We start from the raw sequence: 72,089 nt of genomic DNA, 5'->3' as shown, positions 1-72,089 counted from the left end.
CTTTAAAGAAAATATACAGGTGGTAAATAAGCATATGAAGTGATATTCCACATCCATGTCATCACGGAAATGCAAATTAAAATAAGACTGGGACATCTCTGTAGATTTAGTAGAATGGCTACAATCCAAACATGGACAACATCAAACACTGTTTAGGATGTGGACCAACAGGAATCTTTATCCATTACTAAGGGAATTCATTTTCATTCACTGCAACCTGGTAGAGTCAGTTTGGAAGGCAGTTTAATAGTTTCTTAAAATACTAAACATACTCTTACTATACGAACTACCAATCACCCTCCTTGGTTTTCATTCATTCAAAGGAGGTGAAAATATGTCTGCACAAACCCTAGAAACAAATGTTTATAGCAACATTATTCACAATTAATAATATCATATATGAAACGAGTCGCCAGTCCAGGTTCGATGCACAATACTGGATGCTTGGGGCTGGTGCACTGGGACAACCCAGAGGGATGGTACGGGGAGGGAGGAGGAAGGAGCGTTCAGGATGGGGAACACGTGTTTACCTGTGGCAGATTCATTTTGATGTATGGCAAAACCAATACAATATTGTAAAGTTAAAAAAAAAAAAAAACTTGGGAGTAACAATGATGTCCTTCAACAGGTGAATGGATAAACAAACTGTACACCAATACAATAATATTTTATCAGTCGTATTATTCAGTGATAAAAAGAAATGGCCTATTAAGTCCCCAAAATATGGAGAAACCTTAAATGAATATTGCTGTGTAAAAGAAGTCAAATTGAAAATGCTATATACATTGGATGATTTCAACTATATGACATTCCGGAAAAGGTAAAACTATGGAGATATGGCTAATAGATGGGGAAACAATGGAAACTGTGAGAGACTTTATTTTTTGGGTTCAAAATTTATGTTTGGGCTCAAAATATGTTTCAATATTTATATTGATAGCTGTTCAAGTTTGAACATTTTAAAGGTTCTACATACTTACTCCCTTTCCCACAAGTTTTGCCTTTTGGTATCATATTTTACATGTTTTTTTCACATCCCTTAATTGATTATTTTAATTATAGTTGACTTTATTTTTTTTTATTTTTTAACTTCAAAATACTGTATTGGTTTTGCCATATATCAACATGAGTCTGCCACAGGTATACACGTGTTCCCCATCCTGAACCCTCCTCCCTCCCTGTACCATCCCTCTGGGTCGTCCCAGTGCACCAGCCCCAAGCATCCAGTATCATGCATTGAACCTGGACTGGCGACTCGTTTCATATATGATATTATACATGTTTCAATGCCATTCTCCCAAATCATCCCACCCTCTCCCTCTCCCACAGAGTCCAAAAGACTGTTCTATACATCAGTGTCTCTTTTGTTGTCTCGCATAAAGGGTTATTGTTAGCATCTTTCTAAATTCCATATATATGCGTTAGTGTACTGTATTGGTGTTTTTCTTTCTGGCTTACTTCACTCTGTATAATCGGCTCCAGTTTCATCCACCTCATTAGAACTGATTCAAATGTATTCTTCTTAATGGCTGAGTAATACTCCATTGTGTATATGTACAGCTGATTTTATAGCTTTTGTCTCTCGAGTTTTACACTACCTTGTTTGAGTGGTTGATACACTGTCTTTACTGTGTATTTACCTCTATCGGGGAGATTTTTCATACATTTATTTTCTTATTTCTTGTTATGGTCTTTAGTTTTCACTTGAGGGCCATTGAACATTTCTCATAAGGTTGGTTCCGTCGTAATGAACTCAGTTTTTGTTTGCCTCAGTTCAGTTCAGTTCAGTTCAGTTCAGTCGCTCAGTCGTGTCCAACTCTTTGCGACCCCATGAATCACGGCAGGCCAGGCCTCCCTGTCTACCACCAATTCGCGGAGTTCACTCAGACTCATGTCCATCGAGTTGGTGGTGCAATCCAGCCATTTCATCCTCTGTTGTCCCCTTCTCCTCCTGCCCCCAATCCTACAAACTCTTTTCTTCAAATCAATGGTAACCTTGCTGGGTAGAGGATCCTTGGTCATAGAGGTTTTTATTCAGCACGTTATATAATGCCACTCCCTTCTGGCCTGCAAATTTTCTGCTGAAAAATCAACTGATAGCCTTATGGAGTTTCCTTTATATGTGACTCTTTGTTTTCTCTTGTTGCCTTTGAGATTCTTTATCTTTAAATTTTGCTATTTTAATATTGATATGTCTTGGTGTGTCTTGCTCTGTGTTACCTGGACCTGTATATCTAGTTTCTTTAGGATAGGGAATGTTTCAGCCATTATTTCATCAAGTACATTTTCTACCCCTTTCTCTCTTCACCTTCTGAGACTCCTATAATGCAAATGTTAGTATAGATACTGTTGTTTCACAGGTCCCTTAAACTATCCTGATTTAATTATCTTTGTTTTTGTTCTGGTTGAGTGATTTCTCAATCAACCTTGCAGATCACTTATGCATCTATATTACCTAATCTATTTACTAATGTGCTGTTGATTCCTCCTAGTGTATTTTTGATTTCAGGCATTGTGTTCTTCAGCTCTGATTTGTATTTCTTATATTCTTCTTCTTTTTTTTTTTTTTGTAAGTTCTCACAGTGTTCCTCTATTCTATTCCTGAGCTCAATGACCATTTTTATAGCCAGTGTTTGAATTCTTTTTTGGGGTAAGTATTTATCTCCATGTCTTTAACATTTCCTTTGGTTTTTCATCTTGTTCTCTCATTTGGAACATATTTCTTTGTCTTCTCATTTTGTTTGACTTTGTCTTTCAAATTAGGCAGAATCATTTCCTATCTCAGTCTTAAAGGCCTGTCTTGTGTGGGAGACTCCTTATGTAGTCTACATGTGCCCAGTGCCTTTGGGCAAGATCTGGAAGTGATGCAAGTCTGGGCTGAGGCTTTTTTCAGGGTCTGCTGGGGCCTCCACTTGTAGGGGTCAGAACTGGAGACAGGGCTGGGTGGGGCTAGAGCTAGAGGCTGACGTAGGACTGGGAGCCCCTGCTTCAGTGAGGGGTGAGCTGCTAGGGGGACTAGACTTAGGATTCGTCGTGGGCTGAGGCTTTTCCTGGGTCACAGTGAAATAACCATTTTGGTGGCTGTAGAGCTGGAGCCAGAGAGATTGGAGCCTTTATCTGATGAGAGCCACCAGTGTGTGCTCATCGCCACTACCTTGACTGGGAGTGTGACCAAAGATGGAGTGGCTGGGGCTGGAGCCTGAGGAGAGCTGCTGCTTCTCCTGGGGGCAGAGGTGTTGGTGGCCACTGCCTTAGTGAGATATATGGCCAGAGCCAGAGGGGCTAGAGCTACAGTCCATGTGGGCTGGGGGGTGGGGCCCACCGGGGTGGTCTTGGCCAGCTGGCCATAGCAGCAGGCACTTTTCATCTTGCTGTTTCTGCACAGGACCTGGGAGGAAGCAAGTCCATGTGTACACCCTTTAACAGAGAAATTTAGATTTCCAACAGCCCTTGGGCTCTCTCAGTTATAAGCTTCACTGGTTTCAAAACCAGCAAAAGCATTTTGTCTTGCTAGTGCTGGGCCCCAGGGCTTGGGTACCCAACATGGTGCTTGAACTCCTTGGTCCTTGGGGAGGATGCCCGTCTTGGGATAACCTCCTCCCCTTCCAGGATGCTCAATGGGTGTGTGGGTCCCAACCAGACTGCTTCTCTTCCTCTCCTACACGTTTGGTGTGGAATTATTTTTTCTTTTGTATTCATGGTTGTACAAAAGTTGTTGTTCTACTTTAGTTCTCAAAGAAAGCTCTTTTATATGTAGTTTTAGCTTTAATATATTCATGGGAGATATACTCAGGGTCTTACCACTCTTCTGTCTTGAACTTGTCTTCTAAAATTTTTAAATGTACACTTCAGTGACATTGTCAATAACACTGTGTGGACCCATCATCAATATTCATCTCCAGAACTTTCCCACCTCAAACTGAGACTTTGTACCAATTAAATAACTTCTCATTCTTGTCTCCTAGTCACTTGTAACCACTATTCTGCTTCATGTCTCTAGGTATCTGAATATCCTACATATATCTCTTTTTCTTTCAGTTTAGATAAGGGTTTGCCAATATTTTGAATTTCTCAGGATACCATTTCTTAGTTTCATTGACTTCTTTTTCTGCCAGTTGGCTGTTTTCTATTCTCTACTTTGCTTATATACATTCCAGTGTTTATTACTTTCTTATTTATGCCATATTGGGGTTGATTTTTCTTCTGTTTGTAGTTCAGATGTAAAGTGAGGGTGTTGATTTTCCATCTTTTCTCTTTTTAAAGGCATGAGGATATGTTACTGAAAATGAAGTCCTTAGTACTGCTTTTGCAGCCACACATTGTTGGCATGTTGTGTCTTATTTTCGTCAGTCTCCAACCAGTTCTTAATTTCTCACTTGAAGCCCTTTAATTAATTTTCCAACCCAGTCCCAGAATTTATGTTTTGTTCTTCTTACAGTTTTTAATCTCTCTGATATTTTCATTTCATTCATGTATCATTTTCTTCATTAGGTTGTCTATATGTTTTATAGATTATTCAATATTGTTAAGATGATGATTCTGGATTTTCGCTAGGTGACTCATATCTACATTTCGTTAGATATGGTTTCTTGAGATTTAGTTTGCTCCTTTAATTGGTCCATGTTTTCCCTGTTTCACTGTATATCTTGTGAACTTTAGCTGAGATGTGGGCATTTGGAAAAACAGCTACTTCTCCCAGTCTATTGACTGACTTTGAGAAGGGGAAGGTTTTCAGCAATAAGCTCTCCTAGAGATTCTGGGGACCTCCTCGCCTTGTCTGTGGATGCAGTTTCTCTGAATTGGTTTATGTATTTTCTCAGTTAAAGAGGTTTGCCCATTTTTTTTCCCCTGAAGCCTGTACAGACTTGCTGTACCTGGTATTTGTCTGACATGCTACAATCTCTATACAGCTATAAAAAGTTGGAATGCTTGCGATGTTTCTCAGTGGCCCCTACAAGGAATCCAAATTGCCATTCCCATCAGTGCTCTGAAACAAGTGAGACAACTAACTTCAGGCCTCTCTCCGAAAAACTACAAAGTAGTCTCCATTGTCCGTTTTTCTTTTTCCCTCTTGAGGAAGAGATGAGAGTTGGGAATTTTCTCTTGATCCAGACACATGGTGGTAGAAAGAGGAGGTAGCTATGGGAGGTAAAGTGTCATCAATTTGCGTAAACACTTCACTTACTGTATCTCTTCTTGGCATTGTGCTTGTCTGGAGTGCTGACACCTATTATCTGACTTCTGTTATTTTCAGAAAGGAAATTTGGCCTATATATTCCCATCTCCATGGAGGAACAATGGCTTAGGGATTCGTATTTTGACATCATATCAATGTTCCTCTTGAGTAATTGTCATCATGAAATCATGCATCTTCTTGGGAAATTTTCTTGAGTTTTTTATACCAGCAATCACATCTCCCTGGGGGAAAAATGCACTGAACCAAAACTATACTCTCCCTCACACTGTCCTCTTCTGCAATACTCTGTGGAAGGCAGCCTTCACTTGAGCATTCCTTACACTGTAGACAAGAGGGTTCAGCAATGGGTTGAATAGAGTGTAAAACAGGAAAAGGATTTTCTTCTGTTCCTCTCGGTGGTTACTGTCAGGGGCCAAGTACACCATCATGGCTATGCCAAAGTAGAACCCAACCACACAGAGGTGGGAGGAGCAGGTGGAGAAGGCTTTCTTGCGGCCCTCCTTTGACTGGATCTTTAGGATTGCCCAGAGGATGTGCACATAGGAGACCAGCATCAGGGAAAGGGGCCCAACTAAAATAAACACACCTTCAGCAAAGAGGAACATTTCATTGATCCAGATGTCACCACAGGTCACTTTGAGAACAGATTGAATCTCACAGAAGAAGTGGTTCACCTTCTGGGGCCCACAGAAGGGCAGCCTTAGAAACAGACTTACTTGTACTATGGCCAGGGAAAATCCACACACCCAGCAAGCGATGGCCAGAAACGTGCAGACTCTCCAGTTCATGATGACCGTGTACTGCAGGGGATGGCAGATTGCCACAAACCTATCATAGGACATCACCACCAAAATCAAACACTCTATTGAAGCAAAAGTCAAATTAAAAATCATCTGCAACGTACATAAGACAAAGGAGATGTTTTTTGTGTGTTTCACTAGATTTGCCAGCAGATTGGGCAAATTGCTAGAAGCATAGGATATGTCAGTGATGGCCAGATGAGACAGGAAGTAGTACATGGGGGTGTGCAGTCTAGGGTCGAGGCAGATGAGACCCAAGATCATGCCATTTGCCAGCAGGTTGAAGGTATATAACAGGGAGAAGACACCAAACAGGACCAATTCCATGTCTTCACTGAGCTGGAATCCTACCAGGATGAATTCTGCGATCCATGATTGATTGCCCTCCATTCCTAAAGACAGTCTGTCAAGGAGTGAAGTGTGATGGGAAGGTCACAGCTGGATAACAATGAAAATAGGAGTTATTTATCTGAAAGGAATGAAGAGGAAGCTGGTATGCTTATCCCTGCATTACTGACATTTTTTCTAAGTTTCTTCACCTTTTTTTTTTTAATGTGAAGTAATCCAAAATTTCAGATAAGTATCAGGGACTATAAACTATACTACTGTATAGATTATACCAAATTGTTTTTTCAATTTTGCCTTATCATTTATTTTCTCTGTGTGCACATAGTATTAATTTTCTGGAGACCACATAAGACTAATGGGAAACCTTATTCACCTATTGGCAATTTACATCTAAACCCTTTGGAATATTTTCTCTATAACATGTATACTTGCTAATGTATTCTCAGCATAATTACCAAAAACAGGAGATGTAACATTAACATGATTCACTACTCTAAGTACAGCATTTCCTGCCCTTGTAGTCTAAGGTTCAAATTCAACATCACATATACTAATCATTTCCTCTAATTTTACATTCTTTGCATTTCTTGTCTTGATGGTGATATTTTTGAAGAGTATGAGTTCTTGTTTTGTAAAGTGTTTCTCAATGCATTTTTCCATTTATTATCCATGTTGTAATTCAGATTAAACATTTTTTTAGCAGAAAAAAAGTGTCCTTCTTAATGCCCTCCATTAATACACATATAATGACAATTTGTCCCAGTAATGTTGATGTTGTTGTGGATCATTGGCTAAGGTGGTGCCTCCATGTTATTTCCATTATAAAGTTTTTAATCCATAAAGTTTTAAGTACTTTCTTTCTTCTGGCTTAACAAACTATCCTATACTCATTTTGTACACTTCCCACTTCAGCTTGGAAGCAATTATTTCACTTAAAATATGTCTTCTTGTATTGAAGAATCATTAAAAATATCTGCTTATATTGGGTGTTTAATAATAATTTTTTATCATCACTTTTGCCACATTTCTGATATCCCCATGCAATAGGGATAAATATAATTTGGGACAGTATATAGATTGCTAAATGGATAATGGATTCTTACCTTGACTTGTTTAATCTTAACACATTTACTGACTTATTTTGGAGAACAAAATCTATTTAGTAAATGAACATTACATCATAAAGAATGATCTCAATCTTATACAGTAGTTTTTTTGACAATGTAGATTTAGTATCCTCAAATCATAGTAATTATCTTGCTAACCATTTTTGATTTTCTTGGTTTTCAGGTAATTATAGTCTTTTGGAAATTTTAGACTTGTAAATTAATGTTTCAATCATCTGGTTTACACAATGGGTAAAGAGGCATCTACATCATATGAGATTCTAGCATCAAGTTTTCTAAGTATCTTAGAGAAACATAAAAATTCATAAAACATTGATGAGAAAATACATATGTGAAATATATATCCAAAGCTGATGATTGTTAATAATTTCTATAAACAATTTTCCATTTTCACTGTACCTATATTTTCACATATATATTTAAAATTATATGAACAATACTGTGTATCTCAGTTCAGTTCAGTTCAGTCCAGTCGCTCAGTCATGTCCGACTCTTTGCGACTCCATGAATCACAGCACGCCAGGCCTCCCTGTCCATCACCAACTCCTGGAGTTCACCCAAACTCATGTCCATCAAGTCAGTAATGCCATCCAGCCATCTTATCCTCTGTCTTCTTTAATTTAGAATAACATCAGGTACATTTTTCATATCAATTATTTTTTTGCAATATACTTTGAACATCTGTAACTATTTTGTTGCATATGAACATTTTATTTAGTATATCACCTTCTAACTAGGTTGTTTGGATTATAATGTTACAGTGACTAAATTTTATATATATATATATTTTTTATGTATATTTTCTTTTCTTATACTAATTTCCAGGACATGGAAATTCTTGGTCAAATCTATTCCTTCCTTTCTTCCTTCCCTTCCATGCTTCCTTTCATTCTTTCTTTCTTCCTACCTAGCTATTTATCTATCTTTCTATTTACCTATCTAGTTTAAAATAGCCTAAATAAAATTTCTTCTTTCCAACAGAGTCATTAAAATAATAGTAGCTCAGTAAACAAAGGATATGCTATTCTTTACTGGGGCAGCTCAGTAACTGAGCTGCTGCTGCTGCTGCTAAGTCACTTCAGTCGTGTCCGACTCTGTGCGACCCCATAGACGGCAGCCCACTAGGCTCCCCCGTCCCTGGGATTCTCCAGGCAAGAACACTGGAGTGGGTTGCCATTTCCTTCTCCAATGCAGGAAAGTGAAAAGTGAAAGTGAAGTCGCTCAGTTGCCTCCGACTCTTAGCGACCCCATGGACTGCAGCCCACCAGGCCCCTCCATCCATGGGATTTTCCAGGCAAGAGTACTGGAGTGGGGTGCCTTTAGTCAGTGGATTGGCACTCATTCTATCCTGTTTTGTGTTGGGACAAATTTTCTATCAGATCAGTAACCTTGAGTCTAATAATTATGCATATTAGATGATAGCGTAGGAAAGATTTAGTAAGAAATAACTATATTACAAAGCTCTTACACTGTTTTGGCAAAGAGTTTACTATAACTGTTATCTGAATTCTGTTTTCTAGTATCAGTCATTACTCTATGAAATCATTTATCTATTAGGTTATAAGGTCCTTTTGTTTTTTTGGCCATGTCAGAGCCTTATTCAGAAGAAATATCTGTATATAAAACCTGTAGCCAGGTTATTTTCAAAACAATAGATTTGGTCTATTGGCTGAAAAGGAACACCACTCAACCACACTGGGAAGTGATGTCAAGAAAGCTGCTGAGGAATAGAAGCCACGTGCCACAGCCCAGCAGGCAGAAGCTCTAGGAGCTGGGGTGGGGGTAGTCATTACTGTAATACATTTAGTAATATGATTATAATAATAAATAGTTATTAAATAAATACATATATACACACATATATGTAATGTTTATATACACAGGAATTTGTAAAATATGCCCTATTAGATATTCTGAAAAATTATTTCTTAATCAATTGTAAATTACAGATATATACATAAACTGTGAGAGCAGGACTATTGTGCAACATTATTCATTTAAATAGAGAAGAAACAGTCAAAACTGTGAGCATGATGGTGGATAAACAGAACATAAATAACACAAATCCTGGTGGTTCAGACAGTAAAGAATCTGCCTGCGATTCAGGAGACCTGGGTTCAACCCTGGATTGGGACAATCCCCTGGAGAAGGGAATGGTAACCCATTCCAGTATTCTTTCCTGGAGAATTCCACAGACAGAGGAGCCCTGTGGGCTACAGTCCATGGGGTCACCAAGACTCAGACACAAGTGAGTGACTAGCACTTTCACTTTCTTTCACTTACAACGTAAAAATAGTATTACAAAAACAAAAAACCAGCTGTTGGAGAAGTATGAAAAATCATAAGAAAACAAAATCTCCCCATTTTTGAAGTAGAAAGTTAAAAACCAAAGGTTCAAATTTGAAGGATACAGTTTACAAACTCTGAGATTTAGACTTGAGTTTCTGGCAAAATGAGAGACTACATGCCCTACACCATACTCATCTATTAAAAACAGCTAACCCTACTCTTGAGCAGAGCCAGCCTGGATTCAACTCTTCTTACTGAAGGAAATTCTAATATTTCATTTTAAGCAAAAAAGAAGTAATCTCAGAAAGAAAGTTCACACTGTAAAAAGAAATAAAGAGCAAAAGAGGTAGTGCATATATTTGCAAACTAAGCAGATATTGATGGTAAGAATACTGGTGGTGATCTCTGGTACCTAGAATAAGACTGAACTAAACACATAACAATAGCACAATTGGGGCATAGGCTGATAGAAGTTAAAGGTTCTAATTTCCATGTGTTTTGACAGAAAAGTGTAACTACTGACTTTCATTAGACTTTCTTTCTACTCAGTATTAATTACTTAATTGTATTGATAAATTTAGCCCATGAGCAGTTCATATTCCCATTCAAAAATGTAAGGATTTTTCTTTTAAAAAATTGTATGGGATTAAAGCTTGTCACATGTCTTTACAAATCAACATGTTAAATGTACATCTGAGTAAGAAGATCAAGAAAACATTAACTCTGTGGAGGAACACAGGTAAGAGAAAAATGGAATAGAAGAATTAGAAGTAGTTCTCTCTAGAAAAGCAACATATAAAATGGAAAAATCTGTCAAAATAATCCTCTTTGGATTTCTGGAATCTAATCAAAAGCCATAGCAACCACACACTTGCTTAATATGGAAAACAAACCTGAAGATCAACCGGAGAAATCTGTAGCATTTTAACTTGCCCTGATACCATCCCCTACTCCCTAACTCAGGATAAGTTCTAAACAAGATAGTCTGCACTTCTGATGTACACTCACTACCAAAAGGAGCAGAATATACTTTATACTCACAGAATTCTGGATGTTGGATTTGGCCTGTCCTGAAAGGATACACTCAAAGAACTTCCTTTATGTAATTAACTCAAAACTCTCCCACTGCTGAGGTGGCTACCCAGAAGCAATTGTTGAAAGCCTTTGAAGGCAAAACTATCAGCTGCTGCCACATGAGGCAAATAATAAAAGGTGGGGTAAACTATAGACTAACATAACACCCTGAGTGGAAGAACTGGAAATAAGATGATTTGGTGAACAGATGATTTGAATAGCTCCCAGATACTAGTGGAAACTAGAAGGCTTCTGGGCTTCAAAATCACTGCAGATGGTGACTGCAGCCATGAAATTAAAAGACGCTTACTCCTTGGAAGGAAAGTTATGACCAACCTAGACAGCATATTCAAAAGCAGAGACATTACTTTGCCAACAAAGGTTCGTCTAGTCAAGGCTATGGTTTTTCCTGTGGTCATGTATGGATGTGAGAGTTGGACTGTGAAGAAGGCTGAGCGCTGAAAAATTGATGCTTTTGAACTGTGGTGTTGGAGAAGACTCTTGAGAGTCCCTTGGACTGCAAGGAGATCCAACCAGTCCATTCTGAAGGAGATCAGCCCTGGGATATCTTTGGAGGGAATGATGCTAAAGCTGAAACTCCAGTACTTTGGCCACCTCATGCAAAGAGTTGACTCATTGGAAAAGACTCTGATGCTGGGAGGGATTGGGGGCAGGAGGAGAAGGGGATGACAGAGGATGAGATGGCTGGATGGCATCACTGACTCGATGGACGTGAGTCTGGGTGAACTCCGGGAGTTGGTGATGGACAGGGAGGCCTGGCATGCTGCGATTCATGGGGTCGCAAAGAGTCAGACACGACTGAGTGACTGATCTGATCTGATCTGATCTGACACACATGACCAGGGCTGGGAAAATGCTCAGAGGGAATCTGAGAAGGTCCTGATGCCTTGCCTCTGTCTAAAGTCCAGACTCTGCACAGGCAGGAAGCTGTCAGAGTTGTAAGTGACCTGGATGAGGGGTGAAGGCAAGTCCCAACACATAAAGAGATCCATTTATAAAAATATGAAGGGAGGTGAAAATACCTATAGAGTTGCTGAATTAAAGGCATATATATATATATTTAATATTCAATATGCTTGTTTTCTCATTGGTTTATCAGAGCCTGAAATGCCCTTATGAGATCCGGTTCTCTATTAGGAGATTATGAAATAGAAGGAAGAAAAACAAAAAGTCATCATCACAAAACAGGGGGAAGACAGGATGAAAAATCAAATTAATTTTGAATAATACTAATAAAACTCTCCTACTCAGTATGTGATTAAAAAAACAATATTCAAATACAAACCAGTTAGTGCTAAAGGTGTACGAGTTAAACAATGAAACCTTATGTTCACCCAAGTTGTAACTGAATGTGTTGAACAATCTTACAAAGAATCTAATGTAAGCATGATTAAATATTCCAATAGATCAATGAAAGTCTTGTATTTACTAAAGTTTCAATAAATTATAAGCAGTAAAGAAAATGGAGGTACAAAATAGTCACTGTCCATGAAAAAAGAATCTATGAGGCATTCAGGAAATAAGCAGTGTCATTCAGTTTTTAAAACTCAATAAAGAGGATAAAATACTGGAGATTAAAGGGGGGAAATAATGCACTGAAAGATTATATTTAATACCTATGGCTGATCCATGTTAATGTTTGGCAGAAACCAACACAATACTGTAAAGCAATTATCCTACAATTAAAAATAAATACATTCATATTAAAAAGAATCTACTTAGATCTCAACATGTATAGACAAGGGGTAGCTTCTTTATTTGGATATTTTATTTTATTCATTTATTCCCTTCTAATTGTATCGAGTTACAGCTGACATGCAACACTTTATAAGTTTAAGGTGTACAGCATAACAATTTGACTTACATACCTTGTGACCTGATGACCATGATAAGCACAGTATACATCCAGCCTCTCATATAGACATAAAGGTATTTTTTTCTTGTGAGAATCTTGGGATTAACTCTCTTATTCACATTCACATGTAGTATACAGCTGTGTTAATTATATTCTTCATGTACATTACATTCCTAGAAGACTTACTTATCCTATAACTAAAAGTTTGTACCTTTGGATCACCTTCATTCAAGTCCCCCTCAACTATTCCTCACCTTTAGTCCTACAAATCTGATGTCTTTTTCTATGACTTTGCTTTTTTGTTATTTGAAGTAAAATTGACCTGTAACACTACATTAGTGCCAGGTGGAAAACAGAGGGAGACCTTCTTGAAAATCTAATTTATAGGCATGATAAAAACGGAGAGGTGAAACATAAACAAGATAAAATTTCCAGAGAGATAATAAGGGATGTGATTTAAAAAAAGGCAATATTTGAAGAGATTTTACCAAAAATGTTCCCAATTGCACAAAGACTTAATTTCCAAATTGATAAAAATGCATTCTGAAAGAAAACAGTAAAGGTAAATGCACCCATAAGGACTTGAAGACCTTCTAATAATTAAAGATAAAATAAATCTTTAGATCAACAATTTGAGATTAAGATTGGTTAAAAATAAATTATCAAAAAATATAAATTAACAAATGTTTGCCTATCTTTTTCCTCTTTACAAAAAATAGTTGCCTAGGGCTGCCATAACACAATCTTAGTTTTTGTTTCATAAGTTTTGCAATTTTTATTAAAAGCGATAGTTTCATTTGCCTCTTAAAATATTTTGTTGCAATATTGTCCCAAGATCAAAAGGAAATATTAACAACATTAGAGATAAAAGTGTCTATATAGGATCAACAATTTGACTAACAGTAAATTTCTTATCAGCGAGATCTGAAGATGAAAAGGTAATATCTTTAATATCTCAAGAGGCAGAGAAGTTCTCAATCAAGAGTTTTATAACTGCAAGAACTCTCTTGAATGAATGAGAACAAAATGAAATTATTTCACATGTAAATTATAAATGTTTAGAGCCCGGAACTATTTAGCATACCAATAAAAAGTATTCCCCACTACAGTAGAAGTGAATTCAGATTGAATCAAACACATACAAATAATATTGAACAAAGTAATAAAATATAATCTTATATTTAATAACTTATGGGCTATGAAATAATTATTTTTATATTTAAAAAGGGTAAAAGCAAAATTTGAAAAACACAAATGAAAGAAAAGAGACTATTTAAAAATAAAGAGTGAAAAAAAAATAAAAAAATAAAAATAAAGAGTGCTAAATTCTTGAAGAGGCTCAAAATACTGAATGATACTAAATTTATTACTGTACATCATGCATTTTTATGTTAACACTTCAAAAAACCAGGAATCAAAAACTGATGGAATCAATGATTTTCAAAATTATAGTGCAAACAAATGAAACATTAAAGCATTGTCAATCAAAAAAGAAGGTAGAATGCAAGAAAAAATCAGAAAAAGAAAAAAATGGTTGATATTCAGAAAACACAAAATACAATAACAAAAATAAGTGTATCCATTAATGTATTAAATGTAAATGAATTGAATATATTCATCAAGATAGAGATGGTCATATCAGATTAAAAACAGAAAATCCACCTTACAAACCTTTACAACAGTCACTTTTAAACACAAATACTCAGAGACATACACGTAAACTCAAAACCAAAAAAGATGATTGATGGTAAAATGATGAAAAAACATGTTTCATGCCAATAGTGACTGGTAATAGCAATACTGATATCAGACCAACGGATAGAAGGATATATATAAGATACTGTGCTGTACGTAGTTGCTAAGTCGTGCCCAACTCTTTGAGACCCCATGGACTGTAGCCCACCAGGCTCCTCTGTCCATGAGGATTCTCCAGGCAAGAATACTGGGGTGAGCTGCCATACCCTCCTTCAGAGGATCTTCCCAACCCAAGGATCAAACCAAGGATCGAATTCTTTACTGTCTGAACCACCAGGGAAGCCCATATAGGATAGTACAAAGTTGTAATAAAATGAACAATTTGCCAAATGAAGAAAATCCATTATAAAATAATTTAGCAAATTTTATATAGAAGACAAGTTTTTTCATCTATTCAAACAAAAACATTACTTTTTCATTAACAGTAAAACTTTAAAAGTTTTCCTTTAGAGTTAGGATATGATTTTAACATGCTCCCCTAAAACCACTTCTTTTTAATGTGACCTAAGAACTAGCTGTCTATAATGCAACAGGAAGAAAAAGAAGGGCTAGGATTTAAAGTGGAAAATAAAATATAATTACTGATGAAACTTGTTTATGTTAAGAACAGAATCTTTATGGATGACCTATTATTACAGGTGTACACTCAAAAAAATCAGCATTCGAGGATGATGTGCAAAATGGGAGGACTTCCATACCCTGTTTATGGAATGAGCATTTTGTAAAGACTGCAAATCTATTCGAACTGTTCTTTTGGGTCAATAAAGTCAAAACCAGAATCCAAGAAGAAATTTCACATATAGAAACTGAGAATCTCATTATAAATTTGATGTGAAATTATCAAAGTTCAAGAAGAGACAGAGCAATCTTGAAGAAGAATGAAGTATCAATAAAATGACCCACTCTGGAATATTGATACCTGCAAGGTTACAGTGACTTTACATTTTCAATCAATGTTGTATTGGAACAAGGATAAACAAACACAAGAAATAGCATGTTTAACTCAGAAATTCAGAAATGTGTACACACACATGCACACACACACACACACACATACTTGAACCAAGATAAAGGCAGCAGTGTTTTTAATAAATAATGCTGAATCAGTTGGCTAGCTATGGAGATAAAATGAACCATGACTTCTCCCAACACACTAAAAAAATCAGATGGGTTTTAGATCTAAGCATCACATATTAAAAAAGCTTTGAAGAATACCAGTGACTTATAGTGAAAACGTCAGAGGGAGAAAAAAGTTTTGAAACAGAATTAAAACAGTATTAAAGATCTGGTCCCATCACTTCATGGGAAATAGATGGGGAAACAGTGGAAACAGTGTCAGACTTTATTTTTTGGGGCTCCAAAATCGCTGTAGATGGTGATTGCAGCCATGAAATTAGAAGACGCTTACTCCTTGGAAGGAAAGTTATGACCAACCTAGATAGCATATTGAAAAGCAGAGATATTACCTTGCCAACAAAGGTCCATCTAGTCAAGGCTATGGTTTTTCCAGTGGTCATGTATGGATGTGAGAGTTGGACTGTGAAGAAAGCTGAGTGCCGAAGAATTGATGCTTTTAAACTGTGGTGTTGGAGAAGACTCTTGAGAGTCCCTTGGACTGCAAGGAGATCCAACCAGTCTGTCCTAAAGGAGATCAGTCCCGGGTGTTCATTGGAAGGACTGATGCTAAAGCTGAAACGCCAATACTTTGGCCACCTCATGTGAAGAGTTGACTCATTGGAAAATACCCTGATGCTGGGAGGGATTGGGGGCAGGAGGAGAAGGGGACGACAGAGGATGAGATGGCTGGATGGCATCATTGACTCAATGGACATGAGTTTGAGTGAACTCCGGGAGTTGGTGATGGACAGGGAGGCCCAGCGTGCTGCGATTCATGGAGTCGCAAAGAGTTGGACATGACTGAGTGACTGAAATGAACTGAACTGAAAGAATAGATTGATAAAATTAAGAACCTAACTTGTGTTTATCAAGAGCCATCATTAAGAGAGCAAAAATGAAATTCACAGAGTGGAAGGAAATATTTACAATATGTATAACATATACAGGTTACGCCAGTAGTAAAGAACCTATCTGCCGAGAGACACAGGTTCGATCCCTGATGTCAGGACGATCCCCTGGAGATGGGAATGACAACCCACTCCAATATTCTTTCCTTAAGAATTGGACAGACGAGCCTGGTGGGCTACAGTTCGCAAAGAGTCGGACAAGCATGAGCAACTAACACATAACCAATACAGGGCTCATATTCAGAACACTTAAAGATTTTCTGTACATTTTTACTGAAAAGATAGATAACCCAATTTAAACTGGGCAAAATACTTGAACAAACATTTCACATGAAAGAGTATCCAAATAACCTCTGAGCACATTAAAAGATTAAGAGGTACTAACCTTCCTAGGTCTCCAAACAGATAGAAAGATGGTAACAATAGCCCTGTATGCGAGATAGCAAAAGAGACACAGATGTATAGAACAGTCTTTTGGACTCTGTGGGAGAGGGAGGCGGGGATGATTTGGGAGAATGGCATTGAAACATGTATAATATCATATAAGAAACGAATCGCCAGTCCAGGTTCGATGCAGGATACAGGATGCTTGGGGCTGGTGCACTGGCATGACCCAGGGGGATGGTACAGGACGGGAGGTGGGTGGGGGGTTCAGGATGGGGAGCACGTGTACACCCGTGGTGGATTCATGTTGATGTATGGCAAAACCCATACAATATTTTAAAGTAATTAGCCTCCAATTAAAATAAATAAATTTAAATTAAAAAAATAAAATAAAAGGAAAATGTTTAAATCTGGGGAAAAAAAGAAATTAAAATGCAAAACACACTGATGGACATTATTGAAAGGTTTGAAACTACAAGGACTTGGCAAGGATATGAAACAGGGATACATTACTACTGAGAACATAATACAGTGCCCCTGTTTTGGAAAAGTCAAGAAGAACTGACTATATTTGAACATGTACATAACAATGGCCCATGGATTCTATCTTCAGATATGTCCCCCCATAGATACATACATATGTCATACACATATTAGGATTGATATATAAAGTTTACATATAAATATTCTTAAAATAATAACTTTTTTCATACCTTCCAAAGGAAAACTCTATCATTGCTTATAAGAGAAGATTGAAACAAGGACTTATCTTTTTGCTTGACTTTATAACCCATATGACCACATAAATATTTATTGCAGGACTCCTATAATTAGTTTTAGAAATAAATGATTTAATTTAATTATTTCTAACAGAATATATGTTTTGGAAAACTACTCAATAAAAACAATGGGCCTATTTGGATATGTAAAATTTTTCTCTAGAAATAAAAAAAAATGAGTCAAAGGCACATTCCCCAAATTATATAGTCATTAAGGATTTTTATAAAAGGTGCTCTGATTTCAAAATCTATGACCATCAATTAACACTATTTAGTCTTTGTAATATAAATGAAATGATATAAAAGAATTTGAACTTGTAGTGCAATATATTCTGACAACAAAGCATTTTGTGGCTAAATAATCAGTCTTCTATAAATAATCTTTAATATATGTAAACATAAAATTCACTCAATTTTCTCTCCATGTTCAAAATTACCAGTGTTTGTGAATATCACTTCCCATTATGCATTAAATAAATATAAATATTGGTCCAGTTAAGAGAAGCATTAGTTGGGATCCTACAGAGGCCAACCCCTGAGGCAGTTATTCAACTACAAGCATTTCTTAGGAAGTAATCCCAGGACTCAATATGCCAGCAAATTTGCAAAATTCAGCAGTGGCCACAGGACTGGAAAAGGTAAGTTTTCATTTCAACCCCAAAGAAAGGCAATGCCAAAGAATGCTCAAAACCACAAAATTGCACTCATCTCACATGCTAGTAATGCTCAAAATTTTCCAAGCCAGGCTTCAGCAGTAGGTGAACCATGAACTTCCAGATGTGAAGCTGGTTTTAAGAAACGCAGATGAGCAAGAGATCAAACTGCCAACATCCACTGGATCACCGAAAAAGCAAGAGAGTTCCAGAAAAACATTTATTGTGTGGATGACAATAAACTGTGGAAAATTCTGAAAGAGATGGGAATACCAGACCACCTGACCTGCCTCTTGAGAAACCTGTATGCAGGTCAGGAAGCAACAGTTAGAACTGGACATGGAACAACAGACTGGTTCCAAATAGGAAAAGGAGGATGTCAAGGCTGTATACTGTCACCCTGCTTAGTTAACTTATATGCAGAGTACATCATGAGAAACCCTGGGCTGGAGGAAGCACAAGCTGGCATCAAGATTGCCGGGAGAAATATCAATAACCTCAGATATGCAGATGACACCACCCTTATGGCAGAAAGTGAAGAGGAACTCAAAAGCCTCTTGATGAAAGTGAAAGAGGAGAGTGAAAAGGTTGGCTTAAATCTCAACATTCAGAAAATGAAGATCATGGCATCTGGTCCCATCACTTCACGGCAAATAGATGGGGAAACAGTGGAAACAGTGGCTGGCTTTATTTTGGGGGGCTCCCAAATCACTGCAGATGGTGACTGCAGCCATGAAATTAAAAGACGCTTACTCATTGGAAGAAAAGTTATGACCAACCTAGACAGCATATATTTAAAAGCAGAGACATTACTTTGCCAACAAGGGTCCATCTAGTCAAGGCTACTGATTTTCCTGTAGCCATACATGTGGTCATGTATGGATGTGAGAATTGGACTATAAAGAAAGCTGGACACTGAAGAATGGATGCTTTTGAATTGTGGTATTGGAGAAGACTCTTGAGAGTCCCTTGGACTGCAAGGAGATCCAATCAGTCCATCCTAAAGGAGATCAGTCCTGGGTGTTCATTGGTAGGACTGATTTTGAATCTGAAACTCCAATACTTTGCCACCTGATATGAAGAGCTGACTCGTTTGAAAAGACCCTGAAGCTGGGAAAGATTGAGGGCAGAAGGAGAAGGGGACGACAGAGGATGAGATGGTTGGATGGCATCACTGACTCAATGGACAAGGGTTTGGGTGGACTCCGGGACAGGGAGGCCTGGTGTGCTGTGGTTCATGGGGTCGCAAAGAGTCGGACACGACTGAGCGACTGAACTGAACTGAATCCCAGGAAACACAGGTAGAAGACTGGCAAAGGGGGACAACTGAAAAATGCAGTCACTGAAGGTTGGATGACTAAGTAGATCAAAACTGTTGTAACTGAAGTGAGATCCAATGGGAAAATCTTGGAGCCAGGGTAGAATATGTTTCTCAGTGTTAACCTACCTTTAGTTGGAAGGGAGCTGGGGTGTTTATACACCTACTAGTATCTGTTATTGGATAAGTGCCTTGAGGTGGGTGGACCGAGTATTGATATTAGGGCTCCTTTTCCCTGTTTAAGAAGGTAGTAAAGTGTCTCTGGTTTTCAGGAACCTGTCCAGGCAAACAAATTGAGGTGCTGGCCCTGGGAAATAGGCCAGTGTGCACCGAAGCAGGAGGGCACGGTGCTCTGGACAGGGCACCCAGGCGTCAGCTATAAGGTCTCTCTTCATCATTCTGAAATCCAGAATTTGATGAACATACTTAGGCAGATGAACAGGTGTGATTTTCCAGTTCTAAATGAAGCGGGTGATTGCCAAACTTTTTGAAAAAATATTTTCTAATGATTTTTAAATATTATAGCAACACAGATATTTATCCACAGCTAAGTAAAAGAAAGTTTAATTTTTTAATTTCAAAAGTTGACTTTCCTTACATTCAACCTACCAGCCTACTTTATGTATCTTGCACCTGAAGGAATTTGATGAAACTTCTGTATTTGGATAAAATATAATCTAGGGGATATTATCAAATATTAGCTCTGTCGTTCACCATAAATAAAAAGCGAAAAATATTTAAGTGCATCACTATGTATTGAGAATTATGTGGTAAATCTATGTAAATGAATTAAAGTTTCTGGCACATTTACCACATGAAAAGTGCTCAGCATATTTTTAACAACAGGAAGGCACATTTAGGATGGGATGTAGGCTATACAATCTGTACAAAGTCGTTTCAGGGACACTCACCAAGGAATACAGTCATCCTTCAAAGCCTGAAACTGCAGAAAAGTCTTATTTTTAATCACTGCTGTTGGAGTAAAACAAACAGATAATCAGACACCGATTTAAAAAACAAACCCTAAATTAAAAATCAAATGGTCACCCGTGGCTGATTCATGTTGATGGATGGCAAAATCTACCACAATATCATAGTGTAATCATCCTTCAATTAACATAAATAAATTAATTAAAAGGAAACAAATGAGCAAATACAGCATATTTCAGGCACTGGTTTACTAACTTCTTAGAGTGACAAGTCTCTGTGTGTACCAGGCAGAATTAACCAGAGATTTCTCTACTGAATGACTGTTGACGAGGCTCTCAAGCAGGTTGTCAGCCAGCTAGTAAAGGTGACTTCAAGGCCTGCATCCATTTTCAGTGCACGCCTCTAACACCCAAGTTTTAGGTCCTAATGTTACAACTAACCTTAGCATAAACATCAAATGTTATAAATGTCAGCAAAAGCATTAAGAGCTTACATGGTGGCTGCTGGTTTAACTGCTAGCTCTGGTCTGCTCTCCTGTCCCGAGTTGTCTGCTGAGGGACTTAGTAACTGAGTTTATGAAGAATCTGCCTCCTAAACAAATTCATGCATTTGCAGATAAATCTAATCTCCATTAGCCAGTGTAATTTTACAAGTAGTCATTCCCTGGTAACACTGCCTGAGTCTTTGGCTTCCAGACTTGTGCTCGCGAATGCCTTTTTTCATCATCTCTCCAAGAAGCCCAGTTATCTGCTATTAGCTTCTAAGTCCAGCTTCCAAGAGATTCAATATATCTAAAGTTAATTCTACAGTCCAGGCATGTTGTTATTGTAATTTAAATGAAAATATTTGTCACATTCTACATCATATAGTAATATGCCATTGAGGAGAGTCAGTTAATACATTTAAATTTCTATACAATTATATATATGCTTAGAAAGGTTTATTTAGTAAGAAAATAATAAACAACATTAATAAACATATTGCAAGATGATTATCAGAGGGTTATATCCTTATCTTCATTAGTCTTAGAGCATCTCCCACCTTCCCTGGTGTCTACAGAGAGAGATCACTGCTTTCTCTGACCTGCTGCAGAAGTGATACCCTTTGCTCCAATACCTCACACCTCAGTGGACCCTGACCACTTACAAACTCAAGTCAGGGATACCTAGAATGCCCTTCCAGTAACTTCCTGTTAGAAAACCATCAGTTCTCCACTTTTACACAGCAGAAGCCAGATTAGTATGAATATGAAGACTCTGTTAGCCTCAGTAATATTAACTTGAATCCTAAGATTAGAATGCTGAAATATGGATGAAAATAACCAAATTACTGCAGCTTAGAGAAAGTCTGTGGGAGTCCTGTGTTTTCCGTAACATAAACACTGACAGGATTCTCCTGACTTTATTTTGCATTTAGCAAAATTTAAAAATTATGTATTTTCATTTTTCATTATTTTAAAAAATTGACTTAAATAAATGTGAAGAGAATAAAAGCAAAAACATTCACTGAAAATCTGCCAGGTACAAACACATTTCAAACTAAGAAATTGGTTTTATAGTAGGGGTATCTTGCCATACTTTCAGCACCTAGAACTGTCCCCCCACCTTTGAAAAGTGACAATGGTACCATGTTAACCTCCTCCAGGAGATGCTGCAGGCTTTTCCTCAGATGAGGACAACCGTCCCTGGAGAGAAATTCTGGAAAGGGATTCAGGGTAAGATAAACGGGTTCCTGTACCCACTTTCCTGCTACAAAGGAAATAATGATGAGATCTTTATCAAGTAGCTATAGGATTTTGTCCTGCCACTTACTAACATCTCCCTTGTGGGCAGAAGAAAAGGATGCTAGCTTTCCTCACTATCCTGGCAGGAGGATGTTTCCAAGTGTAGTGTGAGAAGCTGGTCAGCAGAGGAAGAAATGAAAAGTAGTAAATGGCACAGCCCCAGCTTCAGGAGGCAACAGGGTCAGAGGTCTCTTACATGCCTTTCAGCTTGATAGCACGACTCAGGGACATTGAATTTCACCAGCCTCTTCCCATACGTGTGACCAGGGAAGGGGTCTGACTAAGAAGAAAAAGAAGCCTATGTTTATACAGCGTGGGTATCAGATGTGACTCTGAGACCTCAGCACAGTTCAAGAAAGGGGTCTTCACAAAGGTGGCTTTTCCTCCTTCATAAACCTGATGATTTCTGCCCGCCTTCTGCCCTGCTCCCCTGTCAGTCATTAACCAGTATACAAGTAATGATTCCTACTAACATAAAGAGGAGTCGTGGTACTACTTGTGGTATTTTTTCCAAACTGGGCTGGAAAACTCACAGAGATGGGGAGTGGCTGGAGTTAAGTCACCTGCTCCCGGAAGCAAGTGCAGTAGATGATGAGTCCCGGATCCCTTTTCTGCCCTGATGGGGAGGGCAGGACTCAGGGGTGCCCAGGATCTTCTATATATGTGAGGGCTTTATAGTCTGATTAAATGAAAGCAACCCATCCCCCAGAGACATACCTGTGGCATCCAGGGAACAAATTACAAACCATATTCTCACCATTCTGTGTCTTTCCTACTCCTCCTCTCTTGGGTCTCTTGCATTATTATCTGTGAATGTGTGTGTGTGTGTGTGTGCGTGCGCGTGTGCAAGTGCATGTGTGTGCACTTATGTGAATCTGCTTTTGCATAAAAGTAAGAACTGAGGAAGAATGGCAAAGATGTCTGTACTCAAGAGACTCAAAATAAAAATCTAAGTGATAAACTTTATTTCATTGATTATATCCCACAGTAGAATTCCCAAGGATGTACATGTATTATGTCTTTGATCTTGAAATTGATCCTGTCTCCATATCCTACTTTTGGAAAGATTGATTCATGATGCAATAAATGTGATTTCCCATGAAATTATTAAGGTAGCCCTTCTAAGGACTGGATCTTTCTCAGGGAGTAAATTATCCCCATCTGCTGAAAAGTGTTAATATGTAATAATTATCAAAATTTTCCATTGCAAATATTACTCACTACTTGGAAAATCACGTAGACTGAATTTTATTGCCTAAATGCTTTCCTGCTCTACCCTTCAGTAGAGCAGTATTTGTCCCATTTTGAAAACATTTCCCCCTAAATATACATCTTACATTTAGAGAGGTCATTGTCCCCTCTCTGTTGTAAGTGCAGTGTTGTAAGCATTGAATTTAGATGATGCAAGACTTTGCCTGTACCCACAGATCACAGAAAAAAACACACACATGATGACTCAGATCCCTTAAATTCATGAGAATTCACATCAATTTGGCCTTTGATGTTCCCAGAAATCCTACTGTATTTCCTAGTCTCTTCTCTCAGGTGTTTCTTTTTTTCTCTTTCAATAAATCTCACATAAATCCTTCCACCCATAGTCTTAGCTACTTAGTGAGAGTAACTGAGAAAATGGATGCAATCAGATGACAGTTCATTCAATCCTAACACACACACTGACTAAGTTAATGAATTTGTGCATTTATCTTAAGTTATCTGCTCTTCCTATGGAGTTGTTACTTTTTTTCATCAAAGGCCAGTCTACAACTTATACTATAAATGTCATCCTCTTTCCAACTCAAGAACTTCTCTCCAGCAATTTCTGTCTCAAATGACTTACCCCTATGTTTTCTTGAACACACCTGGTCAGAAAGTGAAACTCTTCAGGGAGAACAGGGCAGCCTACAGGAGCAGCAGATACTGCCTTCTCTGCAGCTCAGTAGCCAGGGGTGGAAGAGACAGCACAGCAGAAACCTTAAGTCAGCCCCTGCTTCCCTGTCCAATGTCTAATATCTTCCTGCTTGAGGCTGAGAAGCCCCCAGGCCTGCACTCATCAAGCTGGATATTCAAGAGAATCAGTGTTGTAGTTCAGTTTGAATCCAAAGGTCTGGTTACCAGGATAGCTGATAGTGTAAGCTGCAGTCTGAGGGCAGCAGCAAAAGACCAATGTCCTAGCTCAAAAAGTGGGAAGTTTGTGGACTATAAAGGCTCATAAACAACTATATGCCAATAAAACATATAACTTAGAAGAAATGGACAAATTCTTAGGAAGGTACAATCTCTCAAGACTTAACAGGAAGAATTGAAAAAAATATGAACAGACCAACTATAATACGAGTACTGATATGGAACCAGTGATTTAAAAATTCCCAGTAAACAAAAGTCCAGCATAAGTTGCCTTCACAGGTGAATTCCATCCAAAATGTAGAAAAGAATTAACACCTAATCCTCCAAAGTTATTCCAAAAAATTTCAGAGGAAGGAATACTTCCAAACACATTCCATGAGGCTGCAATCATCCTGATACCAAAACTGGACAATGATACCATGAGAAAAGAAAGTACAGCCAATATTATTGATGAACATAGACAGAAATCCTCAACAAAATACCAGGAAATGAATCTAAAAGTACATTAAAAGGATCATACACCGTGATCAAGGGGGATTTATCCCAAGGATACAAAGATTTTTTCAATATCTGCAAATTAATCAGTGTGATACACCACATTAATGAACTGAATAATAAAAATCATACTATTATCTCAGTAAATGAGGAAAAAGTTTCTGATAAAATTCAATATTCATTTATGATTAAAAAAAAACCTCTTCATAAAGTGGGCACAGAGGGAACACACCTCAACATAATACAGGTCATACATGACAAACTCTAACATTATACTCAATAGTGAAAAGCTGAAAGCTCTTTCTCTAAGATCAGGAACAAGACGAGGATTCCTCTCTTGCAACTTTTATTCAATGTAACTTTGGAAGTCCTACCAGGGCTTCCCTGGCGGCTCAGATGGTAAAGCATCTGCCCACAATGTGGGAGACCTGAGTTCGATTCCTAGACATGGAAACCAGTGAAGAAAAAGAAACAAAGTGAATTCAAACTGGAAGAGAAGTAAAAACGTCACTGTTTGCAGATGGCATTACAGTATACATAGAAAATCCTAAAGATGCCGCCACAAAACTGCTAGAGCTCATCAATGAATTTGGTAAAGTTGCAGGATACAAAATTAATACACAGAAATCTGTTGCATTTGTATATACTAACAATATAAGGTCAAGAGTAGAAATTCAGGAAATAATTCTATTGACTACTGCATTAAAAAGAATAAAGTACTGAGGAATAAACCTACTTAAGGAGACAAAAGACTTGTATGCAGAAAACTCTAAGACACTGTTGAAAGAAATCAAGATGACACAAACAGATGGAGAGATATATCATTTTCTTGGATTGGAAGAATTTATTGTCAAAATGACTATACTACACAAAATAATCCTCAGATTCAACGAAATCCCTGTCAAATTACCATTGGCATTTTCCTCAGAACTGGAACAAGAAATTTTACAATTTGTATGAAAACACAAAAGACTGAATGGCCAAAGCAATCTTGAGAAAGAAAAATGGAGTGGGAGGAATCAACCTTCCTGATTTCAAACTATACTACAAGGCTACAGTAATCTAGACAATATAGTCCTGGCACAAAAACAGAAATATAGACCAATGGAATAAGATAGAGAGCCCAGAGATAAACCTACACACCTCTGGGCACCTTGTCTTTGACAAAGGAGATAGGAATATACAATGGAGAAATGACAGTCTCTTTAATAAGTGGTGTTGGGAAAACAGGCAGCTCACACAAAAGAATGAAATTAGAACACTCCCTAACACCATACACAAAAATAAATTCTGAATGGATTAAAGACCTAAATGAAAGGCCAGAAGCTATAAAACTCTTAGGGGAAAATATAGGCAGAACACTCTTTGACATTAACAGCAGTGAGATGTTCTTTAACCTCCCTTCTGGAGTAACGGAAATTAAAGCAAGCAACTCCTACAGCTCAATTCCAGAAAAATAAATGACCCAATCAAAAAATGGGCCAAAGAACTAAATAGACATTTCTCCGAAGAAGACATACAGATGGCTAACAAACACATAAAAAGATGCTCAACATCACTCATTATCAGAGAAATGCAAATCAAAACCACTATGAGGTACCATTTCACACCAGTCAGAATGGCTGCGATCCTAAAGTCTACAAGCAATAAATGCTGGAGAAGGTGTGGAGAAAAGGGAACCCTCTTACACTGTTGGTGGGAATGCAAACTAGTACAGCCACTATGGAGAAGAGTGTGGAGATTCCTTAAAAAACTGGAAATAGAACTGCTTTATGATCCAACAATCCCACTGCTGGGCATACATACTGAGGAAACCAGAAGGGAAAGAGACACGTGTACCCCAATGTTCATTGCAGCACTGTTTATAATAGCCAGGACATGGAAGCAACCTAGATGTCCATCAGCAGATGAATGGATAAGAAAGCCGTGGTACATGTACACAGTGGAGTATTACTCAGCCATTAAAAAGAATACATTTGAATCAGTTCTAATGAGGTGGATGAAACTGGAGCCTATTATACAGAGTGAAGTAAGCCAGAAAGAAAAACACCAATACAGTATACTAATGCATATATATGGAATTTAGAAAGATGGTAACAATAACCCTGTATATGAGACATCAAAAGAGACACTGATGTATAGAACAGTCTTTTGGACTCTGTGGGAGAGGGAGAGGGTTGGAAGATTTGGGAGAATGGCATTGAAATACGTATAATATCATATATGGAACGAGTCGCCAGTCCAGGTTCGACACACGATACTGGATGCTTGGGGCTGGTGCACTGGGACGACCCAGAGGGATGGTATGGGGAGGGAGGAGGGAAGAGGGTTCAGGATGGGGAACACATGTATACCTGTGGCGGATTCATTTTGATATTTGGCAAAACCGATACAATATTGTAAAGTTTAAAAATAAAATTAAAAAAAAATTAAAAAATAAACAAATGGGACGTTTGTCTTGGGAAAGGGCTCTTTTTAGATAAAATACTATTAAACATCCATTCTGCCTGTTTTCTGCTGGTGAGGACCCAGTGAGAAACTGTGGCATCAGTCTTCTCTTGCATTGGTTCTCTTTCACTTCCCAGCTCACTTCCAGAGAACCGCCTCCTTCTCTGACCCTTGGAGCCACACTTCTTCCTTGTTACTACACCCACAGTTCACATCTCACTTTGGAGTCAAGCTGCTTTCCTTAGCAAATGCAAGTCCTTTCTATCTAAATCCCAGTGCCCTCACTGGTCTGAGTCATTTAATTTGTTTCAGCCTCTCGATTTCCATGATTTTTACCTATAGATCTGTTCTAAAGAGGCCATTACCCAGTGGTAATGATTATAGGGTCAAGAATCAGACTGCCTTAGTACAATCCTGAACTGGATTGTCATTCGCTGTGAACTGGGTGAGTTACTCAGTCCCTCTGCCTCCATTTCCTTATGTGTAAAGTGGGGATTGTCTCTTGCCTCAAAGGGCTATTTTGAGGTTGAAATGAAATAATTCTTGTAAAGTGCAGTGCCTGGTTTGTAGTGAGAGAAACAGAGAGACAAAATCAGAGATGGAGATAGAGAGAGAGAAAGACAGAGGGTGTTGATGTCTTTGTAATGACTTTTGATCTTAGCTGAACTAAATCCCCAATCTCAGTGAGAGTAGACTTAATTTTCACCTTCTTCATGGTTTGTATTCCTCTAAAAGTCCCATAACTTTTGCAACTCTGTCCATAGGTTTTACTGTCCAGGACAACCAACCTCTCATAAATGGTCTCTGATCTTCCAGTCCTCGGAGAGCAAAGAGCAGCTCACATTGAATATGTGAGACAGTGCAGAGATACTTCAGTTAACATATTCTTCCTTGGGATATCTTAGACTTCTTCTTTACTGAATTACAATGATATTGACCTATGACATTGTTATGGTTAAGAACACAAGGCTTGGGAGTCAGACTGTCCAGGTAAAAGTCTGACACTGTTTTTCTGGTACATGCATAAAACAGACTGATAATAAGACCCTCTTCTGGGATATGTTATGATGACTGAACGAGATAATCCATGTAAATGATCTATATAAGTATGAAGTGTACAGCACTGGGTGATTAATTCAAACCTTAACTCTTATTGTAAAAACCCACTTTGTTTCTACATTCAGTAAGCTCTGTTGCCCACACACAGTGATTAAGAGTAGGGTTGAGAAGTTACTAAACCCCAAATGAAGGACACACCCTTATTCTACTGAACAACCCTTCTGTTCACTGTTACCGTGAAGTTGAGGAAAAGTCTGCAGGAAAGTGACCACCCTTGTCTCAGGGCAAGTTATAAAGTGGATGTAAAAGTAACACCCTGAAAAAATTATGTCAAACATATGGGACTCAACTCTGACCACTGGGTTTGTAAAGCAGAATTAATTACCACAAGGCAGAAGAGCCAGTCATACCATGCTAGCCACTTACACTATCAGGTAAAATTTCCTATGAAATTACTGTTGAAAAGACACTAGAAAATAATATACAGAGACAATCTGTACATCTACATAACTCACATACAACACACAAAATTTTCTAGGAATCGAAGTCAACAGAAAGTATTTGTACGCATTATCCACCCAGTTTTATTCTTTTAGTAGCCATGAGCTAATCAGTTTACCCCCAAAGCTGTAAACAACATACTATTTCCATCCCATCAGCAAGCTTTTCCTTTATCTTTCCTGTTTTCTCCAAAACAGGAGAAACTCTCTTTCAGTTTAGTCGCTCAGTCATGTTTGACTCCTTGCGACCCCAACGGACTGCAGCACACCAGGCTTCCCTGTCTATCACCAACTCCCAGAGCTTGCTCACACTCATGTCCATTGTGTAGGTGATGTGATCCAACCATCTCATCCTCTGTTGTCCCTTTCTCCTGCCTTCAATCTTTCCCAGCATCAGCGTCTTTCCCAAGGAGTCAGTTTTTCACATCAGGTAGCCAAAGTATTGGAGTTTTAGCTTCAGCATCAGTCCTTCCAATGAATATTCAGGGCTGATTTCCTTTATAAGGATTGACTAGTTGGATCTCCTTGCAGTCCAGTTCCTTTTGGATTGACGGGTTTGGATCTACAAAATACCTTGTATTAATTATGTTCCTTCAATCAGCCTGCTCCCTAATATGACTCGACAATTTTCATATGAGATTTTTCAACATCATGGAGCACAACTAGCTAGACATCTCTGACTTCCTCTTGAGCAGGGGGGTGCAATTTTTGAGAGTGGCCAAGTGTGCATCCAGGCTTTCAAGATCACTTCCCTTGATAACTTTTTTTTTTCTTCCACATTTGGTGACCTATACCATTGATGAGCTAATATAGTTAGGGCAGTGGAAAGACTACTCAAATTTGTAGACTCAGGAAATCAATTTAAATAAAAGTTAATTCCAGAGATATTAAATTCAGAGCAATCAAAGAAAAAGATCATAGTATAATCCAAGCTATGGATTTTCCAGTAGTCATGTACTGATATGAGAGTTGGACCATAAAGACGGGTGAGTGCCAAAGAACTAATGCTTTTGAAGTGTGTTGCTGGAGAAAACTCTGGAGAGTCCCTTGGACTGCAAGGAGGTCAAGCCAGTAAATCCCAGAGGAAATCAACCCTGAATGTTGACTGGAAGGACTGATGCTGAAGTGGAAGCTCCAATACTTTGGCCACCTGATGTGAAGAGCTGACTCATTGGAAGACTCTGATGCTGGGAAAGACTGAGGACAGGAGAAGTGGGTGACCTAAGATGAGATGGTGGGATAGCATCACTGACTCAATGGACATGAATTTGAGCAAACTCTGGGAGATAGTGAAAGACAGGAAAGCCTAGAGTGCAGTTCATGGAATTCATGGGACATGCTTAGTGACTGAACAATAACAATAAAATCACATATGAAAGAAAAATCAATGAAAGCAATATAGCTAAAAATTTTCCTTCAAAGGTAGAGGGAAATCTTATTCTTGTGTCATCAAGGCACACATAAGAAAGCAGAGAACTTTTTTGGATTCAAATATCACCAGTTAGAAATGACTCTCCTTGAATAGTGCTCTCTTCAAGGCACTCTTGACCTCTTTGCTCTTCAGGCTGTAGATCAGCAGGTTCAGCATGGGGTTGAAAAGACTATAAAACAGGGAAAGGATCTTCTGCTTCTCCTCAGGGTGGTGGGACTTGGGGGCCATGGGCATGATGATGGCACTGCCAAAGAAGAGCCCAACCACACAGAGGTGGGAGGAGTGGGTGGAGAAGGCCTTCCTGCAGCCCTCAGCTGACTGGATCCTCAGGATGGTGGCCAGGATGCACACATAGGAGCCCAGCACCAGGCAGAGGGGCCCGACGAAGACAAACACAGAAGCAGCAAAGATGACAAGTTGGTTGAGTTTAGTGTCAGTACAGGCCAGCTTGAGAACAGACAGGATTTCACAGAAGAAGTGGTTGATTTCATGAGGCCCACAGTAGGGCCGCCTCAGGACAAGACCCACATGGACCAGGGCCAGGAGGGAGCCACATGCCCAGGAAGTCCCCACGAGGCTGATGCCGACTCTCCAGCTCACAATGACAGAATACCGGAGTGGGTGGCAGATGGCCACATACCGATCATAGGATATCACCACCAGGAGCACACACTCAGTGTGAGCAAAACTCAAAAAGAGAAAGGTCTGTGTGATGCAGCCAGCAAAGGAGATGGGCTTGGCTGGACTCAGGAGGTTGACCAGCATCTGGGGCACCATGCTGCAGGTGTAGGCCATGTCAATGATGGCCAGGTGTGACAGGAAGAAGTACATGGGGGTGTGCAGTCTGGGGTCCAGTGAGATGAGCCCCAGGATGACCCCGTTCCCCAGCAGGGTCAGGACATAGAATAGGAAGAAGAGCCCAAAGAGGAATAAGCGGATCCTTGGACCAAGACAAAATCCTAGTAGGATGACCTTTGTAACCATAATCTGATTTTTCTCCATTTCACTATTAAGAGAGAACCGGACTGCAAGGAGATCCAACCAGTCCATTCTGAAGGAGATCAGCCCTGGGATTTCTTTGGAAGGAATGATGCAAAAGCTGAAACTCCAGTACTTTGGCCACCTCATTCGAAGAGTTGACTCATTGGAAAAGACTCTGATGCTGGGAGGAATTGGGGGCAGGAGGAGAAGGGGACGACAGAGGATGAGATGGCTGGATGGCATCACTGACTCGATGGACGTGAGTCTGAGTGAATTCCAGGTGTTGGTGATGGACAGGGAGGCCTGGTGTGCTGCGATTCATGGGGTCTCAAAGAGTCGGACACGACTGAGCGACAGAACTGAACCGAACAGAACAGTAGTCAAAACAATACGTTACCTGCATAAAAACAGAAACACAGGCCAATTAAACAGGACTGAGGGCACAGAAATAAATCCCTGCAAATATGTTCAACTAATATTTAACAAGGGAGCCAAGAATACGCAGTGGAGAAAGGACAGTCTCTTCAGTAAATGTGCACATTGGATATTCATATATAAAAGAATGAAATTAGACTCCTATCTTACACCACTCACAAAAATTAATACACAGTGGATTAAAGTCTTAAACATAAGAACTGAAACTACAAAGAAATAAATAAAACATAAAATAAAAGATCCTTGATGTGGCTTTGGCAATGAATTTTTTTACATAACATCTAAAGCAAATAAAAAATAAACAAGTGGAACTACCTCAAACTAAAAAGGTTCTGCACAGCAAAGAAATAAAAAGATTAACACAATGAAAAGACAACATAAGGCATGGGAAAAGATACTTGCAAACCATATATATTGAACAAGGGGTTAATATTCAAAATATATATTTAAAAAACCACATACAACTCAGCAGCAAAAAAACTAATTAGTTCAGTTCAGTCACTCAGTCATGTCCGACTCTTTGTGACCCCATGAACTGCAGCATGCCAGGCCTCCCCGTCCATCACCAACTCCCGGAGGCTACCCAAACTCATGTCCATTGAGTTGGTGATGCCATCCAACCATCTCATCCTCTGTCATCCCCTTCTCCTCCTGCCTTCAATCTTTCCCAGCATCAGGGTCTTTTCAAATGAGTCAGCTCTTCATATCAGGTGGCCAAAGTATTGGAGTTTCAGCTTCAACATCAGTCCCTCCAATGAACACCCAGGACTGATCTCCTTTAGGATGGACTGGTTGGATCTCCTTGCAGTCCAAGAGACTCTCAAGAGTCTTCTCCAACACCACAGTTCAAAATCATCAATTCTTCGGCACTCAGCTTTCTTTATAGTCCAACTCTCACATCCATACATGATTACTGGAAAAACCATAACCGTGACTAGATGGACCTTTGTTGCCAGTAATCCAATCTAAATGTGAGTAAAGAATCTGAATGGACATTTTCCCAAAGAATACATACAGATAGCCAAAGGGACCTGAAACATTACTCAGTATCACTCAATATCAGACAAATGCAAATCAATATCACAGTGACATATCACATCATGCCTGTTAGAATGGTTATGATCAAAAAGATAAAAGATGACAAATGTTGACAAAGATGTGAAGAAAAGGGAACCCTTTTACACTGTTGGTAGAAGTGAAAATTGTTACAGTTACTGTGTAAAACAATATAAAAGTTTTCCCTGAAAATAAAAATGGAATTACCATATGATCTAGCAATTTCTCCTGGGCATTTATCTAAAGGAAAATAAAGAACACTAACTCAAAAAGTTATCTGTGCCCCCATGTTCATACCAGCATTACTCACAATAGTCAAGGAAAGGAAACCACCCAAGTGTTCACCAGCAGATGAGAGGATAAGAAGTAGAGAGTGTGTGTGTGTTCAGCCACAAAAAGAAGGGAATCCTGACATTTGTGACATGAACGGACCTGGAGGGCATTCTGCTTAGTGAGATAAATGAGACACAGAAAGACAAATACTGCATGATTTGAGGAAAACGTTTCGGGGGATACGGGGCTGGAACATAGCTTGATGAAGAAATTATAAAGCGTGTTATTCTACATCTGTGACTTTCAAATATTGGTCTATAACATTCAATAGCATCATAAATTGCTATTGGTAATATTTGGATAGTGATAATATTCAAAAATCCAGTTTTCTAAAATACTTCCCACATCTACTAAATCAGTGATCTAATGGTGGGTCAGGAGATTTACTCTATTTTTAATAAGCATCTCAAATAATCTTATGAGGGGTTGGGCTTGAGAGCTTTTGAAATAATATCCTCCTAGGTCATTGTCAACACTGATGCGATCATCTTTTCATAAAACTCTCTCTTCCCAGCACTCTCTTCATGGCATTCTTAACTTTTGAATTCTTAAGAGTATAGATAAGGGGATTGAGCATGGGGTTGAAAAGGCTGTGAAACAGGAGAAGACATTTCTTCTGTTCCTTGGGGTTCCCATATCTGGGTCCAACATACATGATAATGGCTGTGCCATATAAGAGTCTGATCACACAGAGGTGAGATGAGCAGGTGGAGAAGGCTTTGCTATGCCCTTCCCCTGAATGGAGTCTAAGGATGGCACACAAGATGCACACATACAAGATTATAACTGAGGAGAAGGGTCCCACTAGCACATAAACTGCTCCAGCCAATACCATAAGCTCATTGATGTGTGTGTCTGCACAAGCAAGTTTGAGAACAGCCATGATTTCACAGAAGAAATGATCGATTTTCTGGGCCATGCAGAAGGGTAAGGGCATAAGTAACACTAGATGAACCAAAGACAGAAGGACTCCAATGGTCCAGGAAGTCACCACCAGCATGACGCAGACTCTCCAGCTCATGATGACTGAATACCAGAGGGGGTGGCAGATGGCCACATACCAATCATAGGACATCACCACCAGGAGAAGACATTCTGTGATCGCAAATGTCAAGAAGAGAAAGGTCTGTGTGATGCAGCCAGCAAAGGAGACAGGCTTGGCTGGACTCAGGAGATTGGCCAGCATCTGGGGCACTGTGCTGCAGGCGTAGGCCATGTCAGCGATGGCCAGGTGTGAGAGGAAGAAGTACATGGGGGTGTGCAGTCTGGGGTCCAGTGAGATGAGCCCCAGGATGACCCCGTTCCCCAGCAGGGTGAGGACATAGAACAGGGAGAAGAGCCCAAAGAGGAGCATCTGAGTCCTTGTATCAACAGGAAATCCAAGTAGGATGAACTCAGTGACAGAGGACATATTGTCTCCCATAGCCCTATGACAGAAGGAACTGAGTTAATGTCCAGGGTTAAAGAGAAGTCTCTTAAAAGAGAGCTATGTCACCTTATACCTTTCTGTGGTGTAAAAATGTATTCAGAAACACTTTTGGTGAGTTATTGTGTTTTTAAATGAAATTTTAAATAATATATTTGGTAATCCTAAAATGTATACATATACATAAACACATATATACATATATTTTCTTTCTTGTTAAGTTTTTAAGAGGCTAAATTTTCAAAATAAGTATGTTGCCACATATTAATCAAATATAGAGTTTTCGTTTCATTCAGTGAACTATCTCATATCATTGAAATAAATTCTATTCTTTGCTTATATTAATGTTATCCGTATTTTTTCCCAGAAACTATGACCCTTACCTGATATACATGCTAATGTCCTTAAGCTGCAATACATCAAATTTTGAGTTAGAAGAGTTTATCAAGGACAGTGCATACTAAGGGCAGACATACCATTTTCCTACATACACCAGTAGCAATTAACCACTTGCCTGCCTGTTGAGACACACTTTTCACTTCTGCATCTAAGTGGTTACCTCCACAACTAATATTGCATGAAATCTCCGCTTGTTCAAGTGTAAAAACCTGTTTTCAGCCTACAATCTGTTCTTTCACATTGAGTTTTTCACAATATTCAGATGAATATTTATATGAATTACTAAATAGATTTGTACTGTGCTGTTTATCTAAACATAAAAACAAAATCAATAATTTCATTAGATTAGGACTCATTATTGATATATAGGGGCTTCCCTTGTAGCTCACTCAGTAAAACAATCTGCCAGCAGTACAGGTGACCGGGGTTTGATGCCTGGGTTGGGACAATCCCCAGGAGAAGGAAATAGCAACCCACTCCAGTATCCTTTCCTGGAAAATCTCATAGACAGAGAAGACTGGTGAGCTGCAGTCCATGGGGTCGCAAAGAGTTGGGCACGACTGAATGACTTCACTTTCACTTTTCACTTTCATGCGTTGGAGAAGGAAATGGCAACCCACTCCAGTGTTCTTGCCTGGAGAATCCCAGGGATGTGGGAGCCTGGTGGGCTGCCATCTATGGGGTCGCACAGAGTCGGACACGACTCAAGCAACTTAGCAGCAGCAGCAGCAGCACAAAGGCAATTAAGAAACTTGTGTGTCTAGAGATGAATGTTGTATGGACCCCACAACACCTTCATGCAGAAAAAAGCAAACATACCTGGTATAACTAAATTTCCTGACAATTCTGAAAGACTTGCTCCTCCTCTGAGGACTGCCGAAAAAGGACCTTGGTTACTCATGCTGCCTAAGAGAAGAGAAAGCTTTATTCATTTATAATATCCACAGGGCTCTTTCCCAATTGTCATGAGGGTTTATGTAGGGCACAGTAGGTTTCACTTATACCACTGTGCTCCCTATAGAGGCACACAGAAGCCAACCACTGCCCCCGTTCTGAGATGGAAGAGGATTTGTAGTCTCTGAGGAAACAGGAGAAATAGCAAGATCTTTAGAGGTTAAGAAACTCTAATTAGGGTATTAAGGTAATACCTTAATAACAAAAAGAATACACACATATTAAGTTATGTTCTGGTTGTTGTTGTTCAGACACTAAGTCATAGCCAAATCTGTGACCCCATGAATTGCAGCACACCAGGCTTTCCTGTTTTTCACTATCTCCTGGAGTTTGCTTAAACTCATGTCAATTGAATCAGTGATGCCATCCAACCACCTCATCCTCTGTCTCCCCCTTCTCCTCTTGCCCTCAATCTTTCCCAGCATCAGTCCAATGAGTTGGACTTTTCCAATGAGTTGTCTCATAGCAGCCAAATTATTCATAGCATATGTCCAAATTATTGGAGCTTCAGCATCAGTCCTTCCAGTGAATACTCAGGGTTGATTTCCTTTATTATTAACTGATTTGATCTCCTTGCAATCCAAAGGGCACTTTCAAGAGTCTTCTCCAGCACCACAGTTCAAAAACATCAATTCTTCAGTGCTCAGCCTTCTTTATGGTCCAACTCTCACTCTCTGGCTACCCCATGAATATCACTGCTACCCCAATACAGGAATTTGTTATGGTTCATGAATTTTTATGTCGGTCCAGCTCCCAAACATACAAGAGGCACTTGGGAGAGGCAGAGATTGATTCTTGCTTATTATCTGATAGTGAAACAGAAACTCGACAGTAATTCCTGAAGCTGTATTTCTTTTCGTGTACTTGGTCTCATTTTGCAGCTATGGTGAATCTTGTAGTAGAATAAAAAAGTCTTAATCATCACATCATTTTAGATAGCAACTCGGAACCTACACCCTTGAGCACCGATCTGGAAATGTATGGGCATCCTTGTTAGGGTTTCATGTTGGATGTGCCCTACAGCTTGTGGATCTGTCTGGAGGATGAATGAGTAAAGTGCAAGGGCTGATGAAGTTTACTTTTGAAAAGCTATTGATAATTTCTGGTGCTGTCCTCATGGAAAATGTAAGCTCTATAAAAGTAGAGGACCAACTCCTGTCCTCTTTATCCTTATGGTGGGGCACATGTATTCTACCTGTCAGAGTAGGCATATACTACTATCAGTATATACTGAAGAGCAGTATTCCAATTCTTCAGAGTGTTATCAACAACCCAGTACTCCAAATCTGCATGTCAGGTTACAATTTTTATCTGATCTACAAGGTCTGAGTAATACAATATGTATTGTTGTTACTCAGTCACTAAGTCCTGTCTGACTCCTTGCAACCCCATGGACTGCAGCATGCCATGCTCCTATGTTCTTCACTATCCCCTGGAGTTTGCTGAAACTCTTGTGCATTGAGTCAGTGATGCCATCCAACGGTCTCATCCTCTATCTCCAAAGTATTGGAGCTTCAGCCTCTGTGTCTGCAATGAATAACAATATTTATTGGAACCAGTTGATTCCTTGGCCATTTGCCCTTTGTCACTCCTTTGCTGTGAAATGAGAATATTGGACTGAGGTGATATTATATATATCTGAAATCACATGATCTAATAGCGCTCAGTGGAGGTACTGATCAAGATACTATGAACAAGAAAGGGAAATTCATAGTTGTGATTGATATCATCTGCAACCCAATGGATCATTGCTCTATATAGGGTGGAAGGATTCAGTACGCAATCACTGACTTGGTGGCAGTGGTGGTTTAGTCATTAAGTTATGTCCAACTCTTGCAACCTCATGCCAGGTTCCTCTGTCCATGGGATTTCCCAGGCAAGAATACTGGAGTGGGTTTCCATTTCCTTCTCCAATCAGTTGACTTACTGGTCCCCTTAAGAGGAAGGTACCATATTGAGGGCTCAGCATTGGGCTTTGCTGCCAACAGAGCAGATATTCAGCACAGTAGAGCAGCCTTGGTGAGAGGCAGCCTATGCTGTTATATTCACGCAAAGCCCCCATCGCATTGCTTACTGCAGTTGTGTGCTCACTGTACAGTCAGTGGAGAGGCCAAAGCAGAGGCTGCCCGACATCTACTGAGTCATCCTACACCTGGTTGATTAATGCCTCTTCTGCAATGATGTCTTTGGTTGGCATGAGTGTGCAATGCACAGATTCAGATACTTTGTGTGCTATCTCACATCTTTTTCCCACACCTCCATTCACCCGGTATCCCAACTGTGCTCCTTCCAGGTCCATGACCAACCAGTCAACCCATTTGCCATTGTCCAGGAGACCGTGAATGTTCTCATCTCAGGAAACTTCTCTCTCCACAAGGTAGATGAATAGTTGAATGGCTAGCTATGGGCAATGACAAATTTACTCTAATTACCTTTAAGGCCCCACACCTGAGTGTTACATATATTGCACCAATATAACAAGTCAAACCATCCTTGTATCAAGCCCTTCTTCCTAAACTATCAACTGGTTGTAGGAAATCTCTTGGAGATTTTTCACATGCATGTGTGTGCACGCACACACATTAGAGGGAGGCATCAGTGATACAGGTGATGTGGAGGTCTGGAACATTCCAAAATTCATTTGTCTATCCTACTCTTCATGGATATTTGGGTTCTTTTTAATTTTTGGTTATTGTGACTTAAGTTTCTATGAATATTTGTACACTTGTTTTCACTGGGTGTATGCCAAGAAATAGACTTGCCAAACCATAGGATAGGCACATGCTCTTTTTATTAATAGCAAATATTGCCAGTTTTCCAGTGTGGTTTTATCATTTTACATTCCCACCAACAGTTGATATTAATTTTGTAATTTTAATTAATGTGATATATCTCTGTGATTTTATTTACATTTTATTGATGACTAATTGTATTGAACACATTATCATATGCTCATTGACCTTTGGCTAACCTTTTGTATTAAGCCTTTATTCAAATCTTTTGCCCATCTTTTGAGTTTTTTTTTTTTTTTCTCTCTCTCTTAATGATTTGTAGGCATTCCCTATAGAGCCTGTGAGATGAGTGCAATTGTGCAGTAGTTTGAGCATTCTTTGGCATTGCCTTTCTTTGGGATTGGAATGAAAACTGACCTTTTCCAGTCCTGTGGCCACTGCTGAGTTTTCTAAATTTGCTGACATATTGAGTGCAGCACTTTCACAGCATCATCTTTTAGGATTTGAAATAGCTCAACTGGAATTCCATCACCTCCCCTAGTTTTGTTCGTAGTGATACTTTCTAAGGCCCACTTGAGTTCACATTCCAGGATGTCTGGATCTAGGTGAGTGATCACACCATCATGATTATCTGGATCATGAATATCTTTTTTGTATAGTTCTTCTGTGTATTCTTGCCACTTCTTCTTATTATCTTCTGCTTCTGTTAGATCTATATCTTTTCTGTCCTTATTTTGCCCATCTTTGCATGAAATATTCCCTTGGTATCTCTAATTTTCTTGAAGAGATCTTTAGTCTTTCCCATTCTATTGTTTTCCTCTATTTCTTTGCACTGATCACTGAGGAAGGCTTTCTCATCTCTCCTTGCTATTCTTTGGAACTCTACATGCAAATGGGTATATCTTTCCTTTTCTCCTTTGCTTTTGGCTTCTCTTCTTTTTACAACTATTTATAAGTCCTCCTCAGACAGCCATTTTGCTCTTTTGCATTTCTTTTTCTTAGTGATGGTTTTGAATCCTGTCCCCTATACAATGTTACAAACCTCCATCCATATTTCTTCAGGCACTCTGTCTATCAGATCTAATCCCTTAAATCTATTTCTCACTTGCACTGTATAATCATAAGGAATTTGATTTAGGTCATACCTGAATGGTCTAATGGTTTTCCCTACTTTCTGCAATTTAAGTCTGAACACAGTCAGTTCCCAGTCTTTTTTCTGCTGACCACAGAGCTTCTCCATTTTTAGCTGCAAAGAATGTAAACCTGATTTTGGTGTTGACCATCTGGTGATGCCCATGTATAGAGTCTTCTCTTGTGTTGTTGGAACAAGGTGTTTGCTATGATCAGTGCATTCTCTTGGCAAAACTCTGTTAACTTTTTCCCTGCTTCATTCTGTACTCCAAAGTCAAATTCTATTACTCCAAGTGTTTCTTGACTTCCTACTTTTGCATTCCAGTACCCTGTAATGAAAAGGATGTGTTTTTTGGGTGTTAGTTCTAGAAGGTCTTATAGGTATTCATAGAACCAATCAACTTCAGTTTCTTTAGCATTACTGGTCACGGCATAGACTTGGATTACTGTGATATTGAATGTTTTGCCTTGGAAATTAACAGAGATCATTCTGTCATTTTTGAGACTGCATCCAAATACTGCATTCTAGACTCTTTTGTTGACTATGATGGCTACTCCTTTTCTTCTAAGGGATTCTTGCCCACATTAGTAGATATAATGGTCATCATCTGACATGCTAGTAAAGTAATGCTCAAAATTCTCCAAGCCAGGCTTCAACAGTATGTGAATCATGAAGTTCCAGATGTTCAAGCTGGATTTAGAAAAGGCAGAGGAACCAGAGGTCAAAGTGCCAACACCTGGTGGATCATCGAAAAAGCAAGAGGGCTCCAGAAGAACATCTATTTCTGCTTTATTGACTATGTCAAACCTTTGACTGTGTGGATCATGACAAACTGTGGAAAATTGTAAAGAAATGGGAATACCAGACCATCTGGCCTTCCTCTTGAGAAATCTGTATGCAGGTAGAAAGCAACAGTTAGAACTGGACATGGAACAACAGATTTGATTCCAAATCAACAACAAATTGATTCCAAATTGGGAAAGGAATATGTCAAGGCTGTATATTGTCACTCTGCTTATTTAACTTATATGCAGAGTACATCATGAGAAATGCTGGGCTGGATGAAGCAGAAGCTGGAATCAAGATGGCCAGGAGAAATATCAATAACCTCAGATATGCAGATGACACCATCCTTATGGCAGAAAACAAAGAACTAAAGAGCCTCTTGATGAATGTAAAAGAGGAGAGTGAAAATGTTGGCTTAAAGCTCAACATTCAGAAAACTAATATCATGGCATCTGGGCCCATCACTTCATGACAAATAGTTGGGGAAACAGTAACAGACTTTATCTTTTTGGGCTCCAAAATCACTGAGATAGTGACTGCAGCCATGAAATTAAAAAACGTTTGCTCCTTGGAAGAAAAGTTATGACTAACCCAGACAGCAAATTTCAGTGGAATGCTGAGGACAAAATCTTGGTGGGAATAGATCCAAGAGACAGGAAGAGGGTTGGACATGACTGAAGTGACTTAGCAGTAGTAGCAGCAGCAGTGAGGAAAAGGCAGGCGGCTGCGACCGGCATGCTAAGCACGGCCTAGAGGAGCCACCCCACATCTGAGGTCAGGGGCAGAAGCCAGGAGGACCCCATGTCCGAAGGGCAGCGGTCCAGAGGAGTTACCCCATGTCCGAGGTCAGGGGCAGCGGCCGGGAGGAGATACCCAATGGCCCTAAGCCCGAGGCCAGGGGCGGCGGGCGGGAGGAGCTACCTCATGCCCCTAAGCCCGAGGCCAGGGGCGGTGGCCGGGGGGACCAACCCCACGTCCAAGGAGCCGTGGCTGCTCGGGCCCAGGAGGGCCTAGGGGAGCTATCCCACGTTGAAGGTCAGGAAGGGCGGCAGTGAGGAGATACTTCTCGTCCAAGGTAAGGAGCAATGGCTGCACTTTGCTGGAGCAGCCGTCAAGAGATACCCCACACCCAAGGTAAGAGAAACCCAAGTAAAATGGTAGGTGTTGCAAGAGGGCAAACACACTGAAACCATACTCACAGAAAACTAGTCAATCTAATCACACTAGGACCACAGCCTTGTCTAACTCAATGAAACTAAGCCATGCCCGTGGGGCAACCCAAGATGGGTGGGTCATGGTGGAGAGATCTGACAGAATGTGGACTACTGGAGAAGGGAATGGCAAACCACTTCAGTATTCTTACCTTGAGAACACCATGAACAGTATGAAAAGGCAAAATGAGAGGATACTGAAAGAGAAACTCCCCAGGTCAGTAGGTGCCCAATATGCTACTGGAGATCAGTGGAGAAATAACTCCAGAAAGAATGAAGGGATGGAGCCAAAGCAAAAAGAATACCCAGCTGTGGATGAGACTGGTGATAGAAGCAAGATCCGATGCTGTAAAGAGCAATATTGCATAGGAACCTGGAATGTCAGGTCCATGAATCAAGGCAAATTGGAAGTGGTCAAACAAGAGATGGCAAGAGTGAACGTCGACATTCTAGGAATCAGTGAACTCAAATGGACTGGAATGGGTGAATTTAACTCCGATGACCATTATATCTACTACTGCGGGCAGAAATCCCTCAGAAGAAATGGAGTGGCCATCACGGTCAACAAAAGAGTCCGAAATGCAGTACTTGGATGCAATCTCAAAAATGACAGAATGATCTCTGTTCGTTTCCAAGGCAAACCATTCAATATCACAGTAATCCAAGTCTATGCCCCAACCAGTAATGCTGAAGAACCTGAAGTTGAACAGTTCTATGCAGACCTACAAGACCTTTTAGAACTAACACCCAAAAAAGATGTCCTTTTCATTATAGGGGACTGGAATGCAAAAGTAGGAAGTCAAGAAACACCTGGAATAACAGGCAAAGTTGGCCTTGGAATATGGAATGAAGCAGGGCAAAGACTAATAGAGTTTTGCCAAAAAAAATGCACTGGTCATAACAAACACCCTCTTCCAACAACACAAGAGAAGACTCTATACATGGACATCACCAGATGGTCAACACTGAAACAGATTGATTATATTCTTTGCAGCCAAAGATGGAGAAGCTCTATACAGTTAGCAAAAACAAGACCAGGAGCTGACTGTGGCTCAGACCATGAACTCCTTATTGCCAAATTCAGACTTAAATTGAAGAAAGTAGGGGAAATCACTAGACCATTCAGGTGTGACCTAAATCAAATCCCTTATGATTATACAGTGGAAGTGAGAAATAGATTTAAGGGCCTAGATCTGATAGATAGAGTGCCTGATGAACTATGGAATGAGGTTCATGACATTGTACAGGAGACAGGGATCAAGACCATTCCCATAGAAAAGAAATGCAAAAAAGCAAAATAGCTGTCTGTGGAGGCCTTACAAATAGCTGTGAAAAGAAGAGAAGTGAAAAGCAAAGGAGAAAAGGAAAGATATAAACATCTGAATGCAGAGTTACAAAGAATAACAAGAAGAGATAAGAAAGGCTTCTTCAGCGATCAAAGAAAGAAATAGAGGAAAACAACAGAATGGGAAAGACTAGAGATCTCTTCAAGAAAATGAGAGATACCAAGGGAACATTTCATGCAAAGATGGACTCGATAAAGGACAGAAATGGTATGGACCTAACAGAAGCAAAAGATATTAAGAAGAGATGGCAAGAATACACAGAAGAACTGTACAAAAAAGATCTTCACGACCCAGATAATCATGATGGTGTGATCACTGACCTAGAGCCAGACATCCTGGATGTGAAGTCAAGTGGGCCTTAGAAAACACCACTACGAACAAAGCTAGTGGAGGTGATAGAATTCCAGTTGAGCTATTCCAAATCCGGAAAGATGATGCTGTGAAAGTGCTGCACTCAATATGTCAGCAAATTTGGAAAACTCAGCTGTGGCCACAGGACTGGAAAAGGTCAGTTTTCATTCCAATCCCAAAGAAAGGCAATGCCAAAGAATGCTCAAACTACCACACAATTGCACTCATCTCACACGCTAGTAAAGTAATGCCCAAAATTCTCCAAGCCAGGCTTCAGCAGTATGTGAACCGTGAAATTGCAGATGTTCAAGCTGGATTTAGAAAAGGCAGAGGAACCAGAGACCAAATTGCCAACATCCGCTGGATCATGGAAAAAGCAAGAGAGTTCCAGAAAAGCATCTATTTTTGCTTTATTGACTACGCCAAAGCCTTTGACTGTGTGGATCACAATAAACTGTAGAAAATTCTGAAAGAGATGGGAATACCATACCACCTGATCTTGCTCTTGTGAAATTTGTATGCAGGTCAGGAAGCAACAGTTAGAACTGGACATGGAACAACAGACTGGTTCCAAACAGGAAAAGGAGGACGTCAAGGCTGTATATTGTCACCCTGCTTATTTAACTTATATGCAGAGTACATCATGAGAAATGCTAGACTGGAAGAAGCACAAGCTGGAATCAAGATTGCCGGGAGAAATATCAATAACCTCAGATATGCAGAAGACACTACCCTTATGGCAGAAAGTGAAGAGGAACTCAAAAACCTCTTAATGAAAGTGAAAGAGGAGAGTGAAAAAGTTGGCTTAAAGCTCAACATTCAGAAAACGAAGATCATGGCATCTGGTCCCCTCACTTCATGGGAAATAGATGGGGAAACAGTGGAAACAGTGTCAGACTTTATTTTTCTGGGCTCCAAAATCACTGTAGATGGTGACTGCCATGAAATTAAAAGACGCTTACTCCTTGGAAGGAAAGTATGATCAACCTAGATAGCATATTCAAAAGCAGAGACATTACTTTGTCAACAAAATTTTGTCTAGTCAAGGCTATGGTTTTTCCTGTGGTCATGTATGGATGTGAGAGTTGGACTATGAAGAAGGCTGAGCGCTGAAGAATTGATGCTTTTGAACTGTGGTGTTGGAGTAGACTCTTGAGAGTCCCTTGGACTGCAAGGAGATCCAACCAGTCCATTCTGAAGGAGATCAGCCCTGGGATTTCTTTGGAAGGAATGATGCTAAAGCTGAAACTCCAGTACTTTGGCCACCTCATGCGAAGAGTTGACTCATTGGAAAATACCCTGATGCTGGGAGGGATTGGGGGCAGGAGGAGAAGGGGATGACAGAGGATGAGATGGCTGGATGGCATCACTGACTCGATGGACATGAGTCTGAGTGAACTCTGGGAGATGGTGATGGACAGGGAGGCCTGGCGTGCTCCGATTCATGGGGTCGCAAAGAGTCAGACACGACTGAGCAACTGATCTGATCTGAGACAGCAAATTAAAAAGCAGAAACATTACTTTGCTGACAAAGTAATGTTTCCGTCTAGTCAAAGCTATGGTTTTGCCAGTAGTCATGTATGAATGTGAGAGTTGGACTATAAAGAAAGCTGAGCACCAAATAATTGATGCTTTTGAACTGTCGCATTGGTGAAGACTCTTGAGAGTCCCTTGGACTGCAAAGAGATGCAACCAGTACATCCTAAAGGAAATCAGTCCTGAATATTCATTGGAAGGACTGATGCTGGGCTCCAATACTTTGGCCACCTGATGTGAAGAACTGACTCATTTGAAGATACCCTGATGCTGGGAAAGATGGAAGGTGGTAGGAAAAGGGGATGTCAGAGGATGACATGGTTGGTTGTCATCACCAACTCAATGGACATGAGTTTGAGTAAACTCCAGGAGTTGGTGATGGACAGGGAGGCCTGGTGTGCTGCAGTCCATGGGGTTGCAAAGAGTCAGACATGACTAAGCGACTGAACTGAAGTGAATTGAATTGTATGTAGCAAATATTTAAAACCAGATTTATAAAGGAAGAACAAAGTATTTAGCATAGTCCTAAAAAGTCTTTTCCGTCTGTGGCTGAGTTCAGAGAATCACATGTAGAGGTCACAGCCTGGGCAAGGAGGCTCTCATTTTCTTTGTCTCCTTACATTAGTGCCAGCTCTGGCCTCCATCCTTAATCACATTATTGGAAGTGATGTGGAGAAAGATGGGAACCAGATCCAAGAGGCTCATGTTCACAGCTCAGCTAAAAAGAACTCCCCATGAGAACATCTTTATTTGCCAATCCCGTTGCAGTGAATACAAACTCTGGCTCAGAAAGTTAGACACCCAGGACATAATTTTCCTCTCACCATAGCCCTCATCCTAATGCAATAATCCTTATCCCAAACCACCTACCAGGGCAGACAGATCTCAGCTACACATGATGGTTTTAGGGGTAGGCTGTTACCTTAAGAGTCTGCTTTAACCTAGAGACAATCCCACAGAAGGTAGACTGTTCCTTCTTTTAATATCCCTGGTGGATCAGCCACGGGGTCACAAAGAGTTGGACAGGACTGAGCAACTAATGCTTTCACTTTCACTTTCTGTAGTGAGAAATTCCAGGGTTAAAAATGTTTACTTCACTTTCTGATGATGTTGGAGAATGATAAAAATGTTGCTGTCTGCACTTATGGGAGCAAAGGTTGTTTTTTTTCTTTTTTAAACTGAAGTATAGTTCGTCAAGGCTGTATATTGTCACCCTGTTTATTTAACTTATATGCAGAGTACATCATGAGAAATGCTGGACTGGAAGAAACACAAGCTGGAATCACAAGCCGGGAGAAATATCAATAACCTCAGATATGCAGATGACACCACCCTTATGGCAGAAAGTGAAGAGGAACTCAAAAGCCTCTTGATGAAAGTGAAAGAGGAGAGTTAAAAAGTTGCCTTAAAGCTCAACATTCAGAAAACGAAGATCATGGCATCTGGTCCCACCACTTCATGGGAAATAGATGGGGAAACAGTGGAAACAGTGGAAAAAAAAAGTCAGACTTTATTTTTCTGGGTTCCAAAATCACTGCAGATGGTGACTGCAGCCATGAAATTAAAAGACGCTTACTCCTTGGAAGGAAAGTATGACCAACCTAGATAGCATATTCAAAAGCAGAGACATTACTTTGCCAACAAAGGTTCATCTAGTCAAGGCTATGGTTTTTCCTGTGGTCATGTATGGATGTGAGAGTTGGACTGTGAAGAAGGCTGAGCGCCGAAGAATTGATGCTTTTGAACTGTGGTGTTGGAGAAGACTCTTGAGAGTCCCTTGGACTGCAAGGAGATCCAACCAGTCCATTCTGAAGGAGATCAGCCCTGGGATTTCTTTGGAAGGAATGATGCTAAAGCCGAAACTCCAGTACTTTGGCCACCTCATGCGAAGAGTTGACTCATTGGAAAAGACTCTGTTGCTGGGAGGGATTGGGGGGAGGAGGAGAAGGGGACGACAGAGGATGAGATGGCTGGATGGCATCACTGACTCGATGGACGTGAGTCTCAATGAACTCCGGGAGTTGGTGATGGACAGGAAGGCCTGGTGTGCTGTGATTCATGGGGTCTCAAAGAGTTGGACAGGACTGAGCGACTGATCTGATCTGATAGTTGATTTACAATGTTGTGTCAATATCTGTTGTACAGAAAAGTGACTCAGTTACACACACATAAATCCTTTATTTAAATGTTATTTTTCATTATGGTTTATCCCTGGGGATTGAATACAATTCCTTTTGCTATACAGTATAACCTTATTGATACTAAATGTACTGTTTGAGACCTACCAAAGTTTGTATTTTACCCATCAGTTCAAAACAAACAATTCTCATAACTCTCTTGAGAATTTAGGTTTTCCAGGGGCCCCATTAGTCATTACACCTTTCCTGAGAGAAAAAATTTTCCTGAATTTCTCCCTGGAGGAAAACAGAGATTGCCTGTGTTTGTCTGTGCAGGAAATATTTGGATGAAACTCAGGAGCAGACATATTATAACAGATTTTAAGAAGATTTTCAAACATTTCAAAGACTACAACCTGAGGCAAATATCACAATTCATAGTACATTACACTTGGTCCTATATAGTTTTGCTAAAATGTAACGAAACTAAAAAACGAAAAATGCTTCATCATTTTAAATAATTGATAACCTGCACTTCATTAAAATAAAATAAAAAAGCTTTTGCTTTTTGAAAGACACTGTGAAAAAGTTTTAAATATTGATCGAAGACTGGAGAAAATCTTTGCACATACTGGAAAAATGACTTGATTCCAAAATAAAAAAGAATCCTAAAAAACACAATAAGAAAACAAAAAACTCAATTTAAAAATGGGCCAAAGTCCCTAACAGACATCCCTTTAAAGAAAACATACAGGCAGTAAATAACCATATGAAATGATACTCCACATCCATGTCATCAGGGAATTGCAAATTAAAATAACAATGAGCTATCTCTATAGACCTAGGAGAATGGCTAAAATCCAAACATGGACAACATCAAACACTGTTTAAGACGTGGATCAAAAGGAATTTTTATCCATTATTCAGAGACTTAATTTTCATTCACTGAAACCTGGTACAGTCAGTTTGGAAGGCAGTTTGATAGTTTCTTTAAAAAGTAAACATACTCGTACTATATGAACTACTAATCACCCTACTTGGTTTTCATTCATTCATAGGGGGTGAAAACATGTCCACACAAACCCTGCAAACAAATGTTTATAGCAACACTATGAACAATTATCATTTTTACTTGGGAGTAAAAATGATGTCCTTCAACAGGTGAATGGATAAACAAACTGTACACCCATATATTATTTTATCTGTGATATTATTCCCAAATAATAATTAAGTCCCCCAAATATGGAGAAAGCTTAAATGAATATTGCTGGGTAAAAGAAGTCAAATTGAAAATGCTATATACATTGGCAGATTTCAACTATATCACATTCTAGAAAAGGTAAAACTACGGAGATATGGCAAACAGATGGGGAAACAATGGAAACAGCGAGAGACTTTATTCTGGGGGCTCAAAAATCACTGCAGATGGTGACTGCTGCCATGGAATGAAAAGATGCTTGCTCCTTGGAAGAAAAGCTCTGACCAACCTTAACAGCATATTAAAAAGCAGAGACATTCCTTTGCTAACAAAGGTCCATCTAGTCAAGGCTATGGTTTTTCCAGTAGTCATGTATGAATGTGAGAGTTGGACTATAAAGAAAGCTGAGCACTGAAGAAATGATGCTTTTGAACTGTGGTGTTGGAGACGACTCTTGAGAGTCCCTTGGACTGCAAGGAGATCCAACCAGTTCATCCTAAAGGAGATCAGTCCTAAATATTCTTTGGAAGGACTGATGCTGGGGCTCCAATACTTTGGCCACCTGATGCAAAGAACTGACTCACTGGAAAAGACCCTGATGCTGGGAACGATTGAGGCAGGAGAAGAAGGGGACGACAGAGGATGAAAGGGTTGAATGGCATCACCAACTCGATGGACATGAGTTTGAGCAAGCTGTGGGAGTTGGTGATAGACAGGGAAGCCTGGCATGCTGCAGTCCATGAGGTCGCAAAGTGTCGGACATGACTGAGCGACTGATCTGATGGAGGTATTTAAAAGATCAGTGGTTGTCAGGGATTTGGGGGAGAGAAAATGGAATGCATTGGTGAGACATAGCAGATCTGTAGGGCTGTGAAGCTATTCTGTATGGTTTTATAGTGGTGGATATATGTCATGATACATTTGTCAAAACTGATGGAATATATAACACAAAGAGTGAACTCTAAAATTAACTATGGGTCATCCCAGTGCACCAGCCCCAAGCATCCTGTATCCTCCAATTAAAATAAATAAATTTATATTAAAAAAATAAAATTAGCTATGAAATTTTGCTAATAATGTACCAATATTGGCACATCAGTGTTAACAAATATACCACACACATTGCAGGATAGTAACAATGTGAGAAACTGGGGAAGAATGAGGGAATATACAGAACTCTGAGTTTAGCACTCAAATTTTCTATAAACCTAAAAGTGCAGTAGAGTCTATTGGAACTCAAATCAAGATGGTAGAGTAAGAAGACAGAGAACTTACCTCCTCCCACAAACACGTCAAATATACATCTACGTGTGGAACAACTCTCAGTAAAAACTAACTAGAGACTAGCAGAAAGACTCCTGTACAACCAAAACTGCAAGAAAGATCCATACGGAATCAGACAGGAAGGGCAGAGAAGCAATACCAGGACCCACACCCTTGGGAGGGAACTCAGAGGAAATGGCAAATTGCATTAGTGGAGACCCTCCCTTGTGAGTGAGCTATTAGAACCGCATATTGGGCTCTGGGGTCTGACAAAGTGAAGACAGGCCCCCTTGGTTGTTTGATGGCCCAGGGGACACCTGAACTCTGCTTGCTCCCGAAGAAGTGCAGAAAGAATAGATTAAAACCAAATGAGTGATCTGACTGGTTCCTGAGACCAGGGAGGTGCCTGGCCCAGCCTGAGCCAAGCAAACGCTCCAGCACCAAAGTGAGGGTTGCCATGACCAAGGACGATTACACGGGTCATCCATCAGAGATAATTTGGATTTCTGATGGTGATCAGACTGCAATGGCCTGTCAGGACCCTCATGGTGCCTTAGAATACCCCCACCAGCCCCTCGTGCTCCAGCAGTGCTCCCCTCTGGGGCAAGGAGTTGTTGGGTACAGGAAGAGCACACACCCAAAGTGAATTGAATCAGCTCCCCCAGCGCTCCTGCGCCAGCAGTGTGGAAGTTGACCTTGTCCCTGACAGGGTGGTGACAGTGACCAAGCGGAAGGAAAGCCCTGCCTTACACCTGGTTCTACCCGAAGCCTGTATCTGTGAGTCTGCTTCTGTTTTGTTCTACATATTTGCTTTGTTTCTTTAGATGGAAGTGACATCTAAGATGTCATGGAAGATGTCTTTCTATGACTTATTCACTCTTCATAATAATCTCTGGGTTCTATTCACATTGCTGCAAATGGCAAAATTTCATTCCATATTCCTGAGTAATATTCCATTGTATATATACACACTGTATCTTCTTTATCTGTTCACCTGTCAATGAGCATTGTTTTCATCTCATATCGATTGTACCTACTATGCTGCTATAAACATTTGGGTGCACATATTTTTTTGAATTAATGTTTTCCTTTTCTTTGGGTAAATCTCCAGCAGTGGGACTGCTGAACGGCATGGTAGTTCTATTTCTAATTTTATGAAGAAACTCCATACTGTTTACCATGGTGCCTGCACTAATTTACATTCCCACAAACACTGTACCAGGGTTCCCTTTTCTTCAGATCCTCACTAACACCTGTTATTTCTCATCTTTTTGATGACAGTCACTCTGACAGTTGTGAGGTGATACCCCATTGTGGTTTTGTTTTGTATTTCCCTGTGATGTGAAGTATCTTTTTATATGTCTGCTGGTCATCAGTATGTTTTCTTTGGGAAAAAACTAGAATTAAGGTTCTCTGCTCATATTTTAATCATATTGTTTATTTTTTATGTTGAGTTATATGAGTTCTTTATATGTTTTGGATATTAACCTTTTATCTGAAATATTGTTTGCCAAATATTTCCTCCCATTCAATAATTTGCTCTTCAGTTGGTGATGCTTTACTTTGTAAAAGTTCTTTATTGTGAATGGGTATTTATCTATTTTTACTTTTGCTTTACTTGCCTGAGGAGACAGATTCAAAAAATAATATTAAGACTTATTTCAAAACGCTTACTGCCTACAGTTTCTTCTATGACTTTGATGGTTTCTGGTTTCACATTTAAGTCTTTAAAGCATGTTGAATTTATTTTTGCATATGGTATGAGGAAGTAGTCCAGCTTAATTCTTTTGCATGCAGTTGGACAGTTTCTCCAATACTGCTTATTGAAGAGATCGATATTCTTTATTTTATATTATTGCTTCCTTGGTAATAACTTGGCCATGTGTGTGCAGGTTTATATTTGGGTTCTCTATTCTGTTCCATTGATCTGTGTGCCTGTTTTTGTGCCAGTACCATAGCGCTTTGATTATCATAACTTTGTAGTATAATCTGAAGACAGAAATGTGATTATCTCCAGTTTAGCTTTTCTTTCTCAAGGCTGGCTTGACTTTTTGGGGATCTTTTGTGGTTCCATACTAATTTTGAATTATTTGTTCTAGTTCCATGAAAAATACCATGTTGTTTGAAGAATTGCATTGCATCTGTAGACCACTTTGGGTAATATGAACATTTTAATAGTATTAATTCTTCTAATCCATGAACATGGAATATCTTTCATTTTATTTCTATCATCTTGAGTTTCTTTCATTAATGTTCATAGTTTTTGGAGTACACATCTTTCCCCTTCTTGGTTAAATTTATTCCTAGGTATTTTATTCTTTTTGATGCAGTTATAAATGGGATTTTTTCTTGATTTCTATTTCTGATAGCTCATTATTAGTGTACAGAAATTTAACAGACTAGTGCATATTAATTTTTCATCCTGAAATTTTATTAAATTCATTTATTCATTCTAATAGTTGTTTGCTGGAGTCTTTAGAGTTGTATATATTATCACATCATCTCAAACAGCAACAGTTTTACTTCTTTCCAATATAGATGCATTTTATAACTTTTTCGATTGTGGAGTGTAAGCCTTCCAGTACTATGTTAAACAGACATGGTGAGAGTCTTGTCTTCTTCCTGATCTTAAGAGAAGATTTCAGCTTTTCACCATTGAGTGTGATGTTCACCAGGCATTTGTTATAAATGGCCTCTATTTTGTTGATGTATATTCCCTTTATATCAGTCTTGCTTAGAGTTTTTGTCATGAAAGGATGTTGAATTTTGTTATGTGCTTTGCTTGCATCTATTGAGATGACCATGTCATCTCATGTCATTAACAAAATGACATCTGATTTGTTAATGTGGTGTCTCATGTTGATACATTTGTAGATACTGTATCTTTCTTACATCCCTGAAATAAATCTTACTTGATCATGATGTATGATTTTTTATGTATTACTGAATTCATTAGTTGAGGATTTCTCATCTATATTAATCATGGATAATGGTTTGTAATTTTTATTTTATTTTGTTGAAGTATTTTTATATGGAGTTGGTATCAGGGTATTGCTGACCTGGTAGAATGAATTAGAAAGTGTTTCTTCCTTTTCAATTTTTGGGAATAGCTGGAGAAGGATGGGTATTAAGTGAAAGTGAAAGTCGCTCAGTCGTGTCTGACTTGTGACTCCATGGAATTCTCCAGGCCAGAATACTGGAGTGGGAAGCTTTTCCCTTCTCTGGGGGATCTTCCCAACCCAGGGATTGGACCCAGGCCTCCTGCATTGCAGGCGGATTCTTTACCAGCTGAGCCACAAGGGAAGCCCAAGAAACCTGGACTGGGTTGCCTATCCCCTCTCCAGGGGACCTTCCTGACCCAGGAATCAAACTCAGGTTTCCTGCACTGCAGGTGGATTCTTTACCAACTGAGCTATTGGGGAAACCCTTTTCAATTTTTTGAAATTTGAAAAGTTTCCTGCTTTTCAATTTTTTGGAATAGGTGGAGAAGTATCGATATTAACCCTTCTTTAAATATTTGGTAGAATTTGTGTGTAAAGCCCTTTGGTCCCAGACTTCTGTTTTGGGGGAGCTTTTATTACTCATAAAACATCATTAGTAGTAATTGACCTGTGAAACTGTCCTATTTCTTCCAGATTTAGGCTTGGAAAGCTATTTCTAGCAATTTTCAATTCTTCTAGGTTACCCACTTTGTTGGTGTATAATGGTTTGTAGTATCCCCTTATAGTTACTTGCTTTTCAGTGATATCAGTTGAAACTTCTCTTTAATTTCTGATTTTATTCATTTAAGCCCTCTTTCTTTTTTTCATGATGAATCTGGCTAAAGGTCTATTGAGTTTATGTTTTCAAAGAACCAGCTTTAGTTTCATTGATCTCTTTTATTTACTAATTTATTAGGTAACCATGTCATTAATTTCCACTCTGGTCTTTATTATTTCCTTCCACTAACTTTGAGGTTTTTTGCTGTTTAGTTGTGAAGTCGTATCCAACACCTTTGTGACTTCATGGACAGTCATGCTCCTCTGACCATGGAATTCTCCCGGCAAGAATACTGGAGTGGGTTGCCATTTCCTTCTCCAGGGGATCTTCTCAACCTAGGGATAGAACCAGCGACTCCTGCATTTAGTTCAGTTGTTCAGTCATGTCTGACTCTTTGCAACCCCATGGACTGCAGCTCTCCAGGCTTCCCTGTCAATCATGAACTCCTGGAGCTTACTCAAACTCATGTCCATCGAGTCAGCGATACCATCCAACCATCTCATCCTCTGTTGTCCTCCTCTCCTCCCACCTTCAATCTTTCTCAGCTTCAGGGTCTTTTCCAATGACTCAGTTCCTCACATGAGGTGGCCAAAGTATTGGAGCTTCAGCTTCAACATCAGTCCTTCCAAAGAATATTCAGGACTGATTTCCTTTAGGATGGACTGGTCAGATCTCCTTGCAGTCCAAGGGACTCTCAAGAGTCTTCTCCAACACCACAGTTCAAAAGCATCAATTCTTTGGTGCTCAGCTTTCTTCACAGTCCAACTCTCGCATCCATACATGACCACTGGAAAAACCATAGCTTTGACTAGACGGACCTCTGTTGGCAAAGGAATATCTCTGCTTTTTAATATGCTGTCTAGGTTGGTAATGGCTTTTCTTCCAAGGAGTAAGTGTCTTTTAATTTCATGGCTACAGTCACCATCTGCAGTGATTTTGAAGCCCCCAAAATTAAGTCTCTTACTGTTTCCATTGTTTCCTCATCTTTTTGTCATGAAGTGATGGGACCAGATACCATTATCTTAGTTTTCTGAATGTTGAGTTTTAAGCCAAGCTTTTCACTCTCCTCTTTCACTTTCATCCAGAGGCTCTTTAGTTCTTCTTTACTTTCTGTCATGCGGGTGGTGTCATCTGCATATCTGAGATTATGGATATTTCTCCCAGCAATCTTGATTCCAGCTTGTGCTGCATCCTTGCAGTTTATTGTGATCTACCCAGTCAAAGGCTTTGGTGTAGAAGCCAAAGCAGAAGCTCAAGGCTTCCCTTGTGGCTCAGCTGGTAAAGAATCCACCTGCAATGGGGGAGACCTGGGTTCAATCCCTGGGTTTTGAAGATCCCCTGGAGAAGGGAAAGACTACCCACTCCAGTATTCTGTCCTGGAGAATTCCATGGACTGTACAGTCCAGGGGTCGCAACAAGTCAGACACAATTGAGCAACTTTCACTTTCTTCACTGCTGCATTACAGGTGGATTCTTTACGACTGAGCCACCAGGGACATCTATCATTCTTTTTCTAACTCCTTTAGCTGTAAAGTTAAGATTGCTTGAGATTTTTGTTTCTTGACATAGCCCTGTATTCTTTTTTAACTGCTTTTGCTGTGTTCCATAGATTTTGAAAAGCTGTGTTTCTCTTTTCATATTTTATAAATTTCTTTTTTTTTTTAAGTTGATCCTTTGGTAGCATCCTTTTTAGTATCATGTTGTCTAGTCTCCTTACATTTGTATCTTTTCCAGTGTTATAGTTTAACTCTAGTTCTAGTTCTAATTTATTTCTAGTTTAATACTGTGTAGTCAGAAAACATGTTTGAAATGATTTCTGTCTTCTTAATTTAATGTCTTTTGTTATAGATTGTTTTAAAAAGTCTATTTTGTTTGATATGAGTATTGCTACCCAGGCTTTCTTTTCATTTCCATTTGCATGGGATATCTCCTTGTTTTCATTCCTTGTGTGTGTTTAGTTCCGTTCCGGATGTCTTGTAAGTAGCATATAGATTGGTGTGTTTTTTTTTTTTTTTTTTTTTGCTGTTTGTGGTTTTCTTTTCTCTCTCTCTTTTTTTTTTTTTTTGCTTGTTTTCTGCTTTTCAATCCATTGAGCCATCCTATGTCCTTTCACTGGAGCATTTAGTCCATTTACAGTTAAAGTGATTATTGATAAGTACATGCTACTGAAAGCCACACAGTCGTGTCTGACTCTTGTGACCCCATAGACTATACAGTCCATGGAATTCTCCAGGCCAGGATACTGGAGTGGGTAACCATTCCCTTCTCTAGGGTATCTTCCCAACCCAGATATTGAACCCAGGTCTTCCACATTGCAGGCAGATTCTTTACCAGCTGAGCCACCAGGGAAGCCCGTTGACGTATATAACTACTGCCATTTTGTTACTCATTTTCTGTTATTTTTTTAAAAGGTATTTTCATTTCTCTATATATATGTGTAAAATTTTATATAATATAAATGTTTCAATATGTATATTTATAGCTGTTCAAGTTTAAACTTTTTAAAGGTTCTACATATTTACTACATTTCTCACAAGTTTTGTCTTTTGGTATCATATTTTACATGTTTCTTTTTTCACATCCCTTAACTGATTATTTTAATTACAGTTGATTTTATAGCTTCTGTCTCTCAAGTTTTACACTACCTTGTTTGAGTGGTTGATACACTGTCTTTACTGTGTATTTACCTCCATCAGGGAGATTTTTCATACATGTATTTTCTTATTTCTTGTTATGGTCTTTAGTTTTCACTTGAGGGCCATTGAACATTTCTTATAAGGTTGGTTCAGTAGTGATGAACTCAGTTTTTGTGTGCCTAGGAAACTCTTTTCTTCAAATCAATGATAACCTTGCTGGGTAGAGTATCCTTGGTCATAGGGGTTTTTATTCAGCACATTATATAATGCCACTCCCTTCTGGCCTGCAAAGTCTCTGCTGAAAAATCATGTCTTGGTGTATATTGCTCTGTGTTACCTGGACCTGTATATCTAGTTCCTTTAGGTTAGGGAATGTTTCAGCCATTATTTCATCAAGTACATTTTCTACCCCTTTCTCTCTTCACCTTCTGAGACTCCTATAATGCAAATGTTAGTATAGATATTGTTGTTTCACAGGTCCCTTAAACTATCCTGATTTAATTATCTTTGTTTTTGTTCTGCTGAGTGATTTCTCAATCAACCTTGCAGATCACTTATGCATCTATATTACCTAATCTATTTGCTAATGTGCTGTTGATTCCTTCTAGTGTATTTTTTATTTCAGGCATTGTGTTCTCCAGCTCTGATTTGTATTTCTTATATTATTCTTTTTTTTTTTTTTTTAAAGTTTTCACAGTGTTCCTGTATTCTATTCCTGAGCTCAATGACCATTTTTATGATGAGTGTTTGAATTCTTTTTTGGGGTAAGTATTTATCTCCATGTCTTTAATGTTTCCTTTGGTTTTTCATCTTGTTCTCTCATTTGGAACATATTTCTTTGTCTTCTCATTTTGTTTGACTTTGTCTTTCAAATTAGGCAGAATCATTTCCTATCTCAGTCTTAAAGGCATGTCTTGTGTGGGAGACTCCTTATGTAGTCTGGGCTGAGGCTTTTTTCAGGGCCTGCTGGGGCCTCCACTTGTAGGGGTCAGAACTGGAGCCAGGGCTGGGTGGGGCTGGAGCTAGAGTCTGACATAGGCTGAGGCCCTTTTGAGGGACACTGGGAGCCCCTGTTTCAGTGAGCGGTGAGCTGCTAGGGGGACTAGACTTAGGATTCGTCGTGGGCTGAGGCTTCTCCTGGGTCACAGTGAAATAACCATTTTGGTGGCTGTAGAGCTGGAGCCAGAGAGATTGGAGCCTTTATCTGATGAGAGCCACCAGTGTGTGCTCATCGCCACTACCTTGACTGGGAGTGTGACCAAAGATGGAGTGGCTGGGGCTGGAGCCTGAGGAGAGCTGCTGCTTCTCCTGGGGGCAGAGGTGTTGGTGGCCACTGCCTTAGTGAGATATATGGCCAGAGCCAGAGGGGCTAGAGCTACAGTCCATGTGGGCTGGGGGGTGGGGCCCACCGGGGTGGTCTTGGCCAGCTGGCCATAGCAGCAGGCACTTTTCATCTTGCTGTTTCTGCACAGGACCTGGGAGGAAGCAAGTCCATGCGTACACCCTTTAACAGGGAAACTTAGATTTCCAGCAGCCCTTGGGCTCTCTCAGTTATAAGCCTCACTGGTTTCAAAACCAGCAAAAGCATTTTGTCTTGCTAGTGCTGGGCCCCAGGGCTGGGGTACCCAACATGGTGCTTGAACTCCTTGGTCCTTGGGGAGGATGCCCATCTTGGGATAACCTCCTCCCCTTCCAGGATGCCCAATGGGTGTGTGGGTCCCAACTAGACTGCTTCTCTTCCTCTTCTACATGTTTGATGTGGATTTTTTTTTTCTTTTGTATTCATGGTTGTACAAAAGTTGTTCTTTTACTTTAGTTTGTTCTCAAAGAGAGCTCTTTTATATGTAGTTTTAGCTTTGATAATGTTCATGGGAGATAAGCCAGGGTCTTACCAGTCTTCCTTCTTGAACTTGTCTTCTAACAATTTAAAATATACACTTCAGTGATATTGTCAGTAACACTGCATGGAGCCATCATCAATATCCATCTCCAGAACTTTCCCACCTCAAACTGTGACTCTGTACCAATTAAATAACTTCTCATTCTTGTCTCCTAGTCACTTGTAACCACAATTCGACTTCATGTTTCTAAGTATCTGAATATCCTACATATATCTCCTTTTCTTTCAGTTTAGATAAAATTAAATTAATCAATTAATTAATACTTTAATTTTAATTAATATTAAATTAACTAATACTTAATAAATTAATATTAATATTTTAATTTCTAATTAATTAATATTTTTAATTTCTCAAGATACCATTTCTTAGTTTCATTGACTTCTTTTTCTACCAGTTGGCTGTTTTCTATTCTCTACTTTGCTTATATATGCTCCAATATTTATTACTTTCTTATTTCTGCCATATTGGGGTTGATTTTTCTTCTGTTTCTAGTTCAGATGTAAAATAAGGATGTTGATTTTCAATCTTTTCTTTTTTCAAAGGCATGAGGATATGTTACTGAAAACTAACCTCTTAGTACCGCTTTTGCAGCCACACATTTTTGGCATGTTGTGTCTTGTTTTCATCAGTCTCCAACCAGTTCCTAATTTCTCTCTTGAACCCCTTTAATCAATTTTTCAACCCAGTCCCAGAATTTATGTTTTGTTCTTCTTACAGTTTTTAATCTCTCTGTGATATTTTCATTTCATTCATGTATCATTTTCTTCATTAGGTTGTCTATATGTTTTATAGATTATTCAATATTGTTAGGATGATGATTCTGGATTTTCGCCAGGTGACTCATATCTACATTTCGTTAGGGATAGTTTCTTGAGATTTAGTTTGCTCCTTTAATTGGTCCATGTTTTCCCTGTTTCACTTTATATCTTGTGAAATTTAGCTGAGATGTGGGCGTTTGGAAACACAGCTACTTCTCCCAGTCTATTGACTAACTTTGAGAAGTGAAAGATCTTCAGCAATAAGCTCTCCTAGAGACTCTGGGGACCCCCTAGGCTTGTCTGTGGATGCAACTTCTCTGAATTGGTTTATGTATATTCTCAGTTAAAGAGGTTTGTCCAATTTTTTTTTTCTGAAGCCTGTACTGACTTGCTCTACCTGGTGTTTGCCTGACATGCTACAATCTCTTTATAGCTATAAAAAGTTGGAATGTTTGCGATGTTTCTCAGTGGCCCCTACAAGGAATCCAAATTGCCATTCCCATCAGTGCTCTGAAACAAGTGAGACAACAAACAAACCTTCAGGCCACTCTCCGAAAAGCTACAAAATAGTCTCCATTGTCCATTTTTCTTTTTCTCTCTTGAAGAAGAGATGGGAGTTGGGAATTTTCTCCTGATCCACACACATGGTGGTAGAAAGAGGAGGTAGCTATGGGAGGTAAAGTGTCATCAATTTGCGTAAACACTTCACTTACTGTATCTCTTCTTGGCGTTGTGCTTGTCTGGAGTGCTGACACCTATTATCTGACTTCTGTTATTTTCACAAAGGAAATTTGGCCTATATATTCCCATCTCCATGGAGGAACAATGGCTTAGGGATTCGTATTTTGACATCATATCAATGTTCCTCTTGAGTAATTGTCATCATGAAATCATGCATCTTCTTGGGAAATTTTCTTGAGTTTTTTATACCAGCAATCACATCTCACTGGGGGAAAAATGCACTGAACCAAAACTGAACCCTCCCTCACACTGTCCTCTTCTTCTGCAATACTCTGTGGAAGGCAGCCTTCACTTGAGCATTCCTTACACTGTAGACAAGAGGGTTCAGCAATGGGTTGAAAAGACTGTAAAACAGGAAAAGGATTTTCTTCTGTTCCTCTCGGTGGCTACTCTCAGGGGCCAAGTACACCATCATGGCTATGCCAAAGTAGAACCCAACCACACAGAGGTGGGAGGAGCAGGTGGAGAAGGCTTTCTTGCGGCCCTCCTTTGACTGGATCTTTAGGATTGCCCAGAGGATGTGCACATAGGAGACCAGCATCAGGGAAAGGGGCCCAACTAAAATAAACACACCTTCAGCAAAGAGGAACATTTCATTGATCCAGATGTCACCACAGGTCACTTTGAGAACAGATTGAATCTCACAGAAGAAGTGGTTCACCTTCTGGGGCCCACAGAAGGGCAGCCTTAGAAACAGACTTACTTGTACTATGGCCAGGCACAATCCACACGACCAACAAGCGATGGCCAGGAACATGCACACCCTCCAGTTCATGATGACCATGTACTGCAGGGGGTGGCAGATCGCCACAAACCTGTCATAGGACATCACCACCAAAATCAAACACTCCATAGAAGAAAAAATCAAATTAAAAATCATCTGCAAAGTACATAAGACAAAGGAGATGTCTTTTTTGTGTTTCACTAGATTTGCCAGCAGATTGGGCAAATTGCTAGAAGCATAGGATATGTCAATGATGGCCAGATGAGACAGGAAGTAGTACATTGGGGTGTGCAGTCTAGGATCGAGGCAGATGAGACCCAAGATCATGCCATTCGCCAGCAGGTTGAAGGTATATAACAGGGAGAAGATACCAAACAGGACCAATTCCATGTCTTCACTGAGCTGGAATCCTATCAGGATGAATTCTGCAATCCATGATTGATTGCCCTCCATTCCTAAAGATAGTCTGTCAAGGACTATGCGATGGGAGTGTCACAGCTGGATAACAATGAAAATAGGAGTTATTTATCTGAAGGGAATGAAGAGGAAGCTGGTATGCTTGTCTATGCATAATTGATTTTTTTCCTTAAGTTTCTTCACCTTTTTGTTTTCTTTTTATTGTGAGGTAATCTCAAATTTCAGTAAGTATCATGGACTATAAACTATACTAGTATATAGATTTTACCAAGTTGCTTGTTCATGTTTGGCTTATCATTTATTTTCGCTGTGTGCACATAGTGCTAATTTTCTGGAGACCACATAAGACTAAAGTGAAACTATAGTCACATATTGGCAATTTACATCTAAACCCTTTGGAATTTTTTCTCTATAACATGGCTACTTGCTAATGTATTCTCAGTATAACTACCAAAAACAGGAGATGTAACATTAAGATAATTCACTACTCTAAATACAGCATTTCCTGCCCTTGTAGCCTAAGGTTCAAATTCAACATCACATATACTAATCATTTCCTCTAATTTTAAATAGTTTGCACTTCTTGCCTTGATGGTGATATTTTTGAAGAGTATGAGTTCTTGTTTTGTGCTGTGTTTCTCAATGCATTTTCCCATTTATTGTCCATGTTCTAATTCAGATTAAACATTTTTTAGCACAAAAAAGTGTCCTTCTTAATGCCCTCCATTAATACACAGATAATGATAATTTGTCCCAGTAACGTTGATGTTGATGTGGATCATTGGCTAAGGTGGTGCCTCCACATTATTTCCATTATAAAGTTTTTAATCCATAAAATTTTAAGTACTTTCTTTCTTCTGGCTTAAGAAACTATCCTATACTCATCTTGTACATTTCCCACTTCAGCTTGGAATCCATTATTTCACTCAAAATATGTCTTCTTGTATTGAAGAATCATTAAAAAATATCTGCTTATATTGGGTGTTTAATAATAATTTTTTTATCATCACTTTTGCCACATTTCTGATATCCCCATACAATAGGGATAAATACCATTTGGGACAGTATATAGATTGCTAAGTGGATAATGGATTCTTACCTTGACCTGTTTAATCTTAATACGTTTACTGACTTCTTTTGGAGAACAAAATCTATTTTACTGAATGAACATTACATCATAAAGAATGATCTCAATCTTATACAGTAGTTTTTTGGGCAATGTAGATTTAGTATTTCAAATCATATTAATTATATTGCTAATCATTTTTGATTTTCTTTGTTTTCAGGGAATTATAGTCTTCTGGACGTTTTAGACTTATAAATTAATGTTTCAATGAACTGGTTTACTTTGTGGGTAAAAAGGCATCTATGTCATATGAGATTCTAACATCAAGTTTTCTAAGTATCTTAGAGAAACATAAAAATTGGTAAAACATTAAAGAGAAAATACATATGTGAAATATATGTCCAAAGCTGATGATTGTTAGTAATTTCTATAAACAGTTTTCCATTTTTCACTGTACCTATATTTTCACAAAATATATTTAAAATTCTATGAACAACACTGTGTATCTGCTTCTTTCATTTAGAATAACATGTACATTTTTTCATATCAATTATTTCTTTGCAATATACTTTAAACATCTGTACACTATTTTGTTGCATATAAACATTTTATTTAGTATATCATCTTCTAACTAGGTTGTTTGGATTATAATGTTACAGTGACTAAATTTTATATGTATTTTTTAATGTATATTTTCTTTTCTTATACTAATTTCCAGGACATGGAAATTCTTGGTCAAATCTATTCCTTTCTTCCTTCCCTTCCATGCTTCCTTTCATTCTTTCTTTCTTCCTACCTAGCTATTTATCTATCTTTCTGTTTACCTATCTAGTTTAAAATAGCCTAAATAAAATTTCTTCTTTCCAATAGAGTCATTAAAATAATAGCAACTCAGTAAATAAAGGATATGCTATTCTTTACTGGGGCAGCTCAGTAACTGAGCTAGGGAGCTTTAAAATATTCCTTTAGCCAGTGGATTGGCACTCACTCTATCCTATTTTGTGGTGGGACACATTTTCTATCAGATCAGTAATCTTGAGTCTAATAATCATGCATATTAGATGATAGTGTAGGAAATAGTAAGAAATAACTATATTGTAAAACACTTACACTGTTTCAGCAAAGAGTTTACTATAACAGTTAACAGAATTCTGTTTTCCAGTATCAGATGTTACTCTATCAATACATTTATCTATTAGGTTACAAGGTCCTTTTGCTTTTTTGGCCAAATCAGAGCCTTATTCAGAAGAAATGCCTACAGCCAGGTTATTCTCAAAACAATAGATTTGGTCTATCTGCTGAGAAGGACCATCACTCAACCACACTGGGAAGCGATGTCAAGAAAGCTGCTGAGCAAAAGAAGCCACCTGCCACAGCCCAGCAGGCAGAAACTCTAGGAGCTAGGGTGGGGGTAGTCATTACTGTAATACATTTAGTAATACGATTACAATAATAAATAGTTATTAAATAAATATGTATATACACATATATATGTAATGTTTATATACACAGGAATTTGTAAAATATGCCCTATTAGATATTCTGAGAAATTATTTCTCAATTGTAAATTACAGATATGTACATAAACTGTGAGAGCAGGACTATTGTGCAAAATTATTCATTTAAATAGAGAAGAAACAGTCAAAATTGTGAGCATGATGGTGGATAAACAGAACATAAATAACACAAATCCTGATGATTCAGACAGTAAAGAATCTGCCTGCGATGCAGGAGACCTGGGTTCGAACCCTGGATTGGAACGAACCCCTGGAGAAGGGAATGGTAACCCACTCCAGTATTCTTTCCTGGAGAATCCCCATGTACAGAGGAGCCTGGTGGGCTACAGTCCATGGGGTCGCCAAGACTCAGACACAAGTGAGTGACTAGCACTTGCACTTTCTTTCACTTACAATGTAAAAATAGTATTACAAAAACCGAAAAAGTCATCGGTTAGCGGAGAAGTATGGAAAATCATAAAAAAGACACAAAATCTCCCCATTTTTGAAGTGGAAATTTAAAAACCAAAGGTACAAATTTGAAGGATACACACTCTGAGATTTAGACTTGAGTTTCTGGCAAGATGAGAGACTACATGCCCTACACCATACTCATCTATTAAAAACAACTAACCCTACTCTTGAGCAGAGCCCGCCTGGATTCAACTCTTCTTACTGAAGAAAATTCTAATATTTCATTTTAAGCAAAAAAGAAGTAATCCCAGAAAGAAAGTTCACATTGTAAAAAGAAATAAAGAGCAAAAGAGGTAGTACATATATTTGCAAACTAAGCAGATATTGATGGTAAGAATACTGGTGGTGTTCTCTGGTACCTAGAATAAGACTGAACTAAACACATAACAATAGCACACATGTGGGGCATAGGCTGATAGAAGTTAAAGGTTCTAATTTCCATGTGTTTTGACAGAAAAGTGTAACTACTGACTTTCATTACCTTTTCTTTCTACTCAGCATTAATTACTTAATTGTACTGATAAATTTAGCCCATGAGCAATCCATATTCCCATTCAAAAATTTAAGGATTCTTCTTTTAAAAAACTGTATGGGATTAAAGCCTGTCACATGTCTTTATAAATCAACAAGTTAAATGTACATCTGGGTAAGAAGACCAAGAAAACATTAACTCTGTGGAGGGACACAGATAAAAGAAAAATGGAATAGAAGAATTAGAAGTAGTTCTCTCTAGAAAAGCAACATATAAAATGGAAAAATCTGTCAAAATAATCCTCTTTGGAATTCTGGAATCTAATCAAAAGCTATAGCAACCACACACTTGCTTAATATGGAAAACAAACCTGAAGATCAACTGGAGAGATCTGTAGCATTTTAACTTGCCCTGATACCATCCCCTACTCCCTAGCTCAGGAGCAGATCTAAACAAGATAGTCTGCACTTCTGATGTACACTCACTACCAAAAGGAGCAGAACATACTTCATACTCAACAGGGTTCTGGATATTGGATTTGACCTGTCTGGTGACTCCTTGAAGGATGCAGTCAAAGAACTTCGTTTATTGTAATTAACTCAAAACTCTCCCACCGCTGAGGTGGCTACCCAGAGGCAATTGCTGAAAGCCTTTGAAGGCAAAACTATCAGCTGCTGCCACATAAGGCAAGTAATAAAAGGTGGGGTAAACTATAGACTAACATCACACCCTGAGTGGAAGAACTGGAAATAAGATGATTTGGTAAATAGATGATTTGAATAGCTCCCAGATACTGCTGGGAAACTAGAAGGCCACACACACGACCAGGGCTGGGAAAATGCTCAGAGGGAATCTGAGAAGGTCCTGATGCCTTGCCTCTGTCTAAAGTCCAGACTCTGCACAGGCAGGAAGCTGTCAGAGTTGTAAGTGACCTGGATGAGGGGTGAAGGCAAGTCTCAACACACAAAGAGATCCATTTATAAAAATATGAAGGGAGGTTGAAAATACCGATAGAGTTGCTAGATTATAGGCATATATATAGTTTTCAATAGCTTGCTTGCTCATTGGATTACCAGAGCCTGAAATGCCCTTATGAGATCTGACTCTCTATTAGGAGATTATGAAATAGAATGAAGAAAAACAAAAAGTCATCATCACAAACCAGAGAGAAGATAGGATGAAAAATCAAATTAATTTTGAATAATTTTAATAAAACTCTCCAACTCAAAATGTGATTTAAAAAACAATATTCAAATACAAACCAGTTAGTGCTAAAGGTGTACGAGTTAAACAATGAAACCTTATGTTCACCCAAGTTGTAACTGAATGTGTTGAACAATCTTACAAAGAATCTAATGTAAGCATGATTAAATATTCAAATAGACCAATGAAAGTGTTGCATTTATTAAAATTTCAATAAATTATAAGCAGTAAAGGAAATAGGGGTGAAAAGATAGTCACTGCACATGAAAAAAGAATCTATGAGGCATTCAGGAAATAAGCAGTGTCATTCATTTTTTTAAACTCAAAAAGAGGATAAAATACTGGACATTAAAAGGGAGAAATAATGCACTGAAAGATTGTATTTAATACCTGTGGCTGATCCATGTTAATGTTTGGCAGAAACCAACACAATACTCTAAAGCAATTATCCTACATTTAAAAATAAATAAATTTATATAAAAACGAATCTACCTAGATCTCAACATATATAGACAAGGGGTAGCTTCTTCATTTGGACATTTCATTTTATTCATTTATTCCCTTCTAATTGTGTTGAATTACAATTGACATGCAACACGTTATAAGTTTAAGGTATACAGCATAACAATTTGACTTATATACCTTGTGATCTGATGACCATGATAAGCAGAGTAAACATCCATCATCTCATATAGACAGAAAGGTATTTTTCTCTTGTGAGAATTTTGGGATTAACTCTCTTATTCACGTTCACATATAGTATACAGCTGTGTTGATTATATTCATCATGTACATTACATTCCTAGAAGACTGACTTATTCTATAACTAAAAGTTTGTACCTTTGGATCACCTTCATTCAAGTCCCCCTCAACTATTCCTCACCTTCAGTCCTACAAATCTGATGTCTTTTTCTACGAGTTTGTTTTTTTGTTATTTGAAGTAAAATTGAACTGTAACACTGCATTAGTGCTGGATGGACAATAGAGGGATACATCCTTGGAAATTTAACTCACAGGCATGATAAAGCTTGGGAGGCGAAACACAAACAAGATAAACTTTCCAGAGAGATAATAAGGGATGTGATAAAAAAAAAAAAAAGCAATATTTGAAGAGATTTTACCAAAAATGTTCCCAATGGAACAAAGACTTAATTTCCAAACTGATAAAAATGCATTCTGAAATAATACAGTAAAGGTAAATGCAGCCATAAGGACTTGAAGACCTTCTAATAATTAAAGATAAAATAAATTTTTAGATCAAAAATTCTAGATTAAGATTGGTTAAAAATAAATTCTCAATAGATATCAATTAACAAATGCTTGCCTATCATTTTCCTCTTTACAAAAAATAGTTGCCTAGGGCTGCCATAACAAATTAAAATCTTAGTTTTCTTTCATATGTTTTGCAATTTTTAATAAAAGCGGTAGTTTCATTTGTCTCTTAAAATATTTTGTTGCACTATTGTCCCAAGATCAAAAGGAAATGTTTAAAACATTAAAGATAAAAGTGTCTATGTAGTATCAACAATTTGACTAACAGTAAATTTCTTATCAGCAAGATCTGAAGACAATAAGGTATTATCTTTAATGTCTCAAGAAGCAGAGAAGCTATCAAGAACTTTATAATTGCAAGAACTCTCTTGAATGAATGAGAACAAAATGAAATTTTTTCACATGTAAACTATAAATGTTTAGGGCCTATAGCTATTTAGCATACCAATAAAGAAAATTCCCCATTAAGGTAGAAATTAATTCATAATGAAGCAATACATAGAAATAATATCGAACAAAGTAATAAAATATAATCTTATATTTAATAACTTATGAGCTATGAAATAATTATTTTGATATTTAAAAAGCATAAAAGTAAAATTTGAAAATCATAAATGAAGGATAAGAGACTATTTGAAAATAAAGAGTGCTAAATTCTTGAAGAGGCTCAAAATACTGTAATGATACTAAATTTATTACCATATATCATGCATTTTTATGTTACCACTTCAAGAAACCTTCAAGCACATCAATCAAAAAATGATTGAATCTATGATTTTAAAAATTATACTGCAAAAGCATTAAAGCATTATCAATCAAAAAAGAAGGCAGAATGCAAGAAAAAAACAGAAAAAGAGAAAAAACAGTTAATATTTAGGAAAAGCAAAATAAAGATAAGTCTATCCATTAGTGCATTAAATGTAAATGAATTAAATTTCCATCAAGATAGAGATGGTCATATCAGATTAAAAACAGAAAATCCACATACAAACCTTTATGACAGTCACATTTAAACATAAATGCACAGAGACATACACATACACTCAAAACTAAAAAAGATGATTGAGGGTAAAATGATGAGAAAACATGTTTCATGCCAACAGTGACTGGTAATAGCAATACTAATATCAGACCAAAGGATAGAAGGATATAAATAAGATACCGTGCTGTGCTTAGTCACTCAGTCGTGTCTAACTTTTCACAACCCCATGGACTGTAGCCCGCCAGGCTCCTCTATCCATGGGGATTCTCTAGGCAAGAATATGGGGGTGAATTGCCATACCCTCCTCCAGGGGATCTTCCTAACCCAAGGATCAAACCCAGGTCTCCTGCACTGCAGGAGGATTCTTTACTGTCTGAGCCACCAGGGAGGCCCATATAAGATACTACAAAATTGTAATAAAATGAAAAATTTGCCAAAAGAAGAAAATTCACTATAAATTCACTGTAAAATAATTCAGCAAATGTTATATAGAAGACAAGTTTTTTTCATCTATTCAAAAACATTACTTTTTTCATTATTAACAGTAAAACTTTAAAATTTTTCCTTTAGAGTTAGGATATGATTTAACATGCTTCCCTAAAACCACTTCTTTTAACATTGACCTAAGAACTAGCTGTCAATAAGGCAACAGGAAGAAAAAGAAGGGCTAGATTTAAAATGGAAAATAAAATATAATTACTGATAAAACTTGTGTATGTTAAAAACAGAATCTCTATGGATAATCTATTATTAGAGGTGCATGCTGCTGCTGCTAAGTCACTTCAGTCGTGTCCGACTCTGTGCGACCCCATAGACAGCAGGGATTCTCCAGGCAAGAACACTGAAGTGGGTTGCCATTTCCTTCTCCAATGCATGAAAGTGAAAAGCGAAAGTGAAGTCGCTCAGTCGAGTCTGACTCTTAGCGACCCCATGGACTGCAGCCTACCAGGGTCCTCCATCCACGGGATTTTCCAGGCAAGAGTACTGAAGTGGGGTGCCATCACCTTCTCTGAGAGGTGCATACACACACACACAAATCTGCATTCAAGGATGATGTACAAATGGGAGGACTTATATACCTTGTTTACAGAACGAGCATTTTGTAAAGATGGCAAAACTCTTCAAGCTGTTCTTTTGGTTCAATCAAGTCAAAATCAGAATCCAAGAAGATTTTTCATGTACAGAAACTGAGAGTCTCATTATAAATTTGATGTGAAATCACAAAAGTTCAAGAAGAGACAAAGCAATCTTGAAGAATGAAGTATCAATAAAATGACCCACTCTGTGGAATATTGAGACCTACAAGGTTACAGTGACTTTATGCAGTCATTCATTGCTGTTCAGAACAAGAATAAATAAACCCAAGAAATAGTATGCTTAACTCAGAAATTCAGAAATGTGTACACACACATGCACACACGCATATATACTTGAACCAAGATAAAGGCACCAGTGTTTTTAATAAATAATCAGTTGGCTAGCTATGTGGATAAAAACAAACCACGACTTCTACCAACACACTAAAAATTCAGATGGGTTTTAGATCTAGGCATAAAATATTTAAAAAGCTTTGTAGAACACTGGTGACATAGGGAAAACCTCAGAGGGAGAAAAAATTTCTGAAACAGAATTAAAACAGTATTAAAGAATAGGTTGATAAAACTAAGAACCTAACTCGTGTTTATCAATAGCCATCATTAAGAGAGTAAAAATGAAATCCACAGAGTGGAAGGAAATATTTACAACGTGTATAACCAATATGGGCTTTTCAGGTTGCACAGCAGCAGCACTGGTAAAAAACCTACCTGCCGAGAGACACAGGTTCAATCCTTGGTGTTAGGAAGATCCCCCGGAGATGGGAATGGCAACCCACTCCAATATTCTTGCCTCAAGAATTCCATAGACAGAGATGCCCAGCAGGCTACAGTTCAAGGGTTTGCAAGGAGTCGGACAAGCCTGAGCAACTAACACATAACCAGTACAGGGCTCATATTTAGAATACTTAAAGAATTTCTGTACATTTTTAATGAAAACATAGATAACCCAATTTAAACTGAGCAAAATACTTGAACAAACATTTCACATGAAAGAGTATCTGAATAACCCCTGAGCACATTAAAAGATTAAGAGGTACTAACCTTCCTAGCGGAGAAGGCAATGTCACCCCACTCCAGCACTCTTGCCTGGAAAATCCCATGGACAGAGGAGCCTGGTGGGCCGCAGTCCATGGGGTCGCTGAGAGTTGGACACGACTGAGTGACTTCACTTTCATTTTTCACTTTCATGCATTGGAGAAGGAAATGGCAATCCACTCCAGTGTTCTTGCCTGGAGAATCGCAAGGACGGGGGAGCCTGGTGGGCTGCCGTCTATGGGGTCGCACAGAGTTGGACACGACTGAAGCGACTTAGCAGCAGCAGCAACCTTCCTAGATCTCCAAAGAGAAAGAAATTAAAATGCAAAACACACTGATGGACAAAATTCAAAAGTTTGAAACTACAAGGACTTGCCAAGGATATGAAACAGGGATACATTACTACTGAGAACCTAATACAATGCTCCCGTTTTGGAAAAGTCAAGAAGAACTGACTATATTTGAACATATGCATAACAATGGCTCATGGATTCTATCTTCAGATATGCTCCCCCATCCACCCATAAGGGTGGTATCATCTGCATATCTGAGGTTATTGATATTTCTCCCAGCAATCTTGATTCCAGCTTGTGTTTCTTCCAGTCCAGCGTTTCTTATGATGTACTCTGCATATAAGTTAAATAAACAGGGTGACAATATACAGCCTTGACAAACTCCTTTTCCTATTTGGAACCAGTGTTGTTCCATGTCCAGTTCTAACTGTTGCTTCCTGACCTGCATACAAATTTCTCAAGAGGCAGATCAGGTGGTCTGGTATTACCAATTCTTGAAGAATTTTCCACAGTTTATTGTGATCCACACAGTCAAAGGCTTTGGCATAGTCAATAAAGCAGAAATAGATGCTTTTCTGGAACTCTCTTGCTTTTTCCATGATCCAGTAGATGTTGGCAATTTGATCTCTGGTTCCTTTGCCTTTTCTAAAACCAGCACAGTCCCAATATTATATACTCAATAAGGATTTCTGTAAACATGCTCTGATTTAAAAATCTATGACCATCAATTAACACTGTTTAGTCTGTCCTTGTATATAAATGAAATGGTATAAATGAGGAATTTGAACTTGTAGTGCAATATGTTCTGACAACAAAGCATTTTGTTGCTAAACAATCAGTCTTCTATAAATATCTTTAATATTTGTAAACATGAAATTCACCATGTCAATTTTCTATCCATGTTCAAAATTACCAGTGTTTGTGAATATCTTTTCCCATTATGAATTAAATAAATTTAAATATTCGTCCAGTTAAGAGAAACATTGTTTGGGATCCTCCAGAGGCCAACCCCTGAGACAGTTATCCAACTATAAGTAGTTCTTAGGAAGTAATCCCAAGAAACACAGAAGATTAGTAAAGGGGGACAATTGAGAAAGGGTGGTCACTGAAGGTTGGATGACCAGGCAAATAAAAATTGTTGTAAATGAAGCTAGATCCCATGGGAAAATCTTGGAGCCAGGGTAGAATATGTTTCTCAGTGTTAACCTACCTTTAGTTGGAAGGGAGCTGGGGTGTTTATACACCTACTAGTATCTGTTATTGGATAAGTGCCTTGAGGTGGGCGGACCGAGTATTGATATTAGGGCTCCTTTTCCCTGTTTAAGAAGGTAGTAAAGTGTCTCTGGTTTTCAGGAACCTGCCCAGGCAAACAAATTGAGGTGCTGGCACTGGGAAATAGGCCAGTGTGCACCGAAGCAGGAGGGCACGGTGCTCTGGACAGGGCACCCAGGCGTCAGCTATAAGGTCTCTCTTCATCATTCTGAAATCCAGAATTTGATGAACATACTTAGGCAGATGAACAGGTGTGATTTTCTGGTTCTAAATGAAGCGGGCGATTGCCAAACTTTTTGAAAAAATATTTTCTAATGATTTTTAAATGTTAGAGCAACACAGATATTTATCCATAGCTAAGTAAAAAGAAAGTTTAATTTTTTAATTTTAAAAGTTGACTTTCCTTACATTCAACCTACCAGCCTACTTTATGTATCTTGCACCTGAAGGAATTTGATGAAACTTCTGTATTTGGATAAAATATAATCTAGGGGATATTATTGAATATTAGCTCTATTGCTCACCATAAATAAAAAGAGAAAGATATTTAAGTACATCACTATGTATTGAGAATTATGTGGTAAATCTATGTAAATGAATTAAAGTTTCTGGCACATTTACCACATGAAAAGTGCTCAGCATATTTTTAACAACAGGAAGGCACACTGAGGATGGGATGTAGGCTATACAATCTGCACAAAGTCGTTTCAGGGACACTCACCAAGGAATACAGTCATCCTTCAAAGCCTGAAACTGCAGAAAAGTCTTATTTTTAATCATTGCTGTTGGAGTAAAACAAACAGATAATCAGACACTGATTTAAAAAACAAACCCTAAGTT

At 38.7% G+C, this 72,089-nt stretch overlaps 4 protein-coding genes across 4 annotated transcripts; all 4 read right to left on the bottom strand.

Moving 5' to 3' along the window:
* Window positions 1–5,457: 5,457 nt before the first annotated feature.
* On the bottom strand, window positions 5,458–6,387 carry LOC133246879 (olfactory receptor 2A2-like). Its single transcript, XM_061415457.1, has one exon. The coding sequence runs from the start codon at window positions 6,385–6,387 to the stop codon at window positions 5,458–5,460; it is 930 nt and encodes a 309-aa protein (XP_061271441.1).
* A 23,895-nt stretch (window positions 6,388–30,282) lies between these two features.
* On the bottom strand, window positions 30,283–31,781 carry LOC133246878 (olfactory receptor 2A1/2A42-like). Its single transcript, XM_061415456.1, has one exon. It carries the CDS (start codon window positions 31,617–31,619, stop codon window positions 30,465–30,467), a length of 1,155 nt encoding a protein of 384 aa, XP_061271440.1. The 5' UTR covers window positions 31,620–31,781; the 3' UTR covers window positions 30,283–30,464.
* Window positions 31,782–33,684: 1,903 nt separating this feature from the next.
* LOC133246937 (olfactory receptor 2A7-like) lies at window positions 33,685–34,623 on the bottom strand. Its single transcript, XM_061415480.1, has one exon. The coding sequence runs from the start codon at window positions 34,621–34,623 to the stop codon at window positions 33,685–33,687; it is 939 nt and encodes a 312-aa protein (XP_061271464.1).
* Window positions 34,624–59,690: 25,067 nt separating this feature from the next.
* LOC133246877 (olfactory receptor 2A2-like) lies at window positions 59,691–60,640 on the bottom strand. Its single transcript, XM_061415454.1, has one exon. The coding sequence runs from the start codon at window positions 60,621–60,623 to the stop codon at window positions 59,691–59,693; it is 933 nt and encodes a 310-aa protein (XP_061271438.1). The 5' UTR covers window positions 60,624–60,640.
* Between the last annotated feature and the right edge of the window lie 11,449 nt (window positions 60,641–72,089).

This window comes from Bos javanicus, chromosome 4, assembly GCF_032452875.1.
Source record: "Bos javanicus breed banteng chromosome 4, ARS-OSU_banteng_1.0, whole genome shotgun sequence".
Classification (NCBI taxonomy): Eukaryota; Metazoa; Chordata; class Mammalia; order Artiodactyla; family Bovidae; genus Bos; species Bos javanicus.
Note: the sequence above shows the minus strand (reverse complement) of the source record. Positions and strands in the feature narration are given on the sequence as shown.

What these genes read in the sequence shown, in the direction of transcription:
- LOC133246877 (XM_061415454.1), bottom strand. Translation starts at nt 60,623, where the DNA reads ATGGAGGGCAATCAATCATGGATTGCAGAATTCATCCTGATAGGATTC.
- LOC133246937 (XM_061415480.1), bottom strand. Translation starts at nt 34,623, where the DNA reads ATGGGAGACAATATGTCCTCTGTCACTGAGTTCATCCTACTTGGATTT.
- LOC133246878 (XM_061415456.1), bottom strand. Translation starts at nt 31,619, where the DNA reads ATGCCATCCAGCCATCTCATCCTCTGTCGTCCCCTTCTCCTCCTGCCC.
- LOC133246879 (XM_061415457.1), bottom strand. Translation starts at nt 6,387, where the DNA reads ATGGAGGGCAATCAATCATGGATCGCAGAATTCATCCTGGTAGGATTC.